The sequence below is a fragment of the Juglans regia genome, chromosome 10 (assembly GCF_001411555.2).
Source record: "Juglans regia cultivar Chandler chromosome 10, Walnut 2.0, whole genome shotgun sequence".
Taxonomy (NCBI): Eukaryota; Viridiplantae; Streptophyta; class Magnoliopsida; order Fagales; family Juglandaceae; genus Juglans; species Juglans regia.
This window is the reverse complement of record NC_049910.1, coordinates 9,251,514-9,318,070: the sequence shown is the minus strand read 5'-3', so window position 1 is coordinate 9,318,070 and position 66,557 is coordinate 9,251,514. Positions and strand designations below refer to the sequence as shown.

At 35.0% G+C, this 66,557-nt stretch overlaps 5 protein-coding genes across 8 annotated transcripts; 2 read left to right on the top strand and 3 right to left on the bottom strand.

Moving 5' to 3' along the window:
* Positions 1–11,089: 11,089 nt before the first annotated feature.
* On the bottom strand, positions 11,090–15,722 carry LOC109016428 (aspartic proteinase-like protein 1). The gene is made up of 10 exons (XM_035694297.1): positions 15,170–15,722; positions 14,875–15,013; positions 13,937–14,178; positions 13,591–13,818; positions 13,285–13,423; positions 13,140–13,210; positions 12,907–13,006; positions 12,010–12,070; positions 11,845–11,916; positions 11,090–11,599 (listed from the first exon to the last, which is right to left on the bottom strand). Exons 1-10 carry the CDS (start codon positions 15,475–15,477, stop codon positions 11,340–11,342), a joined length of 1,620 nt encoding a protein of 539 aa, XP_035550190.1. The 5' UTR covers positions 15,478–15,722; the 3' UTR covers positions 11,090–11,339.
* Positions 15,723–20,181: 4,459 nt separating this feature from the next.
* LOC109010170 (protein CELLULOSE SYNTHASE INTERACTIVE 1-like) lies at positions 20,182–30,644 on the bottom strand. Of its 2 annotated transcripts, none has more exons than XM_018990910.2 (8): positions 30,386–30,644; positions 29,562–29,722; positions 28,818–28,891; positions 25,493–28,550; positions 22,754–25,298; positions 21,729–22,183; positions 20,828–20,944; positions 20,182–20,708 (listed from the first exon to the last, which is right to left on the bottom strand). In XM_018990910.2, the coding sequence occupies exons 3-8, from the start codon at positions 28,826–28,828 to the stop codon at positions 20,550–20,552; spliced, it is 6,345 nt and encodes a 2,114-aa protein (XP_018846455.2). In that variant the 5' UTR covers positions 28,829–28,891; positions 29,562–29,722; positions 30,386–30,644; the 3' UTR covers positions 20,182–20,549. The 2 variants fall into 2 exon arrangements, with proteins under 2 accessions (XP_018846455.2, XP_018846456.2); XM_018990911.2 differs by lacking the exon at positions 30,386–30,644 and adding an exon at positions 30,217–30,361.
* Positions 30,645–39,035: 8,391 nt separating this feature from the next.
* LOC109010173 (18S rRNA aminocarboxypropyltransferase) lies at positions 39,036–44,877 on the top strand. Of its 2 annotated transcripts, none has more exons than XM_018990919.2 (10): positions 39,036–39,249; positions 39,342–39,370; positions 39,499–39,545; positions 39,928–39,993; positions 40,481–40,521; positions 41,276–41,412; positions 41,903–41,993; positions 42,935–43,006; positions 43,176–43,288; positions 44,450–44,877. In XM_018990919.2, exons 1-10 carry the CDS (start codon positions 39,167–39,169, stop codon positions 44,581–44,583), a joined length of 813 nt encoding a protein of 270 aa, XP_018846464.1. In that variant the 5' UTR covers positions 39,036–39,166; the 3' UTR covers positions 44,584–44,877. The 2 variants fall into 2 exon arrangements, with proteins under 2 accessions (XP_018846464.1, XP_018846463.1); XM_018990918.2 differs by having other exon boundaries at positions 39,493–39,545.
* A 1,350-nt stretch (positions 44,878–46,227) lies between these two features.
* LOC109010171 (apoptotic chromatin condensation inducer in the nucleus-like) lies at positions 46,228–52,114 on the top strand. Of its 2 annotated transcripts, none has more exons than XM_018990916.2 (5): positions 46,228–46,472; positions 47,612–48,892; positions 50,417–50,635; positions 50,725–50,876; positions 51,209–52,114. In XM_018990916.2, exons 2-5 carry the CDS (start codon positions 47,632–47,634, stop codon positions 51,668–51,670), a joined length of 2,094 nt encoding a protein of 697 aa, XP_018846461.2. In that variant the 5' UTR covers positions 46,228–46,472; positions 47,612–47,631; the 3' UTR covers positions 51,671–52,114. The 2 variants fall into 2 exon arrangements, with proteins under 2 accessions (XP_018846461.2, XP_018846458.2); XM_018990913.2 differs by having other exon boundaries at positions 50,405–50,635.
* A 6,585-nt stretch (positions 52,115–58,699) lies between these two features.
* Positions 58,700–60,954, bottom strand: LOC109010172 (short-chain dehydrogenase RED1-like). The gene is made up of 3 exons (XM_035694426.1): positions 60,550–60,954; positions 59,888–60,047; positions 58,700–59,391 (listed from the first exon to the last, which is right to left on the bottom strand). Exons 1-3 carry the CDS (start codon positions 60,884–60,886, stop codon positions 59,055–59,057), a joined length of 834 nt encoding a protein of 277 aa, XP_035550319.1. The 5' UTR covers positions 60,887–60,954; the 3' UTR covers positions 58,700–59,054.
* Positions 60,955–66,557: the final 5,603 nt, after the last annotated feature.

Below are 66,557 nucleotides of genomic sequence, written 5' to 3'. Positions count from 1 at the left end.
GCGGCATGGAGGTGGTCGGAATGCCCTTGTTGGTATTCTAGTATGGAAGAATGTCATCGCCGTTGTAAGAGATCCCCTCAATTTGGTGGCCCAAATCTCTCTGAGTCGGTTTATAAAAAAAAGGAGAATGTTTGACACCAAGAGGAGGATGAGAACCTCCTCCATGACACCTCCGTAATGGCGACGCAAAGGTGGCCGCGCGCTTCAATAATAACATAAGGAAAAAAAGAAAAAAGAGAATGGTGAAAGGAGGTGGATGTCGAAGGCGAAAGGAAGCAGGGGATGCCATACCGGCCTCTCCTTACTAGCAACGCCGGCAGCCACGCTAGATCATTGGTTGAAAGAAATTGGTGCGGCAACAGCTTGAGTGAAGAAGAAAAGAAGAAGACTTTGGTAGAGTTTTTCACATTAAAACTAATTTAGACTTTGGGCCTGTATTGGGCCGTGACCCTGACCCAATCTGAGAGACAAAAGGACAGCGGGCCAGCATAATGGGCTAGTGTTGTGGCCCAACCCAAAAAGTAAACTGAAGAAAAAAAATATAGAAAAATAATTCTTTCTTAATTTCTCTTCTCTCTCAAAGCACGTGCTTTATTGTTTAATAAATGTATGAATTATTTAAAGTTGAATTATGGCTATTAATTATAAAATTCTTGATTATTGTTTCTTATGAATTTTATTCTATGGTAGACCATATAAATATATAAATCATTTGCACTTGAATTATGGCTATATGTTATAAAAATTCTTAATTATTGCTTCCTATAAATTTTACTGTATGGTAAGCCATATAAATTGATGAGTTATTTGGACTTGAATTATGGCTATTAGTTATAAAATTCTCAATTATTATTTTTTATTAATTTTATTATATGGTTAGCCATATATATATATATATATATATAATTGTTTATCTCATATGAGACAAATGGTTTGCACAAAAATTAAGAAAATATTGGTTGCCCAAAGGTATAAAAATTTTCTTAATTTTAGATTAAAAACCCATTAAACTACATAGTAAATAGGGGTATGATGGATTGAACAATTTTGTTTTCGAGATTACTCACAAATGAGGATTTTGATGATACTACTTGTTTATCCATCAAAGAAAAGTTGGAGTGAATAATTTGTGTGTGAAGATCTACTCTCAAATGAGGATTTTGATTACACTACTAGTTCATCCATCAAAATAAAATTGGAGTGAACAATTTGTATGTTAGAGTTTATTCTCAAATGAGAATTCTAATGATACAGCTAGTTCATCCACATAATATAAGATTGGAATGAACACTTTGTATGCTAGAGTTTACTCCCAAAAGAAAATTTTGATAATATATCTAGTTTATCCACATAATTTAAAATTGAAAGAAACATTTTGTATGTTGGGTTTCACTCCCAAACAAGGGATCTCGATGACACTATTAGTTTATCCATAATGATTTAAATTTTGTTATTATTTGTGAGTATCAAACTCAAAGCATTAATGTGATTAAAATGTTTTCCTTACAGCAAGTATACGAATATCTTTACAAGATTTCCTATACAAAATGGACTCTAGTTTAGAAAAATATGAGCATGTCAAATTTACACTAAGAGTTTTAGACCCTAAGTTATCTATTTTAAGTCTAACATCAATTATTATTCAGAATAGTGATAAGGGTAAAAAAAAGTTTAATGTTTAAAAAGATTGAATTAATTACTACATATCAAACTACAAGAATTTCTTAATTTTGTACATAATAGTTTACTCCAGTAGCATTATTATTTCATTAAAGTAATGAGATATGAACAAGTTGATAGCATGGTTGTTAGCTAGATACAAATTTATTAGAAAAACAACTATATCTTTTGGGAAATGAAAGAAGTGATTGTCATGAAAGTGTAAGAGCTGTGTCAATTGAATTTTGAAATAAATAAGGGCATATGAAGGTTTATGTGTCTTAAACATAAGACTTGATTCAAAGGGAAGGGTAAACTTTTCTTTCTATACAAGTTTCGAATTAGGTCTTATACATGTTTATACATTTTTAAAGATTAAAGTTAAGTGCAAATGTTTATCTTTATTTTTTCTGTATAAGTTTGGTAGTTGAACTCGAGCACAAATGTTCAAATTTCAATTTGTTTCAAAATGTCATTTATGTTGGTTCCATTTTTCCTTCCAATAAAATTTTTATTTGTCATGCATTCATAATAGTGTTTTTGTTAAAACTTTTTCCTTTTCACTTACGAGTCATGTACTAGAACCAAATGAAAAATGATTTATAAAAAAAACCTCTACAATTTGTGACATAGAATTTGAAACGTAATTTGTGGTATACAAATTTTGGAGAATATCACCAAAGAAAAGTTGTAAAAATTAGTAAATAAAAGCTTTTTCGCATTTACATTTTCTAATCTCAAAATGTGTGTTGGTTTGATTTGTATAAAATCAAACATATCAAGAAAAGATGACACAAAGAATATGGATGTTCTTGAGATAATGCACATATAAACATTTTTTTTTCTATAATGTTTTGTAGATATAAATATTTCATTACTTTTCTAAATGATTTTCATGGTATGGATATATATATCTCCTATATGAGAAGTCTGAAGTCATTGGTATTTCTTGAAGTACTTTTCATGGGGAGGAAATGCAACTAAGTAGACAAGTGAAAATCATTGAATTGGATTGAAATAGTGTCATGAAAATATTAAAAGTTGAGTTATAACTCCGACCTATTTCTTTAAATTCTTGAAAAAATGTATGGTAAAAATTTTAAAGATAATGGCGTATATCTTATATTATGTTCCTAGTAAATAATCTAAAAGACTTGTTTTGCGTTGTGGAGTGATAGGATACGTGATTTAAGGTATATACATATATGAATAATCAATCTAAAGTAAGACTTTACAATCCAAATAAAAGGAAGTTGGGTCGTATAACCGTTAATGGGTACAATATTGATTACTCAATGAGATTCAAATGATTTAAACTATATTGTTTCTATTTATAATTTGAATTTTGAAGAAATTGAAATGTCAAGTTCCGTAAGGTTGACAAAATTAGTGGGAGCATAGAAACTAGAGATGTGATTGCCGTGAAGTGCATTCTTATACTTCAAAAATTCTTGTAGTTTCTTTTTATGATTATCTCAATGATAATATGGAACAATAAGTAAATGATTATTCACTTTATCAGAGAAACACCGCAGAAGAATTGGCCATGGAGACATTAGAACATGTAACCTCATGTAATCTTATTGATTTGCTATTTGGTTAGGCTACGTGGTGTATCTTCAAAATTTAAATTTGACATAAAAACAAATAAAAGTTCACATATGTTTTCACAAGTTATGAAAATAAGTGATTTTATAACAGATCGATGCATAAAAGAGTGATTAAAATACATGAATCAATGTAAAGTCTGTAATTTCTTCTAATTGCCTAAAAATATAAAAAGTCGAATATAAATGGGTCTTGAAGATAAAATCTTAACTTTAAAGGCAATATTGAACGATATAAAATTAGACTTCTATCAAGGATTTTACTAAGAAATGAGTATCAATCAGAGAGAGATTTTATATTAAACCTGAAAGAAGTTAGAACTCATTAAGGATCACTATGGCATTAGTAGCTCATTATGATCTAGAGTTATAAAAAAGATGTGAAAATAATTGTAGAGTGACAGTCTGAAGTCTACAAGAAACGAATAAAATGATTACTTAGAAAATATAACAGATTTTTTGAAAATTTGTATCTGAAATTTGATAATAACAATATTGTTTTTGGATTTAAGAAAAATATTTATTATTAGTGTATATACCCGTAGGTCAGTGAGAGTATATTTGTATTTATAGTCATGCATGTATATGACTTTTTGGAAAGTATGAATCATGGTTTGTAGTATAACATTAAAGTTATGTCTCTAAATAACTTTAAAAAATGAAGTTTATGAATGAGACATCCTTCGTAATTGAGATTGAATTTTAATACCAAGACGATAACTGTTATGATTATCTCAGTATAGTTGCATAGAGTTTTGGAATATTTTACATGAAGAATTATTGTTTAATAGATGTTAAATAAAATGTGACATGCTCATTATTTTACAGTGTCTTTGAATTGATTAGGCTGCTAAAGAAATTTTGTATATGATGGTTATAAGGAATTTGATGGTTGCGCAAACTTGTATAGGGCCAAACATTAGTTTTACATTTGGCATCATTGGTTGTTGCCAAAGTAACCCAATAATATTTTATCTAAACGCTATGAAAAGGATGCAAAGTTATTTGCAAGAAATTAAAAATTATATTGTTGCTTTTAGAATAACTAATACTCTTTAGGTAACTGGATATTCAGACTCTATTTTGCATTATTATGTTAAAGATAGAAAATACAATTATGGTTATGTATTTTTCTATCTGGTAGAGTTATTTTATGGAAAACTATGAAACAAATCTCTTATTGCTTCATGTGCAATAGATGTTGAGTTTGTGGTATGCTTTAAAGCCACAATGTATGGTATATGACTAAGAAAACTTATCTTAGAACTTGGAATTGTCGACTTTATAGTCAAGCAGCTAAGAAAGTATTGCAAGAATTCCTCGGAGTATTTTTTTTCCCGAATGATGAGTATTTAATGAAATTTTAAATACTTAAGTGTTAAGTAGAAATTATAAAAACAAATCATGTCCACATTAATAATGCGATTACACTTTAAAGAACATGTTGAAAATATGAATCTTATACCCATGATGTGAACATGTTAAAGAGATCATTGATATGCTGAATATTTTGTTACTGGACATTGAGCGATATCTATTATGGTTGTTTTCGTTGTCTTATCTTTCCACTTTATATGTACATTGAATGGTGTGGAGGAATGGTGACAAGATAATGTTTATAATGGACATGAATTAGAACCCAAGACAATATAGTATTTGCCGAGCACTGGTAGTGGCTTCTCCATCTTCATCTTTATCTTTAAATTTGAAGAATATATATTTAAAATCATCCACATTGGTTTATGTATCTTCATTTTTATCCATAGCTATAAACAGTACTTCTTCAAATTTGAAAAAGCACTGTTTACTCTTCAAACATTATTTTTAATGTTTTTTCTCTCTCTATCTGAATGACTCTTCTCTCTCGCGTGTATAGCCGAACGACTCCTCTCTTTCGCGCGTATTTCCTTGAAAGTTTTCCTCCTCCCTCTCTCTTGCTCTCTTCTCTTCGACACACATTTCCCTCAACAATATTTCATCTGCTCTGCTACATTATTGCCCAAAGCAATGCTCAATTGCACCACGGGGCTATTCCTTCATCAACAACGGCCTCTTCTCTCACCTGGTACTCGATTTCATGTGACTATTTGGAAACCCTAGAGAAGGTGATTTTGTGCAAGCCACTTGTTTTGATTTCACAAATTGTTTTGTGTGATTTCCACTTATATGAAATGTGTGATTTCCTTTTATTAGAGTTTTTTAGGATTTTTTGTGTGATTTTTCCTGATATTGAACCGAGAATATGGATACATAAAGCAGTAGAGTTTCGTTCTTGGATTTTTTAGATACTTAATTTTCTTCTCAGTCTTGTACATGCCTCTTTACTTCTCCATCTTGGAAAGTAAAAGATAAGGATAAAAGACTTAGGATACACATAAACTGCCTCTGCACATGCCTCTGTAATTTTCTTTTGTTTTTTTTTTTTCTCAATTTTGATCTTCAACGACATTTGTAATAATCTTATTTCTCGTGAAAAAAAAACTCATGGGTTGTATATGTTGTCTATAAAAATTTGGGATTTGCTTCTTGTGGTTTGCAAATGAGAATGTATACTAATTACCTACACTGAATGATATGATTTGTTTATGTTCTCTACCCTTTTATTGCCAAAATAAAGAAAACAACTCTGTATTTAATTGAGCAATACGTTTTGAAAAATGTCTGGTTGCATGTTCTTATAATGTGTCTATCATGTGCCCTTTAATTTTTGCTGGTTGTTACTCCAATGTCACCCTTAAGTCAGCAGGTATGCAACCATGTTTTTGTATGCCTTTAGACTAGATGCAGAACATGTTTATGTATGCCTTTAGATAGATTCACACAAATAAAATGAATGCATATTTATGTTTTTCCCATGTGCACTGCATACATACTCTGTTTTTTTCATGTATTTTATTTTTTCCATGTTGCATACATACTTTTTCTATTGAGGCAGTTTTAGTAACATTTTATCCTTCAATATTTTGTTGAAAGATGAACTGTTTAATTGATGAGGATTCATTCTTTACCACACATTGTTGGAAAGTGGTGAATGTGATATTAACAACCCCCTATGGGCAGTGCAAGTGTTGATGTCCAAGCAACACAACCCTAACTGGAAAAAAGAAAACAAAAATCCAGCAGGGTGTGTCATTTACTGTAGAGGAAGATACTCTCCTCGTTTCAGCTTGGCTTAGCATTAGTATGGACTCAATACGAGGGACTGACCAATCATTTACACAAATGTGGAGTAGAATCTATGACTACTACTCCACATTTAAAAAACATAATTGTCAAGAACAGTCTGTACCCTCTTTGACCAATCGATGGTCAGTCATTCAAAAATGTTACAATAAATTCTGTGGTAGCTTAGCCCAAGTTGAAGGAATGCATCCAAGCAATGCAACCGAGCAAGACAAGGTATAATGCTTTTTTCTATCTTTTGTGGTTCTAATTATTATGTATTTGCAATGACATTAATTGTATCATGTTTCTTTATTTTGTAGATTGATAAGGAAAAAATCTAGTACCAAGAGAACCAAAAACATAACTTTAACATGGATCATTGTTGGAATCTATTGAGACACCAACCGAAATGGCAAACACACATGGACCTCATAAAAAGAAAAAAAAATGGGACAAGTTCAGGTATTACTCCAAACTCAATATCTTTAGGGGAAGACATGAAAAATGTGTCCGTCGATTGTGAAAGACCTCCGAGCAGGAAGGTTGAAAAAGCAAGAGAGAAAGAAAGAAAATGCAAAGAAAGATAAAATATAGTAATTAATAAGGCCTTAAACCAAATGAAAGATGATAGGAGGAATTGTATGATGAAGAGAATAGAATCACAATTGAAGTATGAGAATGAAATATTTGAGTTACTACTTCTTAAGAAGAGAAAACTTGAGTTGGAAATTAAGACTGAAAAAGAGAGATCTGACTTGGTAGCTCTTAAAAAAAGAAAAACTGATATGAAAATTATGAACTTGGATATTGATTCCATGAATGGTTTGCAGTAAGAATATTTCCATAATCTTCAAATGGAGATCATTGAGGAACAAAGGAATAAGGCCATATCTCGTACATAGTTGTATGTATGTACGATGGTGATTTTGTAATTATTTTGACTGTGGTGACATTTTGGATAATTTTTGTATTGCTGGTTGCACAAAATTCCATCATTTTTTGTGGAGCTGGGCTGCTGTGGAGTTGCTGTGGAGCTGGGCTGCTATGGATCTGCTGTTGTGGAGCTGGTGGTTGCTGCTATGGAGCTGCCAAGTCCAACTTTATGTAGCTCAAGTTGTATTAAAATCAACTTTGTGGATTTTCTATTAAGTTGATTTTGATACATGAGATTTATTTAAATCTGTATATAATTTCTTTTAGTTGGAAGTTGAATGTGTATGGAATTTATTTTGGGACAGTTGAATTTGTATGGAATTACATTATATTAAGTTGTGAATTTGTATGAAATTTATTGGACTTTGAGTTGAATTTATTTGGGTTGGATGGTCTATGGAATTTTTTTGCCTTCGAGTAGTGGAATTTGACTTGAATTTATTGGACCATCCAGATTAACAATAGAGCATCTAGATGCATAAAATAGACCCTCAAGATTTATAGGAAAAAAATTGTTTATAAAATAATTAATATTTTATTATTATTTGATTCAAAAATTCATAATCCAATGTGGGACAAGTTCTTTATATGCAAAATTAATTTTCAAAAGATGTGATTTTGCATATGAAGATGCATAAACCATTACCAATGCTCTTAAACATCTCAATTAAAAATCGTATTAAATTAAGCTATTAGTGTTATGGTACATGGAAGGAAATTTGTTGGTTATATAACAAAGGACTGTCATAACTCGAATTGGTAGCTGATTTGACATTGATATTATAGAACTCATGTAATGTATTTTGAGCTATGAAAGTTTTCTAAAAATGAACGTGCACGGTATGGTTAATTTCCTATAATAAATCCATGAACGAAAAATGTTATTTTATAGGTGTTTGGACCAAGTGAGAGAATGTAAGAGTTTTATTAAAGTCTCACACACCCATATCCTAATAAGTTTAGACTAGCTCAAATATTATCACTTAATTAATAAGTCATAGTGGGACAAAAATACATCTATATCTACTCACAGTGGGACACGAGTGTCTCTAGATTTCATAATGGCTAAAAGTCTATAAATAACACTAAGGGATTAAAGGGTTATCACTTACAACATTATTGTACCTCTAGCTATCGGGAGACACTTAAAGATAAAGTTGTTAGGGTGATCATTCTCTCATAGTAATATCAAATTCTCTATCTAACTAAGATGGAGAAATGTACGTTTTTTTTACTATTATTATTTTATTATCATGAATTATAGAAAATTTAAGATCCAACTATTAATGTTCATATTAAAATATTTAACACCTTGCTTCCCATCTTATCTTTAAGTAGTTTGGTAAGATAAATCATACAAACACAGAGCTATCCTAAACAAATTACTTAAGATAAATCATGGTTAGTCTAGACAAATCCTAAACTTGGCATTGTTAATCAACCATTCATTTCTAGACAAATCCTAAACTTCCTTATTAAGAATCTATATATCTTTAAGATTAGTTTGAATTTTATTCTGACACCCGGTATCAATAAAAATAAATAAAAATTAAAAAAAAAATAAGAGAGAGAAGGAAATATGCCTCCCAAAATAACACAGAAAGGCCTAAAAGGCATCATAACGAAGCCTAGCTATTATCTCAAGCAATACTCAGATGCATACAAACGGTAAACCTCTAGATTATCATATGACCGCATCAATTTCATAAGCATCAGCCCTTTTTCCACTTTATTCCAATGGAGAAGCTTATTTAGCATCTGTGTCAAGATCTTCTCATTAACGTCACAAATTTAATCAAAAGTTCATTTTCTAGTTGGTTCGATTCTTAATTATATTCTTTAATATAATACAAAGTTAAACAAATAAAAGATTCGGGGTCCACGAAAGCTGCACTTTTTCTTCTAGTGTACGTGATTGAAGCCATGTACAAAAGTTGTTGCACTTCTAGTGTGATCTGTTGTGGGTGCTAGGCTAGTGTCGGTACATTTTCAAAGCTAGCCAAAGTTCTTTTCACTCAATTCCGTGTAGAAACTATGGTTAAGTTTGGATGTTAAGCTGATATGAGATGGGTTAAATTCTTTATAGATAATAGTGAGTTAAAATAGTGAAATAAATTTTGTAAAATCCACCTAAGATGAATTTAAATGTATTAAGATGTTAAGATGTATTTAGATGTATTTATGAGAAATTGAAAAAAATATGAGTCTTACCAATGATTGAGTAATTAATTTATTAAATCTTTTAATAATAAATAACAAAATCAAACATAAATTTCCTCAATGCATATAAAAAATAATTTACCACTACTTTTTGAGAGTGAGAGAGTGAGGTGTTTCTATCATCACTAAAGACAAGAAAGAGAGAGAGGAAGTTAGGAATGAGGTTTGTCAATGACTTGTTCCATCATGGAATAGTGTAAGCATGGCTGAGGTTTGTGTGTCTGATATGAGTTTGTGTGTTTGGATGTTAAGATAGGTCTAAAACAAAACCCAACTGAGATGAGCTGAGCTCATTCAAGAATCCAAACGAAGCCTAAAGGTTGATGAAAAAGAACTTGTTACAGCTACAAAAAGATCACACAAAAATAAACTCATAAGCTAACATAATTTCATATGATATATTAGATCTACTTTAGAATAAAAATAATTTTATAAACTAACATACCACACCAAGCCACGTTAGTTTATGAATTTATTTTTGTAAAATCTCTTTATCATTAAAAACATTTCTTTTTGTTGGAAGTGCAACAGTCGGTTCATCATTGTTGGCAACCGAAGTGATTGACCAATCAAACAAGGTTTACTGAGCTTATCCTTAAGTTTAATTATATTTTCTGATTCAAATTACTGCTCCATTGTATTTCTAATTTTGAGTTTTTTTTGTTACTTCCCCCATCCGTTAATTTTGACAGTTGAATTAGAAAGGAAATGATCAAAATGGCGGTTTTACTTCTAGTAAGTTAAAATCCAAACTTGAAAGAAAATAATTATTCATAACGTTATTAACCCATATGGGCTATATATATATATATATATATATCCTTTGATTATCACAAGTAGCAAGCAAGGTTCCCACCCTCAACGTCATAGTATTATATCATTTGGTCAATTAAAGTTTTCAAAATATATATATATCCTTTGATTATCACAAGTAGCAAGCAAGGTTCCCACCCTCAACGTCATAGTATTATATCATTTGGTCAATTAAAGTTTTCAAATCTTTCCTTCTCTTTTTTGATTAGGACGCATATATTGAACACTTGCAGGAATGTATTTTCTCTTCGTACTAATTTTCATGTTAAAATGTGCAAAATCGATCTGCAAAAGGTCAAAACCTCTTCAATATTCTGTTGGTGACTTGGTATAGAGCAATCATCCAAGAGTTTGTGAAATGATTGCACAAGCAGAGTAATGGGTAAAGTTTGACAACTAAAATCTCGTCCAATTATACAAAGAGATGAGACAAAAGTTAAATAAAATATTATTAAAATATAATTTTTTAACATAATTTATATTTTAAGATTTAAAAAAATTGAATTATTTATTTTATTTTGTGTGAGTTTAAAAAAGTTATAATAATTAGATGAAATTAAATAAGATGAGTTGCAATGGTTTATGTAATCAAATAAGGATCTCCATAATAAGAAATTTGCGCTTGGATAAATACAACATAATACAACGACAAAAGAAAGATGAAGAAGAAGAAGAAAGAAAGACAGAGAAAGAATGCAAGATGAAGAGAACTATAAAAGATGTGTCCCATAAGCCCCCAACTAATCCAATGACCCACAAGGTAAAAATTGCTGGCATTGGATGACACAGCAAGACAGCGACATATTACATATTTGAGAAGAGAGAAGGAAAAAAATGGACCACGTGAAAAAAGAAAGAAAAAGACAGGAAAAACAAAAAACAAAAACAACAAGAGCAACCCGGGATTTACATGCAAGGCTACCTAAACTAATTAAATATCTATTAGATGATGCCAGTATCCGCTTTAAAGTCTGAAATAATATTGAGAAATAGAAGCAGCACCGGCAGTGATATTAACAAACAGGACCTACAGAAATCGAGCCGACTTGAGGCAGCTGATGGTTTGGATGGAGCTCTTCCAGCAACAGCAGGAGGAACTGCACGACCAGGGGTGCTCTGCTGAGCATTTGTCGGCAATGGATTCGATGGTGTGCCATTTCGAGAAGTAAGCGGCATTCGTTTACCATCACTGAGATCCTGACCTACACATGCACATTGGTTAGTTCTCATCAACCAGACGAATTGCAATTACGTCTGTTTAATCAATTTAGCCATTCAGCACATCTTATAAAAGATATAAAACAAAAAAAAAATGTTTATGCACAAGTAGCTGTTGGCATCTCAATTATATTTGAAATGGCTGGTTTCCTCACATTGCATAAAGGTCATCAACTTGGGAAGACTGGAACAAGTATTTAAAATTAGAGTGGAGGTAGCAAAAACTCACAATTTGAGCGTGACCAGGCCAACTTCAAATTTTCCCTATCAAACACTATTCGGTATCCTGTCATGAAGTTCTCTGCATTACGATATTCTTTTTTAAGTTTTATAATGAAGATAAGAGAAATTTGTGTACTTGGGATTTCTCAACTAGATAATGTTGCATACTTACGTCCAATTGTTCCAATATCTCCACCTGCTGGCTGTATGGCTAAACAAAAGCCAACAACTCCCTGCAACAAAACGGCCACAATTTTAGATCCCCCACCATGAATCCCGATCGAGACAATTACTACCTTCTAAGCAACATAGAAAATATAATTCAACAATTTACATAAAAGTTGTTAAATGGTCCAATACGCCTCTTTCAAAGTCAGTAACCATAGAGATGATAGTCTCAATTCGAGACAACAATGCAGATGATTCACTACATAAATTACCAAAATAAATGGACAAAAGCTGTTGAAAATCAAATCAACCAGTCATATTATCAAAAGCGGCCTAGTTACATTATCTATCAATCTAATAATTACTTGTTGGTAATTATCTCGGCACAATAAAATCATTTCTTAAAAAAAAAACGGAGAATAAAAGGGCTATGGGCTTGCCTTGGAGTTGGTGATATAGCACTCAACACAGGTGTCTAGTCCAGATAAGCATGATATTTCTTTTTCAAGGTAGCTTGAACTTAGGGCATGGTTGCCACTAGTAATATGGTATAATGGTCAATCTGCCCCAAGATTAGTATGATAATCTTTCATAAAGGAGCACCACAACTTTGCTATCATTACCTCGGCTATCCTTGTTCAGGGTTGTTAGACTATGAAAAATTTACTTCTGAAGCCATTCATCAAACCTTTTTTCTCTGTCTGCTGGTGCTAATTTTAGATGCAATTTTGACAGCAACCTAAAGCTTAAAAACTAACTTTGCTTCATTCAAAGTTCTGACTTCTTATCCAATCACTTTAACCCCATAACTCAGTTATTCTTACTTCAAGGGAAAACTGGGTTGGGAAGAAGGGGAATATCATACCCAGTTGTTAAAAATTCTCAGAAAATTTGTACTCACCTGATTGCCATAGATAATGAAAACAGGGTTATGGACCACAAAGCTGTTGTTTGATGGGAAAACAAGTGTCACGGAGGGAACCTTGGGCAACTCCTGTGAACTGAATTATAAAAAAACCACCTGATCATCAGCGTGACACAGATAACATGGTATACACATAATACATATTGGGTGGGTGAGAGAGAGAGAGAGAGGATAGCAGCTTTTGAACTCTTTATGTCAAGCAAATTCACCTGGCCTTATAGCAATACTTCCAAGGAAATCCTTCATAGCTAGACCTTGTAGCATTGACATGTCTGTCAAACTATGATAATTGAAAGCCACATTAGACCTTGATAATGATGATACACGAAATTGTTCAAAACAACAATAAATTACCTCCTTTGCAACTTTTTCATACACCTCATCTGGAAGAAACGTAAATGATGACCCACTATCAATCAGTGCCCTGAAGCTTGTCTGCTCAAGACATGCGTTTCCAATACAAGAAGCCTCCACCCGAATAATGTAGGTTTTACTGAATGAAAACGTGAGTTGATCATGATTATCAATACCAAGAAGTCAGAATATGTGTATAAAGATTCAAGAAGACATCAATATTAACTCTCATTTAATTATCAAAAAATATATATATTAACTGTCACTGTACAAAATATGAAAATATTTGAAAGCTAGAGGCTGTACTATATTCCATCTAACGGCAAGAACGAAGTAGACTGTTGGATGGCTGGTCCTAAGTCCCCAAAAAAAATTCTCCCAGAATCATCCTCATTGAAGCATATTGAGAAAGAGTTCTGGACCAATCCTGCTTTAGCAAGAATACTTGGAACTGCAATCTCTCCAAATCCGAGACCCATGAGACCATCCGGAGCCACACCATCCAAGTAACCACCACTTTGTTTCATACCACATCTGTTTTCAGAAGAATAGATGGCAAGGATTAATCCTTACTCAGGCAACCAGCAAAAACTCAAGTGAATGGAACAAAGAGTTGTAAAATTTGTAGCAGGGAATGGTAAATAAAGCACACCCTATAATGACTGGAGCCTGAACGAAAGTTTTTGACACATTTGCACCTCCAGATGCAAGATGCAACACGTCCTCAACTAGCAACCCAGAACTTGATGTGTTTTCTGTGTAGTAATCTATAGTGTAAGGGCATGGCTGCTCGGGACTTTTGCAGTTTGGACCTGATTCACATAACCGATGGCTGCAAGATAGATGCTTGCTGGTGCTTGAACTAGATGGATTGTACTCATTCAGATCTCTATCCTGCATAATAGATGCCCCATATAGGAGGGAGCCCCTGCCAATCAATTATTGGAAATACGGGCTAAAACAGTAGGGCTGCCCTACTCAACCGAAACATATAAGCCCCGAGTGTTTTAGGTGGCCACCCAACCTCTCACTCTCTCTAATGACCAGAAATCATGAGACCAGCCATCAACATTCGTACATAGTCACTTTTCTGATCTATTAACTCTAGTGTGTCCGAAATTCTTCATCTTTATTGATTTAACATCCACATATTAAGGAGATGGTATGATCTTCCAAAAAGAGCCATATCATGAATGGTGCCATAGTTAACCCAGACAACAGGAATAGATACGAGACTTATTATACGAATCCTTAGAATACCATCAATGTAATTCTCTTTCCATTTTTTTCACATATATGCGAAATGTTCTTAATTTTATCATCCACGGTTGGTCATGTATCATACTTAAAGTGATTTTTCGGTTGAATCTGTAAGTCACTGACGTATCAATCAGTGTAATTATAAAATCTAATATAAAGAGTTGCATTACACAATTCCAGGCACTCTCAATTTGCAGCAGTTAATCCTCAAACCCTTAAGGCTGGCATCAGTAAAAGTTCTATAACTTGCATTGACCATTGGCTATTATGGTCTAGACCAAAAGTAAAAACAAAATGTTCATCAAAGTAAGCAAAATAAAGTTGGCATACCAAACTACTGTAGTAACCGGCAGTTAGGGGAGCACATTGTACGCAATCGCATGGAACCCAAAGTAGATCACTCCCAGCATCCAATGCAACAAGAAACGAAATATTCGGTGTCCCAATATCAATCCACATGTAATGTAACCTAAAAAAATGGAAAACCGGAATTCAATGTAGGGAAATTTTACTGTCGTGTTTCTAATCTTGTTTGAAAAATTCTGACATTTGTCATAAAAATATATGCCAGTATAGACCAATAGAGTCAAACAAGGCATTTAAAAAGTGGGGAGAAAAAGCGAACCATCCGAAGTCATTGCCGAACGACATCGTATTGCTCCCTCGGGAAGGAAAGAGCAACTGTTTTTGAGCTCCGAGCTTCATGTTATGCCTCCGGAAGTCACTGCTCAGCAGCATCTGATAGTACTTAACGCTCCCCTTCCGCTCCGGCCACGAAGAGCTAGCCGCACTACCGTTTCTCGAAATCCTAAACGCCCTCACTTCGTCCGAGAACCAGTGAACAAGCCTCGACGACAACGGCACCGCCGCACTGCCATTCTGAACCATCAGCCACGCCGTCAAAATGAAAAACATCAAACGCCGAGCCCCCATCTCTACTCCAACCCGGAGCACGAGGATCACAACAAACAGAATCTAAAACGGATAAAAGAAAAAAGGAAACGGAGCTTGAGATCTAGTGTTAGGGAGAAGAAGATTGTGTTGAAACAGGAAGAAAGCGAAGGGAAGGAAGACGAGGGAGGGATTGCGGAGTGAGCACACCGAAGTGTTTGTGAGGTGAGCGTAAAGGAGCAATGCAGGCTGATTGAATCATTACAGTGGTTTTAAGTAAGAAAATTAAACGAGAAAAAAGACGAAAATAGAGAGAGTATGGAATGATTATGCTGCGCAGACGCGCCACGTAAGTGGTCCCCGCGAACTTTACGTGTCAGTTTGTACAGTGTGCTTTGATTGGAGAGGGGACGTTTTGTCTCGACACGCCGGACCCTTGCTTTTTCTACTACTTTTTTTTTTTTTTAATGTAAATTAAGAATATTTTTTAAAAATATTATTATTATTTTTAACATTTTTTATAACTATTCAAATAAACATAATAAATATATATTTCTTTAAGAAAATGCTGTCTATATATCTGTGCTCTAAACAGTAAAATTTTTAAAGTCGATTAAATAAACAGTAAAATTTTTAAAATTTAAAATATAAAATTCAGATTAAAAAAGAAAATACTAATAAAATGAGACTGTCACTCAATATATATATAAGAAAAAATTTATACAATTTGTTACTATTTATGCAACTTTCACACACGATATATTTTTTAATTTTTATTATTTTTTTTTATTAAATATTTAATATATAAATAATGAATAGAAAAATTAAATTATTTTAAAAAGAATAAATTCAAAAAAAATTATAAAAATGAGTAATGCTAAACACAAGCTCCAAATAGACAAGTATCATACAAATCTTTTGTTAAAAAATGAGTCACACTAATAAAGAATAGTTTTTTTTACACTTTTTAGGATGGTGTCCATTTTTTTACAAGAGCTTGTATGTGACTTGTCTATTTGAGATTTGTATAAATTATTTCTCTATAATATTATATATACCTCCTTATTTATATATAATTATCTTATAATTATAATATAAATAAATAAATAAATTTTTTATTAAATAATTATATAAGATTATAATCATTTCTTATAAATGTGTTCAATTTAAAATAAAATTATAAAAATCATAAAAATTGTGTCTATATCATTACCTTTTTTTTTTTCTTGCTATATTTTTTAAGATGTAATATCATATTATCTTTTGAAGATAATATGATATTTTTTACTACTCCACTTCTTACTCTTATTTTATTTTATTATGTCAATATCATATTATCTTCAATTCTTAAAGTTATTGTTTTAAATTAATAATTGTTGGAATGATTTGTTAATAATATCACTACAAAAGAATGATAATAACTTTCAATATTAATTCGAGTATATTCGAACTTGAGTTTCGAAACAGTAACATAGAAAGAATTTAAGAATTCTACTTTAATAAGAATTCTTACTGATCACTTGTCTTTACATTTACGTACATGCTGTTTTAGAATGATGCAATATGATGGAAGATAAAAGCAATGAGTGTTCTTAATATGTTGTTAAGTATAGTTTGACAAATTCAAAAATCACTTTTGAAGACATTGACCAAAGCTCTTATAGTTTAAATGTGGGATTTGGTTAGAAATTAGAATGAATATTCTTTATAAAAAATAATATTTACAGTTATAGAATATATAAATTTTGTATAATTTTATTTAAAAAAAATAGTTAAATTTGATATTTGTACGAGACTTACACATCATATAATTGTATCTAACATTACTCTTTCTTTTATACACTTTTTTGTTCATGCTTGAAATTAAAGATGGGTTTTATATGTTTTTTTATACCTATAATATTAAATGTTTTTATACCTAGGATGCACTTCCTAAATGTTTTTTTTATATATTTATTAAGATTGAAATATCTTAAATTATTTTTCCAAATTTTTTGTATTATTAAAATATAGATATAATATAAAGACCTCATAATATTTAATACTTTAATATCATTCACAACAAAAAGCTTACCATTCCCCTTCATCAAAAAAGAATATTGAAAGTAGACAATGATAAAAGAAAAATTCTATTCCTAAGCCTCATACACCACACACCAACTTTTTTATAATTTTTTTTAATTTTATTCTCTTACCAAATGTGTGGTATATAGATTATGAGTAGAATAATTTAATTATTTTAAGAATAATAAAACCAAAAAAAACTTTAAAAAAATTTTGATATGTGGTGTATGGGCTTATGAATAGCAATGCTTATGATAAAAAGAATTGGGTGGCGATACTCTCACGACGGAAGGCCACCGAGAGTGACATCTAATAGGTAAATTTTTTTATCTTTTTTTTTTTTATTTTTTTAAACTCATTAAAAATTTAAAAAAAATTAGAAATTTATTAAAAAAAACACTTGCTTAACTATTAAATAAAAAAATAAAAAAAAAATAAATCGGTGGCCACTATCAGTGATATCGATAAGCATTTCCCAAAGGGTGGATCTACACACACCGATGAACTCCTATTAGTCTATTTTAATTTTTTTCATATTATTTTTTAACATTTTTAAATATTTAAAAAAAATTCATAATATTATTAAATAACACTTTATTAATCATTAAATAAAAAAAGGGCCTTGTTTGCATTCAAATCTACCTAAACTTATCTCAATTCATCTCATCTTATCATTACAATTTTTTTAAATTCTCATACAAAATATAATAAACAATTCAAATTTTTTAAATTTAAAAATAACTTTTCTAAATTCTCATACAAAATATAATAAATAATTTAATTTTTATTTTACTATTTACAAACTATTTCAATTTATCTCAATTCATCTATAAATTCAAACCATCCCTAAACCTAATTTTTTTTTTTTTTTTTTTTTCTCATAAGAATATCACCACCGGCACCCCTTTCCTCTTATCCAACCCAAAAACAGCAAAGGATAAGGAAAGGGGAAGCTGCATGTATCAGATCTCCACGTATCGTTGCCATTGTCAGGAGTAATTAATTTGTTTTATATTTAAGAATAAATAAAAGAGATAAGAAGATAATATGACAAAAAGGAGAATAATGAATGTAAATATTTCTTGGCAGGCAAAAGGAGAATGTCAGTAGGACAGATTAGATTAGATAGATAGATAGATAGATAGATAGATACAGACCCATAAATAAATAAATAAAGGATTGATTTATGAATGAATATTATATTTACATTTCGGTGGACTTTTGTTTTTTAAAATTCTTCATCAGCTTATAAACTAAACAGAAAGATCCATGGTTGGATATTTTCGACAGCGATATTATATTAATCTTCCTTTTTTCTGTGTTTAGATTTAATATCATTTTAAGAAATCACGTGAGTGAATTTTTTTTTTCTTTAATGCATATGCAAGTCTTTTGTGAAATTCATATTTTTTTAAAAGGATTGCATGATATTTACATATTATAAAATTTTTTCAAATTATTTATCAAATAAATTTTTTATATAAGTCTCACGCCGATCATATTTTTTTTTTTTTAAAGAGATTATACGATACTTACACATCTTAAAATTATACAAATCATTTTTCAAATGATAGAAATTGACATGTAAGAATACTAGTAGTGGACTCAATAAAGTTATATTTTGATCAAAGTTTAACTATGTTAATAGGGGTGTGACTTCTCCTTTTTCCAAAGGCAACAAAAAATCTTCACCACATGTAGGCTTTTCCTAATGTTTTATTGTTAAGTATAGTTATATTTTTTTAGCCAATCTGTCTATTTAGCAAATAAATAACAGTTATACCTATCAATATGTATGGTCTTGGACCATCAATTAGTGGCGAACCTACGTATATCAAAGTATCTATCAATATGTATGGTCTTGGACCATCAAATATTAATAATGACTTTTCTTTAGAGTTTAGTTACTTGATCGATTCACTTATTTCTATTATGTTAATCTTAATTACTACTGTGGGAATGCATAAAAACTCACTATAGTGAACTCAAAAAAATTACAATATTTTTAACTTTGATAATTTTTACTAGCCTAATCTGTTGATCCCAAATTGTTGGCCAAATATTAGTTTGGCATAAAAAACTCCCCCCCACGTGCTGCTCATTTCACACGAGCTCACAATTCTAAAAAATTCATCTTCATCTCAAAAACATTATCTTGCTGGAGTGCTTTAAGTTCTAATTCTACAATATTGTGATTAGTTGATACCCATTTTTCTTTTAAAATCTAATATCAATGTTAGAAAATTAATGTGTACTAATTAAAATAAATAAAAAGGTCAAAATTAATATTTTAATAGAATAGTGATATATTTAAAGAATATGTTATTTAGTGTTGTTAAAAAGTAACTAACTAAATTTATAAAAGTAAATTTTCTAATTAAATTTTGATCAAATTTTGTTAAGCCCACTGCTAATGCCCTAAGTAACTATACTCTTCCTAGATCACATTTTTTTTGTTTTTGACAAGTCTATAGTGATTGCATTTGCTCCATTGACAAAATGAAATTATTGTTTTTGGTCGGTGGTCTATTCTTGGTTTTGGCATTTTTAAGAATCTCTTTAGAGATCTTTTGCAAGAAAACGTAAGTCCGTACAGTGTGGATCATAGGGCCTACCGAGGAGTGCAAGGAAGAAAAGCTACGGCTTACAAAACATTTCAACCTGGTTTGACAGATTTGACAATAAATCATAATACACTGCTATTTATTTTACAAACAAATGATTAAATTCAACACAAACAACGAATGAGATGTACAAAACCAAACCCAGAACCTTAATCCTCTGAAAATTGACAACAAACAACACTGAAAGTACCAGGAAACCTTAATCCTTCTGCCCATAACGCCCATCTCAGAAAATGTAAGATCAGGATGAGAAAGAAAACATTGAAAAATAACTACACTTAAGACTATTGACCAAAACTCAAAATCTCGGGGTGAACTATATACACTGACATGATAAATAACCAAAACAAGGGACTTTTTTTTTTTGTGCATAAAATCTCTTTTTAACATGTTTGCCCTGCAATTCAATTGGCAGTAGATCACTAATTACTTCTCTATTGGGTCTATCGTATTAGACCACTGGAATTCTATTTCTAAATTTCGTGAGGGACCACTTTTGCTTTCTGGTAACAGAGTGTACTCACCAGCAACTGCACCCAGCATTACCACCCGATCAATCTGGATTGTCACTTTTCCAAATGAGTTCTGCCATCAGATGATCAAGAGAGAACTGGTTAAGATGCAATTTAATTGAAAATCAAGACTAATAGGAGAGAATATTGTCTCCACATTTATTCTGGGGTTTGCTTTCTCTTTTCATATACCTTCCCCATTTTGCTCTTGTTCTTGCAAGAAATATGAAGCTTTTGGCCCTTTGGAGGGCTTTCAAAGGTCCATGCAAAGCTCTCGTCCCACTCCGGACTTGGACCAGTGGAAACCACCTGATAAGTTTACATTAATGAGAAGTTGCATTGGCGATAAACTGATAAAAGCAGCCACAAATTACTCAAGGGAGACGAAAAGGAAAAGAAAAAGGGAAAGTAACTTGTGACCTAACTGTAAGAGTGACCTAATGATTAAAAGGAATCTCATGAAATACAGCTTTTCTCAGTGCAACGTTGTGAGGAATGCTACAAACTGCTCCGCACAGCCCAAGATTGTCAGTGCAAACATGAATAAAAAAACAAAGGAAGCCCAAAGCAATTATCTTTTTTGGCCTTTGGCCTATGTCCATGCATAGATGATAATAAAATGTACAAAGATGGAAAAACAACACTTTAATCAGATGGCTCCCTCAATTTCACAAACCTCAATCCCCTTTTACACTCAATATAGGAATCTCACAATTTGAAATCCAAAAATGAGAAACAGAAAACTTCATATATAAAACTTGCTCATTTCTAGGAACTCAGTAACATGACAAGTCAGTCAGTGGGTATTTAGACAGGTAGTCAGTACAAAGAGTACGCGGACTTCCTCTTTTTATTGACCAGGACTAGAAAAACTGAAGATAAATTAGCCTTCCCTTGAGATACCAGGTCTGAACGTGCAATTTCAGAACTTTTTTGCATTATTAGCCAACAAGGAACCAATAATAGCTTTCAGTTAGGGAATTAGCTTCATTTCTACGGCATAGATGAGTAATGTATTTAAGAGAAGAATGTTCTCAGACCAAAAAATGTGGAACCTAAAAAAAAACCTGAATGTATATAAAAATCGTATTACCTTGGTTTGCCTGGGAGGACTGTTGCCAAGTGTAAGCTTACAATAAACACTTGGGTTCCCCACTGACTGTTTCATATTGTTACCACGCTTGATTATCACAACCAATGTCCCCGGCAAACACTGCAATAGAAATTCCGCCTTCTCCTGAAACCGAGGAGGGCCAGACTGGATTAGGTATTGCAGCAATGGGATTGCATCTGCTGCGGCTATTGACTGGGCTCTAGAAACTTCGGCCGGGCACGCTGACCAAGCTTGCCTAAGAAGAAAAAGTGCGTCCAAAGCAGCTTCTTGAGTTGCCTCTGACCCAGTTTTGAGGGATGTAATCAGATGGGGAATGCTAAGTGTTGCAGGCTCAGTGGCTCTCAAGCGTGGGAAGTTGCTGAAGAGAGCATTTAGAGATTTCAGATACTCCTCATTCACAGTTCCAGTGGCCCACAAATCCTTTTCAATAGCAGCTGCAAGACACAAGGCCAGGATAATCATATCAGCCAATCCATAACAAAAGGAAGGAAAGCAGGAAAAAAAATCTGCTTGCATGACAGCCTTCCAGTAAAGAAATGCCGCAACAACTGGTACAAGCAACTTTTTAAACCAAATCGAAGAAAGAATTAGCACATTGTAAGCTTATAGAAGGACAAATACTCGCCATATTTCACAGAATGGGTCATGGGGTTAACACTAATAACCTACTGGCCAAACATTCTTATTCAAGTGCTAGTCAACTTGAAAGCAACTGTTTGGAAAGTAACAAAATTTTCTTTGCATATTCCACCACAAAAAAACAAAAAAGAAAAAACAAACAACTGCAAGCACGTGTGCATTTGTTCAGGTGCTACTCCTCTTGACTAAAACCATTAGAAAAGTAGATTATATTTTATTTTGTATATTGTACGAAAACATAATCAATGTAAATGTTTCCATAGAAAGTACCCATAACCCCAACTCCTGTTGCCCTGACAAAAACGAAAAACAAAAAACAAAACAAAAGCACACCTAATTCTGCAACAAGAATAAAGAGAACTTACCAGTTATAGCTCTCACTGTTTCACTAGAAGCGTATTCTTGAATGGTATGATTAGAGAAGAGAAGTTTAACAAACATTGCTGCCTGTATGGACGTATCCGGATCACTCGAACCAATAAGATCTAATACAACCTGTACTCCACCAGCCTCGGCAACTGCTCTTTTATTTGACCGACTGTACATCACAAGGTTTTGCAATGCACATATAGCTACAACTTTCATTTCCTCTGTGGGTTGTTCTTCAAGTACATTAACAAGAGCACGGCAAGCTGAAACAGCATCGGAGCTTCGAGCAAGACTCTCATTCTGAAATAGATCACCAAGGGCCAAAGTTGCCAGTAACCTTGCTTGCTGAGCTTGGGTTTGTGGATCCAAGAGATACTGGGACAATGGTAAAATGGCAGATTTAGTAGCTTTTGTTTCTCTGATCTTCACATTGTTCAACAGTACTTCCAACAGCCTTGCAGCGGTTTCCTCACTCTGATGACACCTCAAAAGTTCCAAAAGTGCCTCTATGGCACCACTTTCAGCCATTGCTTCAGCACTGGTTGCATCATCACTTTCCAACACAAGAAGAGCATTCAATGCACCGATTACTGTGCTCTCTGACCCAGAATGAAGCAACCTGACCAACACAGCAACAGGCACTTCCAAATAAAAGTCAGAACTAAATTGCAGAATACTTGCCAAAACAGAAGAAGCAGATTCCCACAAAGCATGAGGAAGCGAAGGATCAGCTTGCAATATCACTTTAGAAAGTTCATTGACACCACCCTCTTTTGCAATCTCATTTGGCCATGTCACTGCCAGACTTACAAGAGCCTTCACAGCTCTCTGCTGCAGTATGTGTATACCGGAACCAAGAACTCGTATAAGGGGACCAATTACTTGTTGTGTCACCGAATCCTTCTGAAGTCGTTCCTCCGAGAGTAGATGGGATAGAAGCTCAGCCGCCAACTGTTGCACTGCCGAAGCTGGAGAATCAAGTAAAGGGACAAGTGGCTCTATAGCTTGGTGAGAGGTCAGCGTATACTCAGCGCGACACTGTTTATGCTCTAAAATATTGACAAGAACCTGTAATACACTGTGCTGCCCATCAGGCCCAAACTCTGGCCTGGACAGCAACAGAAAAAGGAGCTCAACGACTTTTGCAGCAGATGGTCCTTTAGCAATGCTAGCATTATTGGTCAATATTCGCAGCAGTTCAGCAAAGGCGGAACAGAGAAAATCCGGTGCATCATGGAGGATGTTGAGAACGCTTTCAATTATTCCAGCTTTCACCATTTCCATCTTACAAGCAGGCCTGTCTTTCCCTAACTTCACAAGGGCTCTGGAAATAGCCTCGTGAAGCATGTGATTCCTACCATATAGAAGGCCGACAAGAGGAATAACTGCACCATTTGCAGCAACTAGCTCTGCCAATTGCTCATCATCAACAAGTTTATCCAATGCATGGACAACTGACTGCTGAGCGGGACTGAACTCTGTCACAAGGAGAGAAACCAGAGGCTCAACACAGCGTGCTGAAGCCATCGTGGACCTGATTCTTGTATTTCCAAAAAGAACGCCACACAATTCAGCAGCATCCCCTTTCAGTTCCATTGAACAATTTGATGAAAGGATCTTGCAAAGGACATCCACAGCATTCATTTCAACATCTGCAACAGCAAGGGCTCTTGATGGATTTTCACTCAATAGTCTAACCAATGCAGCAATAGCAGCATGCTGCTCCCTCTCCAAACCCGTATTCAGAATCTCCACCAAGGGTTGAACAGCTTGTCGAGCAGTTTCTGCATTCCTAATATGGTCAGCAGAGAAGAGGCTTTCCAATGCTTTTGCAGCACTATATCTTGCACCCCTACCACCTAAACGTAAAACTGCTACAAGTTGACTGACAGCACCAAATGCAGACTCGTGTCTACGTATTTCAGCACTGCTGAATAGGATCCCTAACAGATCAGTAGCAGCCTCCTCAGTTGCATCTTGTGGACCAAGTGAAAGATACTTGGTCAGTGCTTCCAAAGCTCCTGATTCTACCATTACAATCTTATTTGGTGGACAGTCTTTCGCCAGCTGAGTCAGGAGCCCAAGTGCTAGAAATGGTGCTCCAGGACGATCTGGAATAGGTTTAAGCAGATCGACAAGGGCAGGTATTGCTTTCCTGGAAGTGGCACCAACCCTTATGTCATCTACTCTAAACAACCTCTCAAGAGAGACTTGTTCTGGATATGGCACCAAAGCAAACTCCTCTGAAAGCTGCAGTAGATCATATATGTCAACATCAGCACATCCAAGTAAGGAAATAAGCCCAACTGCAGCCCCAGAATTTGCGACAGATAGAAGAGTTCCTCTGCTACCATTACACACTAAACTGGCAACTGCTTGAGCAGCAAAATATCTGTTTGCTGACTCCTCTGATTTCAACAAATTTGCAAGTACTGGTATACATTTCATGGTTGCATGTGCTCGTATGATCTCTCTATTTTGAAATAAAATTGCTAAAAGTAGAGCACAAACCCAGATGCTGCTATCTTCCTTAAAATCAATCTGCATAGATTAACATGAGAGCAACCACCATTAAATAAGAGGAAAAAACCGTGTATAAACCACACTACAAGATCTCACCATTGCATGCATGACTAAACAGATGGACAGAAAGTAATGTTCTACATAATTGATGCCTTATCACCAATTGGATGCATCATTTTATTTTTTTGTAATAGAAGAATAAGGACAGTTACCTGAATGTACTGAGAAAAGCAATCTGATATTCTATCAGTGAGGACTTCGATAGCTCCAGCCTCCATAATCACAATTTTACTCTTTTCATCATGACAGGCAAGAACAGAAAGAAGCCATATGGCTAGGTTCTCATCAGATATGACCGTTGTTCCCAAATTGGATTTGTCATTCTCAGGTTCTTCTTTAGCATGCCTGTAAATGCTAATGGATTCCTTGACATCATCACCCTTATTTCCCAAAAAAGAAGATTGTCCAGAACTAAGCATTGCAACAAGAGACTGAATAAGATTTGAACACAAGTGTGACTGATTAATATCTTCCACCACTCTTTGGTGATTAACTGTAGCAGCACAAATAAGAAGTGCAGCACCCCCAGTTTTGACATTTGGGTTAGTGGAACCGATAACCCTTCTAGCAATTGAGCATACACATCCAGAGGCACAGGCAACTGTATCACCTAAAACAGTAGGCTGATCCCGGCAAAGCCGTGACAATATTTCAATGGCTTTATCCTGCAACAACGGTGTTGAATTGGCGATAGATAAAACTATTGGGGTGATGCTTTTCGGGAATTCAGCTAAAACTTCCCATGCGGGTTTTATACGCTCACTAGCCCCCTTTGATCTGGACAGAATCGCAAGTGCACCCAGAGCCTCGGATGTGGCAACAGATCCACCAATAGCAGATTCTAGGAAAGAAACTAATGCAAGAACTGTTCCAGCACGATTCACACAGTCAGTTAAGGCAGAATCAATTTGGCGAGAATGAAGCAGACGAGCAATTGCTGCTGCTGCATGTGTCTTTCCAGAAACTGATCCTTCACCCAAAACCCTAGTAGCAGGCAATATAATTTCTCCAGGAACAGCTTTTTCTGATATTTCACAATCTAAAATAAGATTTGCCAGAGCACATGTTGCCAGCTCAGCAACTTCCAGAATGGAAGAGTTAGCAAGCCCAACTAAGGGAAACAATGCATCTCTAGCAACAGCTGCGACATCCCGGTTCTCTTTGATTGAAAGAAATATTGCAGCAAGACAACGCGAGGACTCTACAAGCATGCTTTCGGATTCAGCATTAAGCAGCTTCATGGCCGACCATAGAGTTTTAACAGCTATGCTACTTTCTCGCAGGTCCTTCCTAGTTTCAAAAATTCCAGCTAGAGCTGATGCAGACTTAGCCTGAGTCTCTTCCTTAGTTGAGCTCAAGATTTTTATCATTGTCTCCATTGCATCATTGGCAGCACTACCTTCGCGCAATATATCATTGAGGGGAACCACAGAGAGCATGCTTTTCAAGGCATCCAATACATATACTTTAGATTCAGGTAGATCACTGGTCAGTAATGCAGTGAGCTGGCTGATAGTTGCAGTATCAGATTTGTGGATTAAATGATTCAAAGTCTTTGCAGCAATTTCCTTCCCATTATGGCTTCCATTCTTCAGTAGCCATAACAATGCAGGAACAGCATCAGCACTTTCAACACAAGCACGTATATCTTCACTGTGATTGCATAGGTTCCTAAGGATTGATGCTGAATCTTCCTTGGCTTTTGCAGACCCTGACTCTAGAATTTGGACAAGTGGAGGTATGCCACCAGCAGCAGTGATAGCCCACTTACTTTCATCATTTTCAGTTGATAGAAGGCAAAGTAATGCAACTGCACATTCTTGCTGTTGTTCTGATGAAAGCCCAAGAAGAGAAATTAATAGCTGGACTCCCTCACGGCCTCGCAGGGCACGCCATAGACTGCCTTCATTGTTACAAAGTGTGAGAAGAGCTTTCATAAGCTCATCCTGCACTTCATTGGTGGCCATTGTTATCAAACCAACAAGCAAACGTTTTGCATCAGAATTTGCAAGTTTACTTGAGAGTATGACATTCCCATACAAACTGGCTAGGGCTTCTATTGTTCGCTCCTGCACTAGAAAAGGTAACTGGGGTTTTAACTGCTTAAGCAAAGTCTGCTCAATAACCACAGGATCAGATGCCTTCATAGATTCTGCTTTACTATCATAGATCATCAAAGCTGAAGCTAATGCTCCTAATGTGTCAGCAACTTGAGCAGGTGAAGTGCATGATTCAAGACTTTGACCAAGGCTTGAGATGACATATGACAAACCACCAGAAATGCTTGCTAAAGCACACATGGCATTCTCCTGCAATGCTTGGGCGTACTCGCCCTGCATGAATTCTTTGGAAGGAGCTATAGTAGCATTTATCAGAGCAGGAATACCAGTGGAATTAGCTATCTCCCGCCTTGCTTCTTTACTTTGGGCTGAAAGAGATTTAAGAGCACCTGCAGCTTCTGCTCTGACAGAAGCTTCATTGCCAGGTCCTAATAGGTTGAGAAATTGTTTTGTAGCTTCTGCAGCCAACACTATAGAACAAACAGATGCATCCTCCATCATCATACACGCAAGAAGAAAACACACATTTGCTTGAGTGCTTGACTGTCCCGTTGTCAGCAACTTCACAAGTACATCCACCCCTCCAGCTTGAACTGTTGCAGTCCAGAATCCCTCAGTGCTGCTGGCTAGGTTCTTTAACGCTCCAGTCAATAAGCTATCAACAACATTTCCAGTCTTGTGCCCTTTGGCTAGCTGCTCCCAGAGCACAGGAACAACTCCTTCAGTTGAAAAAATTTTTGATCCAACATGATCCTTGGCGCCACCTTGAGAAACAGCATAAATAGTCTTTGCAGCTGCCACCTGACCATCTACTGAGCTGGACTTGAGCAGACCAAGCAATGGTGGAATGCATCCTCCCAGCAAGACTTTTACCCGTAGCTCATTCTCCTTACAGAGTGAACCTAAAACAGTTGCAGCCTGTATCTTCACTCCGAGTGACCCTGACCGGAGAAGAGAAACAAGTACCGGAACTGCCTGAGAGTGAGATCCAACCGCACTGAAAGCATTTTCACGTGTATCAATAAGTTCCAGCAACTGTCTTAATGAATACTCTTTCTCTTGTACAGATGAGGAACTCTGACGGAGCTGCTCAATGCTTTGAGCAACACTTGCTAAGGTCCCATCTGGATCCTCCATGCTGCTACGCTCTCTGCAAGAGATTTAAGAATGCAAGTTTGATTGGAATCATCATTCTATATAATATCACGAGTTAACATTCTTCACTAACATAATTTTGTGGAAAATGAAAGTGAATCCGCAATGGCAAGCCTTTCTACTAAAGTATAGCATCTAAGCCCAAAATTGGCTCAGTGATAGGGGGCATAAGAGAATAATTCCACCAAAAAAGCGAACTTCAAGAATAAAATAAATGCTTACTTGGCTACTACAGATAGTAAAAACTAGCACTTAAACTGACCTTGAACCCATCTTTATAACAGAATGTGGAGTAGAAGGTTCCGAATCTTGAAATTTGGCATCACCATTTCTTCCCTGCAATCATAAAATGAAAGTGAAGAACAATAGTAGACATATCTCATTGCATTCAATTGACGGTAACAGCAGAAAACCATCCAAAATTAATGAAAACGATGGAAGGACTTTGAGGCAATAGTATCAGAGACTTCGAGACAATACGTAGGGCAGGTTTAATCATGAATGTTCAAGGGGTCCAATGAACATAAGAATCCATTGAAAAATTGAGTTCCAATGAAAACAGATCAAGCATAACAAGTTAAAGGGTTCACATGCTAAGCCTATAAAATAAAATGAAAAAATGCAGGTTTGATCATGCCGTTATTATATTAAGGAAATAAATCCCATTTTAAGTAGCAAACAGGGAAAAAAAATCCCGCATTCTAGAAAACAGTTGCAATTCTGTTCCCAGTCTTTTAAGATTTTGTTAATTACCAAAAATAAACTTTTGGACGCCGAAACTTTAACCAAGACCATTATAGACGGGACATATTGATCAGAATCTCCCAAAAAAATTAAAATGGTGCAGTGGGCGGCCAACGAGAACTCACACATTCAGTTCACACGTATCTTCTACAAAACCCACATATTTGGTTTCAAAACGCGCATATAGCAAGCATGCAAGAAATGAAAATGAATTAATAAAATATAGTTTTTTTTATTATTATAAAAAGAATCGAAGAAGTACCAGATCGTTAGCAGCAAGGCTGCCGCCATTGCTGGCAGCAAGCCTCCAAGCTAGCGCAGCCGCCAGCTTTTGTTACTCCAAGATTCTCAAGCAAATCAATCCAGAAACCTCACCTTCTACAGATCTACCCCTGAGACCCAGTCAGAATATAAAAAAGATTCCTGCCCAAACAACCAAAGAAAACCCCACATGTAAAATTCTAACACCAATCAAGAAAAACACAGATCAGATTATAATAAAAACCGGAAATCCAAAAATCCCAATGCCAATGTGATTCAAGCCATCAGAACATCATAACGTGTGTAAGCCAAGCCATCTACAGCTTTCCGAGCTCACAAAATAGAGAGATTGTCAATATTACTGAATTGCAAACCTCAATCATGCTAGCTACTACAGTACAGATCAATTACTCCACCTCGGTGGCATTTTCTTTTATGCTCTTCTCTGCTATACAATTAAGGAGATATTGTTATAAACTGAAAGCAGACCGCAAAAAACTTGAGTTTAGCATTCATTGGGTTTCCCCCGGTTTTCTCAGCAAGCATGCAGAGTATAAAAGGAATGGAATGGAGGTAAATTATGAGCCTTGATCAGATTTAACTGAATTCGGAGAAGCATGAAGCAGATCGAGTATTAGAGAATGGAAGTCCGAGACCTTTTTGTTGCTCAGTAAATGAAGAATCAAGAAAGCGAGAAAGTGCATGAATCCGGTGCCGGATTTTCGCGTAATCCAACAAAAAGACCTCGGATTTCGCACAATTTAGGATATTGACCAATGCATACGGCTAAATATCACAGAGAGCCAGAGAGACAGCGAAGCAGACCTTCAGAGAGCAGTGGAAGCTGTTTGATGCATCTACGGTTTTGGTAGAAGGGAAGGGGAGAGTGAGAGTGAGAGAGAGTAATTAGCTTGTGTGCCTTTTCTCTTTCTTGGTTTATTATAAGAAACTCAGGGAGAGGGAGAGGGAGAGGGAGAAGGAGAGAGAGAGAGGGTAGCTTCTGGTGATATCACAGCGTCACCAATCACCATTAGAGTACCACCGACAAATATGAAGCAAACCCAGAGCTTGACGGCTTGCTTGGCTTCCGCTTCACTGGCTTTTGGATAAACAGTTTCCTTCTCTTTTTTTTTTTTTTTTTTTTTAAGTTTTTTTATTTAATTGTTTTTTGGATATCATTCTTCTCTTTTTATAATATAAACAAGTTAGAATTGGTTATATGATATACATATATATATATATATATTAATCATGAAATTGGTCTAAATAAGATTCCTAAACTATGTAATCTTCTTTTTATACTGATTTAAAATATTTTATTGTTAGTGTTCTTAAGGCCAAATGCCACTTTCACAACAAAAAAATCTGGGTGATAAATAAAAGTATGGTATTCAAATTCTCAAAAAAGTTGGGTGATATTTAAAAATCATGCATTTAATCTTACAAGGACCTTATGATCTCGGAATGTTTTTCTTTTATATTTTTTTTCAAATCTTTTTAGAAGTGAACAAAAACTCTAAATATGGCACGTGTTAAGGGTTAAATCCAAGTCCTCTTCCTTAATAAATAGAGAAATATATTGTCCTTTTTAGGATTTAGTAGTGGTTTTAAGGCTGTATTTGAATGTTGAGTTCAGTTCAGTTCAGTTGAATTGAGTTCTTTATAAATAGTAATGAGTTGAGTAGTAGAGAGAGTTATGTGGAGTCCATCTAAACTGAATTTAAAATGTGTTTGGATAATAAGATGAATTTAGTACCTTTTATGAAAAATTAAAAAAAATTATGAGTCCCACGTATAAAGATGTTTTAAGTTGAAAAAGATTATGGGTCTTATGTGTAAGAAGGTTTTAAATTGAGATGAGTTTAATAATTTAAAAGTTAGATATTTGAATGTTAGACTCATTTTAAAGTTAGACTAAATTCAACTGAGTTCAACTGAATTTGAAAACCAAGCGCAATCGACTTTAGCATTTGAATCGGACAAGAACTCAAAATGATTTAATTTTAACAAATAACAAATAGTATAGTTCATGATATTTTCTCTTGGTTTAAAAGAAAAATATATTACATGATGGATTGTTAATATAACATAACATTAATAAACACTCCCAACTCCCAAGCATGGCAAGACATTATTCAACAGGCAAATCATCAATGGCCAAACCACCAAAGAATTTACCTCAAATTGAACATATACATTACAATCAAATGCTCCATAGCTTTATGCAGAGTCATATTTGGCTATTCAACAAGAAATCTAATGGTACTCATAAAAGAAAAATACTCATATTTAATAGGAGTAAAGCACAAGTAAGGAATCAAAATCAAGTCTCTTGTCGAAAGGCCCTAAACATCTTTTTGGTCCTAATTCTTCCTTTGTTTCCTTAAAGGAAATGCCATATATTATATTTATTTTATTTTTATTCCACTGTAACATAATATTTTCTATTATTTTTTAAAAAAAGATTATATCCATCAATTACTATTCACTATCACACCCTATACTCTATAAAAAAAATATAGGTGTGAGGTGTGAAAGTAAATAGTGACAGATGCATAAAATTTCTCTTTTAAAATATGTTATTTTAAAAAAATTAATCTAATAGTTCATGCATAATAAGATGGGCATACAATTCATGTATTTATTAACCAAAAATAATTTCTTTTTCCAAAAGAAAAAAAAAATCCCAATTCGAAAATAAAGGAGAAGGGTAATTTGTTTTCACAATTATTCTTATCTCATATCATTTAATCATTATAATTTTTTAAATTTCACATAAAATAAATTAAACAATTTAATTTTTTAAATTTTAAAACAAAAATATATTTTTTAATATTATTTTATTTAATTTTTAATTTTAATTTTAATTCATCTCATCACATATTCCAAAACAATCAAGGCCTTATTTCTTAGAAGAGAAATGCTTTGGATCCTGAATTAGGGATTTAAAAAATATCCTGAATGTGATTTTTTTTTTTTTTACCGAATGATTAAAAAAATATTTTTTAATAATATTATAAATTTTTTATTTTTTTTAAATATTTATAATAATTAAAAAAATACATAAGAAAAATGTTCTATTCGACACACTTTTTAATCCCGAATTAAGACTCATAGCAATACTCTTCTTAAAAACCAAGTCGAGCGAAGCCAACTAAAATTTTATCTGCCCACATTGCATCTCTCTCTCTCTTAGTTGGCTGAGACTATATATCCATTTTTTTTAATGGATAAAAGACAATCATTGGTTAGACAGTAAGACACACCTAATCACGATAAATACATAAATGATTAATCTTCTAAAATCAGTATTTTCTAGAAACTTCGTTGATTAAATAATAAAGATCAGTCTTATAAAAAAACTGTGTAAATATGAAGATTGAGGTTATTTTCAAAGCCATATGATGTAATATTTATTTTTATTTTTTTTGTAATTTGTCCTATATTTTTACAAGTTCTCGATGTGGGACCAGAGAGAGAGATTGGAACAATTTACATCCCTCGATCTGATCTCTCTCTGTGGGGCAGGGCCATGCATATTCCTTCCTTAAAAAATGAAATAAAGAACAAATAATTCGTGGAAATGGCTGTCTCAACACATATGATTGAGACATGCAAGTGAAGTCGTACCAAAAACATGACATGATTTTTTTTTTTTTTTTTCCAGCAAATATAATGGTTGGTGTCATAGATCTTCAGCATTGGATGTTCTCAAAACCCAATTGAATGTTTGGCTGATGTTTGGTCTCCATCAATAGACAGGTGTAAGGATGAACATGAGATGGGCCCTAATGATCAGGGACAGAATTTGGTTTGCTGGATTTGTCCACCCCTATGATGGATATGCCAATCCAAACTTTTTCTTGTCAAAAGACACACCATACTTGGAATACCTTTTTAGCTTGAGACTTCCACAAATAGCACAACCCCTCTCTTTTAAGAACAAGATCACCTAATTCTTTGAAACTCAATACCATCCTTGGGCTCCTTTTAATCATTGTTCTTTTATTATTATTTTATGCGCGCGATATTAAATGATTGATAGATAAGTAAAATATATCGAATAATGTTTTCAATAAACATAAAGTTAACATATACAAGCATTGTTTAATGTCACAAAACTCAATCATGAACACAGTTAAATAAAACTCAAATAATAGTTTGGATTCAGAAATAGGTTGTTGAAATGATTTGTGAATAGTAGAATAAAAGTTGAATTATTTATTATATTTTGTGTGGAAATTTGAAAAAATTATTTTAAAATTTGAAAAAGTTGAATTGTTTATTATATTTTATGTGAGAAATTAAAAAAATTATAATAATAAGATAAAATAAATTAAAATAAGATAAATTGAGATGAATTTTAAATGTAAATAAAGAGAACCTGTTTTATGTGGATTTACAGTCGTGTTGCAACCAAATCGGCAAAAAAAAAGTCCTAATTGTAAGATGTCAGAACGGAAAAGACATGAATTATATTTCAAAAAATCTTCACAACCTCCTAACACTCCACACTCCACATTATTTTTAATTTTTATTATTTTTTTTCTTTTATTAAATATTTATTATATGAATAAAAAATAAAAAATTTGAAATAATTTAAAAAGAATAAACTCAAAAAAAAATTAAAAAAAATATTAAAAATTTAAAAAATTTAAAAAAGTGTGGAGTGTGGAGTGTGGTGGAGGTTGTGTAGCAATCCTCATTATATTTTTCTTATATTTCAAGTACTTTGAACACTATTGTAATCTTATAGCAGGTGAGGTGATGATAAACTTGAAAGAGAATGCGCCCCAACAACTGAACATCACAATATCACATCCCTAGTGTCAGAAGCACCCCACCTTCAATGCTAGCTTTCTTTTATTTGGCAGAAACATGAGATTACAATGTCAAGATCTACCCAACATAACTTGCATATAAAAATGTTAACCCTTCATCATATCAAGATATTCTCAATATTTCATCAAAAATTTTACAAAATTTTTAAAGTTTCACACAAATATCAAAACTATTATCGCCGAAACCTTTCCATCAATAACACTAACTTTAATCCATAAAAAATCCAAGAAAAATTAATCAATGCTAACCCAAGTAATCTAGTGTCAATATTAGATAAAATACAAGAGCATTGAGCTATAGAAAATAACTTACAAAACTTGGAATAAAAAACATAAAAATTGCCGAGATCTCTCTCGGTAAACAATGAAAATTGGCTGAAGTTTGGGAAGTAATGTAAGGGGTGTGGGATATAGATGAAGGCTGACTTAAGTGAGTGAATGAATGATTAAGTGATGTAAGTTTGAATTGTGAATAAGAGGAGGAAAAGCAACTTAAGAGTGTGATTATGGACTTTTAGAATACTTGGAGCTGATTTGAATAGCACTCGACCAAGAACATCAAGAATTGGTTTTTTTTTTTTTTACCTAAATTTGATGTTTTGGCATTTTGTTAATGTAGTAAGTTTAACATTTTTATGGAACGAGCATACTGATGTTTTAGTATGAATTTAGAACTAAGGATGTGATTTTTTTAAGTGTTGCAACAATCGATTTGAGCATATTAGTACGTTAGAAGGACAAATTGCAACAAAAATCATGGTTTTTGCCCTAGAATGGCTCGACCAAGTAGTGTTTCTCCTAGTTGTGCATTGCTTTAAATTTTGTTGATTTGATATTTAGATTTAGGATAAAACTTACATGAGCAATGTAAATTTTGGTAAGATTTAGAGTTCGTATGCAAAATTTTTATTTTATAGGCAAATTTGTAAATTGTAATTTTTCACAAATAGAGAAGTAACTTTGCAATTTTTTCCATAGGCGAGTTATTCTTATATTTCTAAGTGTTTAGTGAGATATTCTAACCTTAGAAAATATCTTATTTCAATTCACATTTTTTTCACGCTATGTTTCACGTTACGCTCATTCATTGTAAGTTAGCTTCTAACTTACTATAGGGATATTTATGTATATGCGATGATAAGACTGTCATTTCTATATTCATCTCGCTGTGCCTACTATGATTTCTATATTATACCATGCCATGTCATCAGTTATCTGTTACACTTTTATCTATTACATGAATGCCATGTCATTATTACATGCCACAAATGTCATGTCATTTGTTACACATTTATCTGTTACATAATGCCATTGTTACATGTCTATTTGTTACATATCACGAATGTCATGCAATCATATCTTTTACACTTTTATCCATCACATGTCACCAATGCCTCGTCATCATGTGTATATATTACATGCAATGAATGTCATGTCATCGGTCAGATAGTTATTTGTTACATGCCATGGATAAATGTTACACATTTATCTGTTACATAATGCCATTGTTACATGTCTATTTGTTACATATCACGAATGTCATGCAATCATATCTTTTACACTTTTATCCATCACATGTCACCAATGCCTCGTCATCATGTGTATATATTACATGCAATGAATGTCATGTCATCGGTCAGATAGTTATTTGTTACATGCCATGGATACATGTCATAAGTCACATGAGGCCATCAATAAATATTTTCTTAGTCAGTCATGCATGTATCACTATGATTGTCCAAGTATCTCCATTGATAATTTATATAAGGTACTTTTGGTATAATCATTCTAACTATTAGAATACCTCTATTAAAATATTCATGATGTACTCATTCTAATTGTTAGAGTATTTCATTAAAATTATTACAAGATACTCCTAACATAATCATTCTGATTGTTAAGGTATCTCCATTAAAATATTTATGGCGGAATCATTATGATTGTCTAAGTATTTCTAACGGAATACGTTGGACTGAGTCATTTTTATTGTGCAAATATTTCTAAAGAAATAACTGGCAAAATCATTATGATTGTCAGGATCTTGCAATCATGTATATTTTTTATCAACAAAATTCAGTTCATGTCAACTTCATGTTCATGCCAATTCCAATTAATGTCAAGTTCAGTTCAGTCAAATCTTGTTAGTCTCGTTATTTTTTTTTCAAGTCAGGCACATGTCATGATATTTGCCAAATCATGTAATGCATATTCACATTCATATCACGCTGCATCAATGCCATTTTACTTTCATGTATGTATATGTATACTGTTGGTAGCTTGGCAGTTTACTTGTTGGTATTTGTAAATAAATCACACTTGGTAGTTTCAACTACTATTCCCCCTAAAATGGTAGACGATGTGTCAAGATTTAGAGAACTCTCGCTTGAAAGACTAGACAAGGTTAAATAGCCCTTAGCGAGAGGACAAGGAACTGATAACTACGGTTATCCACTTTCTGGAAGCAATTTTGGAGATCATATCTGAGTTGCGTGAGCAGCTCAACAATTTAGTATTGTAGATTTATTTCTCAGGCTGTATTTATGGAGCTCTGTCTCAAGTATTTATGTTGTTATTGACCTGTTGGACAAGTGCTGTAACCATTTTGGATATCTGTCACGATGTGAATTTATGAAGATGGTTATATTTTGGGATATAATGCTATCTAGGATGTTGTATTACTTAAAGAAAAAATTATCTACTACGAATATTGCATATTGCTATATGCATGTTAGATGTATTATATCTTTAACTGACATCAACAGGGTATATAATATTGTGTTACATATCCCAACGCTTCAAGTTTCGTCAAATTTCAAGTGGAAGTTGAGGGCATCACATTCATTATTTATGATAATTATTCTAAGTTTGAATTATGAAGAAAGGTGAAGTATGATGTATTAAAAGAGTTTACTTCTCCAAGGTTATTCTTAATTAATTAGATTATGTTTTCTTGGTGGATAATAAATGAGCATGTATGTTTGAAGTTATATGAAAATATTAGGATTTTAGTTTATTCTGGTACAATTTCATAACACTTTGAAAGAAAAGTTCTACTATGATTGTTGCATATTGTTAGATATATGTTAGGTGTATTGCATTTTATCAATCATGAATGAGAGTATGTAACTCTATATTGCATGTCTCAACGCTTTGATCTCCTTTAAAATGTTCGTTGGCTTGCAGGTGGCCTAGAGATGAATACTTAAATTTGATTCTTAACTTTGCGCACTAGTTGCGATAGTGATTAGAGTCGAATTTCCATCTATTGTCTAAAATTATACTCCGAGGGATGCCAAATTGACACATGTTGGCTTTTCATTAGAACTTAGTGATGTTGCTTGTTATGATTGTGGTCAATGCTTCTACTTCTATCAACTTGGTAAAGTAATTCACGGTGACAACGACAAACCTTACGCCTCTGTTGCTTGGGAGCAGGGGGGCCGACTATCTCGACTCCCCATTTTGCGAAAGACCAAAGTGACATAATCAACGTCAATTCCTCTAGCTAGCAATGATGTATGGGTGTGAATATCTAACAGTTTGTGTGAAGACGAACTCGGATCAATCGGAGATATATACGCTAGATTCACTTGCGGAACAACTATAAAACTTGACTTTGAGGTATTTTCCCTTCTACTATGAATGTTTTATGAGCTCTAATAATATTTGCAGAGAAATACTGTCCCACAGTGCATGCACGTACTATATTTTTCTTAGAATAAGGAAAAGATTAGAAGAAAGAGATTTTGTTTATGCACCTTGGTAATCATCTAATTTCGTGGTCCTTGTCTTGGATTTTGTCTTAGGTTTCATGGAGATATGTCTCATTTGGTGGGCTTCGGATGATGCTGAAAGGGGATCCGTCCCTTTCTGCCCATTTTGAGAGGTTCTTTCTCCTTGTGAGGAGGGGACTGTTTATTGTAAAAGCTTGCTTTTGACCTCCAAACTTCCTGTTGGGCATGTGTTAACTGGTGTTCTATCTGGTGCTAAGAGTTCATAACAATCGCACCACAGCTATGGTGAAATTTTGTTTGGTTGAAATGGTATATGTCTATCACTAATGTTGCAAACCATTTTTTAGCATGTTCAATGGTTTTATACATTTGCCTTGAACTCCATCGGCAACTCATTAATTGTTGAATATATTATAAAGAAAGAAAAATTATATTTACAAATCGATAAAGAAAATGCATCCAACACATCATTGATATTAAGATTTTATTTATAAAAAAAAATTTAATTTTAACTTTTACACATCAAATCCTATTAGATCACAATCTCTACACGGACTTGCATGCATAAGTCATAACAACTACATAAAAAAATAGTTTTACAATAATAATTTATATAAAATAGTTGAGGCGGAAAGAGGAAAAAAAATAAAAATTGGAGTAAATTTCATATAAAAAATATGTGGTTTATATAGGTATATACCATTTTTTTTAAAAAAATAGATGTATCTTAGTAAATAAATAAAATGAATTAATAAATAAAAAATTATATTTATAATTTTTTTTTTTTATAAAATATGAAAATATTTTTTATACGATGTGTATGTATTTTTTATAAGATATAAGCTGAGAGATAAAAAATATTGGTTAATTAGAAGAATTTCTCTTAAACAGATCAACTTGGACCGAAAAGTGGTAACCTATATAAAGCAAACCGAAAGCACGCACACTTTCACCGTTCCCAGAGCTCCTCCGTCGACCACTTATTCTCAGTACCTGTCCTTAGCTTACCTAGTCTTCGCACTTCGCAGAGCATGGGTCACAACAACAAGACCAGGCGGTTCAAAAATCACCCCTCCCATAGGGCGCAATCCAGCAGAACCCATCAACTTCAACGGTTATTAATTTCACACCCAACTTTTTCCGTAGTCTTTTTGTTTTTGGATTGAGTTTCGTCGTCTCACTTTTCTTTTTTTATGAATTTTCCAGGGAGGACGAGTCTCTTCCGTCTGATCAAGGTCCCAATTTGATAGCTTGCTCTTATTTTACGACTCCCCTTTTTTCTCGTATTAAAGGTGTTTGAGGTATTGCCGCTTCAACAATCGGTTTTGATTTTGTACTGCTGATAACTTTATTACAGTTGCAGCAGCTGAAGAGGAGCCTGCAGGTCCGAAAATCCAACTTGCTATGTGGGTAAGCATTTTTTTTTTTCTTTCCTCTACTTATTCTCTTTTGCCCTTTTGATTTTCTTTGATTTTGATTCGTTGTTCGCCGTCACCAGCTATCTTATGTCTGAGTCATTATTTGTGATTGTAATTATTTTCGGATGGATTTTATATTTGAAGGAGTGTTGAGGCGGCTGAAATCTAAATTGTATATAGTGCGCACACAATTAGCAGTGGGAGGGTAACACTTTTTTGCTTGTTTGCTGGTTTGTTTGTTGCTGTGAAATAAACAATTTTCTGAGATCTTTATGGGTTAGATCAATGATGTTGTTAGGATCTGTAACTCTGTCATGTGTGAATTCTATGAATTTCCAACAATGAGATTAAGTGGTGTGGTGGTGTTGATTTAGGATTTCGGACAATGTGATGCAAAAAGGTGCACAGGAAGGAAGCTTTCAAGATTCGGCCTACTAAAAGAAAGTATCTGGTTCACATTTTATCTTATCATGATTCGCTCATGCACATTTACACCTTTCTTATGTTTACTTCAATATCTTTTTTTTTTTTTTCTCATTGTTAATTCTGTTTAGCCTAGGGTTGGCATTTGGTCTTTACTCTTTAGTATCTTTAAATATTTTCAGTCTAGCTTTAGTCTTTAGGATTGGCAAGTGTTTGAAATATTTTGATTGATAGTGATCTTCCAAACCTTGTTACTAAGAACTAAGAAGCAATGCCAGTTAAGAGAACCAGCTGCTAAGTCTTGAATTTAGCTGGGTTAGGGGGTTCGTGCTTATTTGAGGTTTTAAAACCAAAATGTTTTCTTTCATTCTTTCTTTTTTTTAGCAGATTCATTTACTTCAGCTTTTACTTGAATCTAGTATTTTCATCAACTTAGCGTTCTGTCATGATATAATAGGCAGTTTGAGATGCCAGTAAGCTTGATGTTTGGAAAACCTCATGCAGGAGTTGCGCGTGAGTAATGGTTTTGGGGGCATTGTTTTAAGGTACTCATACAGATTGCTCTGTTTACCTTCATTTGTCAGTGTTATTAACTTATTGTTATTGACTCATTTCACATTTATGTTTGTTAGATATTTTTGGATATATATAACGTGTTTGAAAACTAGATGGTTGTTCTTGCCTACGATGAGGGAAACATGAATAGTTTCCAACTTATTGAGAGAGAGAGAGAGAGAGAGAGAGAGAGAGAGAGAGAGAGAGAGAGGAGAAAAAAACTTGGTAGCTTCTATTCCACTTGTAGGATAGACATAACATGTTTTTTCATTGATGGGGCTATCATCTATTCATTTCTTCCCACATTATACCTCTTATCTCTTGACAGGATCCCAATTAATGTACTTTCCTGATAGAACATATTTAGCTAAAAAATAATGTAATCTCTCAATTATTAAAAGCTTCTTTTGAGATTGGATTTTGGGTGGGGGGAGGTTAGCAAGCTGATTGAGCTGTAGAATGCTTGGTTCTGTGCAAACTGCCAAGCGTGACAGAGAGACTTGTAATCTTATGAATGCAAATCTGTACTTGAATCTATTATTCTATTCAATACGTAGATGATACCTGGAATGAAATTGGATGTCAATGCATTCCTTATGGCTCAGGTAGTAAAGAGCTTGAGTGGGGTAGGGTAGTTCTATGGTTGAAATCATATACTAAAAAGGTAATACTTGTTATGTGTGTATAAAATACTTACAAGTTCCTGTATTCATTTTTATTATATGTTTATATTCACCCTGGCAGTCCGGTTGGTACACAATGTGTCTCAAAAGAAGATCATAGCTTAATGAAGAGGAAAGGGTTAGCTGTTGTGGATTGCTCATGGGCCCGCTTGGGTGACGTACCTTTTGTGAAGCTACGTTGTGCTGCTCCTCGTCTCTGTATGGATTTCGATTCTTTACATAATTACTCGTGGGAGTTTCTTATTTAATTTAAAGTCCCACACACCCACCCACACCCACACACCCACACACACACACACACATGCTTATAAATATGCATTTCTTTAATGTATATTTATGTATCCTGAAAATGTCTTTTGTGTGTTTCCACATACTATGCTTGGGGAATATGATTATGGGTTCATTTGTGATTCTTTCTGTTAGATCACTCCAAGCTTGTCGACACTTCAAAAAAAATCTTGTTTTGTATCTCATTGAATACGCTTGTTCTTTTTCTTTTCTTTTTTATAATTTTTCAGAGCAAGTGTTGAAGAATTTAGTGTGCTCATGAAATGCCTTTTATGTCCTTATCAAAAAACAAATTTCACATATGTCAATGTTACCGGATCTTTAAGTTTTATTATAGAATTGCTGTGTTCGATTGTCTCTTTGCCTGTCTTTGACTTTAGAAAATCACTTGAAATTGCAGTGCCATGGCTGGTAGCAGCAAATCCAGTGAATTATGGTAGACCATGCGAACTATCTTGTGTGGAGGCATTATCTGCAGCTTTAATCATATGGTACCCAAACCTCTTCCTAAGTAATACGGTTTCTTAGGTTGCTAAACCCATGTTGGAGTTGGTAATAGTTGGTGTTGTCTCTTTTCTTAACTTGAAATATGCTCTCATGTTTTCTTTAAGTAAGCAACTCTTAATTGCTGATAGAGGACACATTTAATTATATTTATATTGATTTATAAAAAAAAAATTATATTTCAAAGTTAGCTGGTGGATTAGTTTGTATTACCTGAATCCTATTCGTGATATGCACATTGCATTATAGATGCAGATTTTTCCTAAGGCTCTTATCAGATAATTATGTACGTAGGTTTAGAATGAGTTACTCTCAGTTTGATTGAGATAGAAGGTTACTGGCTTATTTCAGTTTTGTTAAGAGCCAATATGAAGACACATGGGCATCATCAAAAGGTCTGAAATTGCTGTTGCTTGTATCCTTGTAGCCAAAAGGTCAGAGATGGTATAATGTGACTCCTATGGTAGAATTAGCTTAGTGAGACTGAAGAAGCCCAACGAAACAACCACATTTTATTTTAGGCCTACAGGTGTTGAGGGGCATCTGAATGACTGAACCCACACTAGCACACTCCTTTGATAGAATTAGCTTCAAGATCTTGCATTAGAAGAAACATTGGCAGAATTCTGAGATCTGAAGGAAATGCCCTGTTTGTCTAATATTTTCCCAAGATACCGATTCGGTTTTTAGCCTTATGGCCCTTATTGGTTTCCTATTTTTATTTTAGCTTTTCTTTCCCTACACTGATAGGGCTACGCTCTACATAATCTATTTCAGCTGCATCTCTAATATCGACGGGTCACTATTCCATTATTCTTGGTCTCATTGCCTTCTATTTGTGAACATAGATATTCTGTTGCACCAAGATTGGATGTGTTCTCCAATGGAGAAACTTACTGTTTTCATATGTCTATCATATGGTTTACAGTGGGGAAGAGGAAACTGCAAATCTGTTGCTTGGCAAGTTCAAGTGGGGTCATGCTTTCCTGTCCCTCAACAGGTGTGTTTTTCTTAGCTAATCTTCATAAAATATAATGATACTTCATTGATTGGAGAATGGGTGCACCTTGGAGAGTTGAGGTTTCACTTTTATACTTCCTAAAATAATTGTGCTTTGATTTCCATGAATTTTGCTCTCTTTCAAATTTTGGCATTTCTAATTGACACAGGGAACTTCTAAAGGCATACTCTGACTGTGAAAATAGTACCGATATCATTTCAACTCAAAATGCTTGGCTTTCCCAACAACGCCAGGTTCCGAAGGTTCCCCCAGAAGTCGAAGGTATATGTTAGTGGCTGTCAAAAAAATGCTATCCCCACGTCTGAATGCCAGATTAAGGCCCTTGTTAAGTGAACTAGAAGTTATGTGGAACATGTTTCCCATCAAATGGGTTGTGCAATCAACTATCGTTGCACCTGCAAATCACATTTGCAACCTTTTTTTTTTTTCTCTTGATTCAAGGCAACCCAGTAGACTCCTTTCCCCTTCTTGGGGATGCTAGCTAACTATTTTTTCTTTCAATTTATCAATGTCAGTTTGTTGAAGTAGATGTTTCACTACCCCATCTCCATTTTATTTAGCATTCCCCTCATTTTCTGTGACACCTGTAAGCTGGAATTGGTGCTGCCCTACATGCCTTCTTCCATCTCCTTTGGTATAGACAGACATACACATTGTCATTGAAGCATTTCTTATATTATCATCCTTTTTTTTTTCTTTTTTGGTGGTGGTGTTGTTATTTTGGTTTTCTGCCATCCACCACAACTAGGATTTGTGCATGAACCTATGGTGAAACACCATTGTTTCATGGATGTCTTTTAAACTCTGTTCATACGTTTGGATGACACATATTTCAGACTTGCTCCTCCAGAGATCAAGATATATCTGCATCAGCTTTTGTTCCTATCTTTTATTCCTTCTTTATTGTTCCTACATTTGTCTGTGTTGTTAACTCTACCCTTTACAAAAGCATACGATCAGTGAAAAGTATATTCTCCATTTGACAATTCATCTTGTAAGTTGTTCCAATGATCCACTCTTTTTAGGTCATAAGGCTAATGAATCAATGGAAAACGCATATAAGCTTCATTATAATCATCACATTCACCTTTTTTTCCTCCAAATTTTCTCTGGTACTCTCAATTCCATAATCATGTCAATTGTCCATCTTGTATGTGGTTACAATCATGTCAATTTTCCCTGTACTCCTTGTATATTATTCTGCCTGTTATGATATCTCCTCTCGAGAACTGTCATGTGATAGTTGGTCCTGAAAGACCAGAAGGAGGTTTTTGGGGTTATAATCCTTTCCATTATCCTGATATCGATCCCATATCCATGAAAGTAGGGAAATTAATAATGCAAGCTTATTACTTGAAGCAGTACGGAATAAAATAACCTACACTAACATTAAAAATGTGTTTTTGCTGTCTGCTGCTACAGGAGCAGACATGGCATCTCCCAGTGGGGATGAGAACTCTTCTGATTCCGACGACGGGCTTCCACCACTTGAAAAGAATATGAACCATCTGAAATTTCGGGAAAGCGAGGAAGAAAGTGATGAAGAAAGTGAGTAGATAGAATATTATTATATTTCACAGTTGCACGGTGAGGCAGAAATTGGTGGATGCAAAACTTGTGGCCGCAATGAGGGGTTCTGTACAAATGCCCGATAACAAAAAAAAAAAAAAAAATGCACTGAAGAGATGCCTACCTGAAACCATGTACTAATACATGAGTTTTGACTTGTGCTTTGGCTTTTTAGTGTGTGTTTGTTTAAACTTTAATCATAGTTATTACGCTAACCAAAAGAAAGAGCAAAAACTGTTTTTAAGTTACATTTGTTTAGTGCATTTCAGACATTCAATGGAGGGCTTGTTTTCCTTTTTAATTATTAGATTATCAGTTACTACTTCAAACGTTGCTTGATCCAATTAAAGGTATGCAAGGCAACAGCCTTGTCAGGATGCAATGGTATGTTGCTCTCAGCTATAGTTTTCCTGCTATATAATGAATGCCAAAACACTCTGGATAGTTTTGGTTTTTCTATATCCCGGCAAAATAATAAAAATCAATCTTCTAAAACAAGCATATGCTGTGGCACATAAAGTCATATAAGATATGAATTTATGATAAGATTCGTTAGATCTATTTTATAATAAAAATAACTTTATGATATAACATATTACATAAAGTCTTATAAGATTGTGCATTAAATTTTGTATAGAATAATGTTAGATACAATTATAAATTATACAAATGTTTTGTATTCCTTTTAGAAATAATATAATTTATTATTAAAAAATTAATTTTTTAAAATAAATCTTAAATTATTTTTTTAAAAAAAGAAAGATACTTCATATTAAGGCTCTGTCTATTACTATTTATTATTTTATTATTATTTTTTATATATGTTTTTTTTTTTTTATTATTCACAAAATATTTAAGATCATCTTACTATCTAAATGTAACCTAAATATCATTTTTTAGTTTGTCTGATTTCATCCTAATCATTCTTTTTGGGAGAGGGACATAAGAAATAGAAAAATTTTATTTATTATCTCTTATTAACATTAATATGTAATTTATTATTTTTATATTTTTATTTAAAAATATATATATGTAATATAAGCACCGCTAAAAATGATAAATTACTGTACGGCATGAAAATGTTAGGCTGCGTTTGGTTGTAAGATTCAGTTGAATTTAGTTTAATTTTAAACTAACTCTAACATCTAAATACCCAACTCGGTTTCGTTTGGTAAGCAAACTCATCTAACTCATCTCAATTCATAATTACAACTTTTTCAAATCCCAATACAAAATATAATAAACAATTCAACTTTTTCAAATCTCAAAATAATAATAATATCAAAAAATAATATTTTTAACAATATTTTATCATCTTAACTCAACTCAGTTCAACATCCAAACGCAGCCTAAATTATTAAACTTATCTCAACTAAAAACCTCCTTACATGTAGAATCCACAAATTTTTTTTAATTTAACACATCTTTGTACGTGAGACTCACATTTTTCAACTTTTCATAAAAGATATTAAACTCATCTTAATATCCAAACACACTTTAAACTCAATTTAGATAAGTCCATATAATTTTATTCACTATTTAACTCATTACTATTCATCATCCAAACGTTATTCACTATTTAACTCATTAGTATTCATAATCCAAACGCATTCTGCTTTTGTTTCTGCTTTTCTTGTCGTTCTTGTTTTGTTTCAGGAAATTGAAACGAAACGGTTGTGGGCCTGTGGCAGAGTTAAGCTTTAACGAGATTCAGCGTCTCCCTTTTCGCTTCCCTGTGGGTGGGTAATGGCTTACTTCGTCTACTTTCTCAAATGTGTGGGCTTTGTGTTGTGAATGGGGTTTTAGCATATCATCTCCTTTTCCTAACCGAAGGTCACGCTTTCGTGTGTTTCCGCTCCGTGAACCGACTATTCCTGTGAGTGATTTCCCCCTTTTCCATCAATGGCTTTTATTTTTTAGTTAAGTTCTTAATCACTGTGTTCGTTTATTGGCGTGTTTTGCATGAATTAATTAGGGGTTTTTCGATGCTTATCTCTTTCGTTCTGCTTTACTTATGTTTCTTTTCTTTTTTTTAATGGAGCATATTTACGGTGAGGAATGTTCCTGGGCTCTGTACTTTTATTTTTGTGTGCTGGCTTGATTTTGTTGCATGATGCTGCATCGTTGGATAATTTTTTGGGGGGCTCTGTTTTCTCGAACTAATGGTTTAATTTGTTAAGACACTCGGAGTTTTTTTCTTATTGTTTTCTATTAATAAAATCTTGTTCTTACTGATCTGAAAAAAAGAGTCTTGGTTCTTTGCGTGGGATATATTTATACTTCTTTTTCTAGTCTCTTTTTTGAATATGGGATAATAACGTAACATGGTTCATGAAGAATTAGAACTTTACACGTACCACTTTCTTTCTTTTTTCTTGTGACCTTTTCGTCGGGTCCCTTTTTTTTTTTTGGAAAAAAAGGAGCATGATGTTTGTGTATACTGTTGAAAGTTAAGGCTTGGCCTCTAAGTTTTGTTCTGCTTGTTTATTTTATTGCCATTTGTTTTATAATATTGCATGGCATCTTATCAGTATAATGGTTTATCTTTTGGTTGCCTGTTTGTTTAACTTGGTTTCTCAAACGTCCATGTGAGACATACATGATGCATTGCTCTTACGCTATTAAGAACTTGTGCATATATTATATATTTTTGCGGAACGATATCTATTAAGATCTTCCTACGGACAAAATTTAATTTCTTATGGGATTGCAAGCTTGTCTTATACGATATTTCTGCTGTATTATTTCCTTTACCTCTACATGTTTGTTTGGTTGCTTTCAAAATCATGTATCATCTCTGCAGCCCATATTGGTTCCCAGGTTATGATTTTATTTTCAAATGACATAAAGCTTCATTTTTATATCACTTTTGCCTTCAGTTCACCATTCCGTGTTTAGTACTGGTTGGATTCTACCTCTTTTTGTATGTTTCTCTGAAGTTTAATTTGGTTTTGGTGTTCTCTTTTAGTGGCCAATTTGGGTATCAATTCTAATATTTTAGTCGTGGTTGTGAAGGTGACTTTTAGTTGGAAAATATGTCATCAATCTATCCAATTCTTGGCAATCAACCAATTGATCAGTGGAAGGTTATGGAGCTGAAAGAGGAGCTTAAGAGAAGGAAATTGACAACCAAGGGTTTGAAGGATGATTTGATCGAACGTCTGGATGACGCTATTCACACTGATATGGAAAATGTTAAAAAGGCTGTGGATAATGATCTTAATTGTGGATCGCAACATGCTGTTGTTGCAAAAGGTGCACAGACAATAGTAGTTGCTGCAGAAACAGCTAACTATGTTGCAACTCATTGTGGTAACAAGAACAATAAACCAGATAATGTTGCGGTTCAAGTTGACATTAATGACAGTGTGGAAACCTTTGAGCAAGAAAAAGTTGAGGAACACGGCTTACTTGGTGCTACTGATTCTGCTAGGGTGGAAGGGGAGCTGCTTGTTCATACAGCTGCCTTTGAAAGTAGCACTAAAGTACCTGAGATTGTGGTCTCTGAGGTAGCATTTAGTGGGCAAGATATGGAGAACACTGAAACTCAAAAGGAGAACAGAAACTCAAAGCCCCAGCTGGATAATGAGTATTCAAATCCCCGGCTAGCCAATGAGGACTTAAAGCCCCAGCTGGAGAATGAGGACTTGAAGCCCCGGCTGGAGAATGAAGATTCAAATCCCAAGCATGAGAATGAGGATTCAATGCCCCAGCTTGAGAATGAGGATTCAAAGCTCCAGCTTGAGAATGAAGGTTTAAAGCTTCCATCCGGGGATGTCATGCTCAACTGTTCTACTCCAGACAACCAGGTATCTGAGGTCAGCCCTATTTTAGGGTCTCAAGTAAAATCCGATTCTATTTCTACTGATTCTGTGTCAATTAATGAAAAGATTGAACTAAAGGATAATGTAATTACTGATCATGTCAAATTAGAACTAGATATTGTTAAGCCTGAGATGGTGGAACCATCTTCCAGCAGTGTTGTCCCAGTTGGTGGTGAATCATATCCAATGGATGTTGGAGAGCCACATGAGAACAAGTCATCTAATGGAGGGAAAGATGACAACAATGCTACAAATGCAGAAATAAGTAAGAAAATTGATAGTACAGATGTAGGGTTTTCTGAAAAGTTGAATTTAGACCGGAGTTTTGGTGATGATTCCATGGAAGAGGATGTTCTGGAGACTAAACCAATTGATTGGAAGAATAATTCTGAAAAAGTTGAAAAGGAGAGCGAGAAAAGTGGAGAGAATGAGAATTGTCCAGCTGCATCTGCTGAGAAAAGAAAACTTAATGGTAAGACTTGTATCCTGAGGGTCTTTCTTATTTTTGTTAAAGTTTTATGTTCTAACGTATTCTTTTGGTTTGTTAAGGTTTGAAGTCTTATATGGTTCTGCTGCCAAAATGATGTGTTCATATTCTTCTTCTTTTTTGTTTATCACATTCATTTTTTTAGTTATTTTTCCTTTCTTTATGCAAAACATTTGTGATCTCTTCACTTGTTAAAAAAAAAAAAGCATTTGTGATCTCTCTTATTTGTAGCATATGAGTAATTTCATGTCTGAAAAAGGCACAGGCACAAATTCTGAACTCTGTTACCCAGGGGATTACTTGGTTGATGGTTGAAGAAGCTGGCAGTTTGAGAATCACAAAATCAATTTGTTATTGGGAGAGACTAAAATTTGAGTAATTAGAACCCCTAGGAGTTGGATCAAGTGGTAAGAGCCTTGGTCTTGGTGGTATACTTCCTCCTTGTCTAAGGTTTGAACACTTTTGTGCAAACAATTTTTTGGGACCATCGGACAAGGAGAATTTTCCTTTGAATTACCCGAGGTACACTGGGATTAGTCGGGACTTTGTTCCGGACACCTGGTGCCAATAAAAAAAAACTGAGCAATTAGGAGAAAAGAGAAACTTGAGTTAACTTTTTTTGTATCTGATCTATGAACTCAAGACTTTAACCGGGAGATATTTAACATCTTCAGAAGATGCTTATGGAAAAAATGTCTTCAAAACATGATAGGTGCGGGGAAAAGAGTTTAGTTTTCACCCTGCTATTGCTGTGACTTCCAGATGTGAATTTATCATTTATTTCCCACTGTATATCTAATGTGATATGGCAGGCTTGACATAGGTTTTGAATTTTGAGTGACGTATTCTTCTATTGAATACAAAGCTCTATTCATTATTTGGAAACTGTGATCACTATAATCTGGCCAAGGGCAGCATTTGGGCTAGGATGACTAGCATTAATATAGAGATCCTTCTTTCCTCTTAACATATCCGTCCTAGAAAAATTCATTCTGCAGTTTTTCAATTTCATTTTCAATGTTAAAGAGTCCAGAATGTAATTCTGGGAAAGAAAATATTATCCCAAAATGTGGTTCGGCAAGATTTGCCCTTGACCCCCAATACTTTACCTTTATATCTGTTACTGTTAGTCTGCTGCCTAAATTCTCATTTTTTTAGATGTACAATTTTCTATCTGAAACTTTCATGCTATGATTTTCTTTTCTGTGAAATGTATCTATACTGTATTCTTCGTCATTTGAACTTGTGTGTAAGTTTTTCATTTTCTGATAATTCTGAAGAAAGAGCTTGTGTGGATAAACCCATAAAAATCCTGTTTGGGCATATAATTATGAGATGCCATAACTTGATGGAAATAGTAATTTTCATGGTATGTTGGCATTGCTTTTCTTCAATATATAATTTAGAAGGAATTAAAATGTTCAGTTCTGAATATTGAACTATTTGCAAATTTTGAACATTTGAAGTAAATGATCTTGTGTCTCTTTATATTATTAGCTGTCTTTACAGATCAAGTAGCAAATAATGAGCCAATTAAGAGGCAACGCAGGTGGAACTCTGATGGCCTCAAAGTTCCAGAGCCTCATAGCACTAATTCTACACCCACCACTATACCCAAGGACACTTTCCAGACTACTCCCAAGGACACTTTCCGGTCTACTGGTTTGAAACGTAGTTTCTCTAGATCAGACTCCACAAATAGTGATAATACACCCAAGGAACGTGTTGGTGAGTTATTGATGTTTTCTGAATGAATATTGAAATTTCCAGCAGTAGTTGATTTATATTAAAATGTTCTTCCTTCTATATGTGGGCAGTTCCACCATCTCAAAAAGCTCCAACTAATTCGCTTAGAATTGATCGATTTCTGCGGCCCTTTACTTTGAAAGCAGTGCAAGAACTTCTCGACAAAACTGGAAGTGTTGCTAGTTTCTGGATGGATCACATCAAGACGCACTGCTATGTCACTGTAAGATTGCATCGCTTCCTTTCGGCTTCTTATAATTTAGCAGGTGTTTGTTTACAAGAGCGAGCACACATATCATAGGGTGGCAGCAGGCCACGAACATGGGGTGGTCTTTCCCCACTTGAAAACGCTCCCTTGATTGTCTTCCAAATGGGAGGGGCATGCTAGGATACAATGGCCAGTCCTTTTAGTGTCATAGGATCTCTACGTCACATGAATGTGAAAACTCCCTTCAAAAGGAGACCGCCTTCTGGTCCATCAAGTTTGTTGTGGTTTATGCATCCATGCATATCAATTGTTCTAATGCCTTTATTCTGATAACTTTTGCGATGCAGTACTCATCGGTAGAAGAAGCCATAGAGACAAGGAATGCCGTGTGTAACTTACAGTGGCCTCCAAAGGGTGGGCGCCTCTTATTGGCCGAGTTTGTTGATCCTCAGGAAGTGAAAATGCGGGTGGAGGCTCCTCAAACTTTGGCTGCACCTGCCAGTGCTGGTCCTACTATTCCTCCAGCCCCTCCAACCCCACAGCCGCAGCCCTCTGATCAACACAGGCTACAGCTTCCACCCCCACCTCCTCTCCCTCCACCGCCACCTTTGTCTAACCCACTGCAGTCAAGAGAGCGGGTTCATCTTCCACCCCCACCTCCTCTTCCGGAGAAACTTGACCCTCCTGTTGTCACTTTAGATGATCTCTTTCGAAAAACCAAAGCGACGCCTCGGATCTACTATTTACCATTGTCAGAAGAACAAGTTGCAGAAAAACTTGCATTGCAGGGCAAAAGCACCAAGCAGTAGGGGAGGGATCATGCTATATACTTACCCCAAGCTGCTCAATGGGTTTTCTTATGGGTTGGTAAGAGAGAATTACGTCATTGCATCTTTGCAGGTCCGCCGGTGTAAGTTGTAGGAAGGAATTGTCCCAGGAGCGGAAGGATCCAGTTCGTAGATGGGTTTGAGTTTTTGCGAGGAGTGCATTGGTTTGGGGCTGAGTTCTTTCTTTCTAGTGTTAAAATTCTTGAAACTTAGAGCTCTCTTTGAGCGGACTATTTTACCTTGTGTAGAGCATCTTGTATACCTGTTGAACCAGAGCTTCGACTTGGTGAACTAGAATTTCTAGAGTCAAATTTTGTTAAGAACCCAATATTGGCTCTGATGCTAAGATGAATGGTATATGGAGAGAAATAATGCTGCGGACGTGTATGGATAAATGGATAATATATAGACTTATTTGTATGCTCGATATTATGCTGTAAACTTGCGGATTCCAGAATGTAAATAGGACAATGGATGAATCGGTAGTAAATAGATGATATGGAGGTGATGAACACTAGATGTTTGATAAAATGCCGAAGGCCATAGTATTGATACGGGAGTACTTCGAGGGCTCCCAGACCTCCACAAATTCAACTTCCCGAAAATATTCTCGATACCACCTCCCACTACCTTCCCTGCCTTAAACCATTTCCCTAACAGAATTAAGATTAAACTAGCTTGACCTCTCCTTGCATGAAAGTAAATGACAGACCACTAATGAAAAACAGCAACAGATAGATGAACGCACCGTTTGGAACAATTCCAAACGCTGCGTTTTACAGACCCATTAACTAACCGACACTTAAAACGGTGCGCAGCACCCACACTATTTAATAAAAACATTCCTACGGTGCGATTCATTCTTCATCTTCACTGCACGACGTCGTTCCAGCTTATCCACACTTCAAGTTCAAGTCTATCTTCATCAACACTTCGACAGAACCCATCTTTACTTCCGTAAGTCACTTCGGTCTCCTCAGCCTCGGCCATAAACGGGACCTTAACAATCCCTCCCTCTTCAAAGAACCTTGCCCACAAGGTGTGGGTAAAGGTCCCTAAGCTTCATCAACACTTCCCATGTGCTTTCTTCCGTTGGTAGACCACTCCATTTGACTAGCACTTCCGTAACTGCTCGATCCCCTTGTCTTCTAACCCTCCTTTCTAAAATTTCTTCCGGATCCGGTTGTATCTCCCCCAAAGAATCAGTGGGAGGAAGGGTCGGAAGGATGGGAACTCGAGATCCCACTTTCTTCTTCAAGCAAGACACGTGAAATGTGGGATGGATCTTGGAATTTTCGGGGAGCTTGAGTCTATAAGCCACCGATCCGACCTTAGCTTCCACCTGGAATGGCCCGTAGTACCTCGAAGAGAGCTTCAGATTCTTCCTCAAAGCTAGGGTCTTTTGGCGATACGGTTGTAGCTTGAGGTAAACCCAATCTCCCTCTGTGAATTCTCTCTCAGTTCTTTGTTTGTCAGCGTAAAGCTTCATCCTTTGTTGGGCCTCTGTTAAATTTTGCTTGAGTGCATTGAGAACTTGATCTCGTTTGTTGAGGTACTGATTTGCTGCTTCGTTTGTAACTGTGCCGGGTATGTAGGATAGAAGAGTGGGAGGGTCTTGGCCGTAGACAGCCTGGTAGGGGGTCATTTTAGTGGCGGTATGATAGGAGGTATTATACCACCATTCAGCCATTGGAAGCCAATTAACCCATACCTTAGGTTTGGAGCCAGCATAACAACGTAGGTAGGTCTCTACACATTTATTCACTGCTTCGGTTTGGCCATCTGATTGTGGGTGGTAAGCTGAACTGAAGTCTAGTGAGGATCCTTGTGCTGTGAAGATAGCCTTCCAGAAGTTGCTTAGAAAGATGGGGTCCCTATCTGACACCACAGACCTAGGGCACCCGTGTAACTTAAAAACGTTTTTCATAAACTCTTCTGCTACGACTTGGGCAGTATACGGATGAGCCAAGGGTATAAAATGGCTGTACTTAGTGAGTCTATCCACCACCACTAATATCACACTGAAACCTTTTGACACTGGCAGCCCCTCTACAAAATCAAGGGATATATCAGTCCAGGGTTGGCTGGGAATGGGAAGTGGCTGGAGTAACCCCGCAGGATGTACTGTCTCATGCTTCATAATCTGACAAGTGTCACACTCTTGAACTAGCCTCTTTATATCACCTTTCATTCCCTTCCAAAAAAAATCCATTTTGGCCTTCTTATAAGTTTTCAAGTATCCCGAATGGCCTGCTTGTGGGTTATTATGGATAAATTGCAATACCTTTTTCTTAAAATCAGAATCTTCCGGTAATACAATACGCCCCTTTTTTAGGATAATCCCTTGTCTTAAGGAATATCCCTTAGGCACATCCAGGTTTGCCTTGAGCTGATCAAGCAACATAATCATCTCACATGATTCTTGATAACTTTGTTTTAACTCATCTAACCATGAAGGGGTAGGGAAAGATAGTATAGCTGCACATTCCCCCTTGCATAGGCCTTCCATTCTTCTAGAGAGTGCATCCGCCACCTTATTTTCTTTTCCTTTCTTATACTCAATAGAAAATTGATAGCCCATCAACTTGGCCACCCATTTTTGCTGCATTTCAGTCCCTATTCTTTGTTCCAGCAAGTATTTCAGCGCTTCTTGATCGGTTTTAATAATAAAAACTTGACCAAGCAAATAAGTCCTCCACTTTTGAACTGCTATCACCAAGGCCAAGAGTTCCTTTTCGTATGTTGACAGTAACAAGGCCTTCCCCTTAAGCCCTTTACTCATATAGGAAATAGGTTGCCCAGCTTGCATTAATACGGCACCCAACCCCACTCCACAAGCATCACACTCAATAGTAAAAGGACTATTAAAATCAGGTAACCTCAACACGGGAGGTTGTGATACAGCCTGTTTCAGCTCCTCGAAGGCCTTCCTAGCCTTGCCATTCCACTCAAAAGAATTCTTTTTTAACAATTCGGTCAATGGGGCTGCAATGGTTCCGTATCCTTTTATGAACTTTCGATAATAACCCGTTAACCCTAGGAATCCCCTTAGGGCCTTCACATTCTTAGGCTCGGGCCATTCTAGCATGGTAGCAATTTTAGAGGGGTCGGCCATTACTCCCTTTGCATTAATGACATGGCCTAAGTATTCGATTTCTTCCACAACAAACCTGCACTTGGACCTCTTAGCAAACAATGAATTCTGTTTCAGCAATGATAACACTTGTTTCAAATGGTCCAAATGTTCATTTCTAGACCGGCTATACACCAATATATCATCAAAAAAAACCAGCACGAATTTCCTTAAGAATGGCTTAAAAACCTCATTCATTAACCCTTGAAACGTGGCCGGGGCATTAGTTAAACCAAAAGGCATTACCAAGAACTCGTAATGCCCTTCATGTGTTTGGAAGGCTGTTTTTGGAATATCCTCCACCGCCACTCTCACTTGGTGGTATCCGGACCTTAAATCCAGCTTAGAAAACACAACTGAACCAGCCAACTCATCCAACAGTTCATCAATCACAGGAATGGGGAATTTTGCCTTCACTGTTTCTTTATTAAGAGCCCGATAATCCACACAAAGTCTCCAACTCCCATCGGCCTTTCTTACTAATAAAACGGGAGATGAAAAGGGACTCATGCTTGGTCTAACAACCCCAGATTTTAACAATTCAGCAACAATCTTTTCTATCTCAGTTTTTTGATAATACGGGTATCGATATGGTCTATTAGCAAGGGGCTGGGTGCCTTCCTTCAGGACAATTTTATGGTCAAATTTCCTGGTTGGTGGTAACCCCTCCGGCTCCTTAAAAACCCCTCCCAACTCAGCCAATAGTTTGGTAAATTCAGGATCTAACTCTTCCTCTTTTTGCTCTTTAACTTCTTGGTTCATGATTTGTAACAAAATACCCCTGCTCTTAGCCGTGGTGGCCTTGAGCAGCTTGTGTCCATCTTCTACCACAGATGGGTTTAGTTTCAACCCCTTCAATTCCACACTTTTTCCTCCATATATAAAGCCCATCGACAACTTAGCAAAATTCCATGTTATAGTGTCTAACGTAACCAGCCATTGAATGCCCAATACAATATCACAGCCAGCAAGATTTAATAAATGAAGAGAAGGTTGAAACACTATACCTTGCACTTTTAATCTCACTTCCTTGCATACCCCCTCGCTCCTCAAACTTTGTCCATTAGCCACCCTTACCTTCAAGTTGCTGGAAGTATCAATAGGCAGCTTTAATTTAGTTATCAAAGTGGACTCCACAAAGTTGTGTGAGCTCCCCGAGTCCACTAGGATTACTACAGGTTCTCCCATCAAAGTTCCAATTAAACGCATGGTACTCATGGTGGGTGTTCCTGTCATGGCTGCTAGAGAAATTTCAGGTGCTTCCACATTAGTCTCCGCCACTCCTATTTCGTCTTCCGTGACCTCTTCCACTAGTGGTTCTTTCCCAGCCTCAGGGAACTCATCATCCACTTGCATCAAGTAGATTCTAGGGTTCTTACACATGTGCTGTGGGCTCCATTTCTCCTCACAGTGATAGCATAACCCTTTTTTTCTTTTTTCATCCATTTGAATGGACGAAACCTTCTTCGTTCCTCCCCCCCATGGTTTTTGCCATTTAGAACTGTTTCCTTCACCCGAGTAAGATCCACGGCTGTAACCTCCTCCTACCATTGGACTGATTTTATCTACCCCCACCTTGCTGGATTTTCTGGAACTTGCAATGTATTCTTCTTGTATTTTAGCCAATGCGTACGCAGCACTTAAACTCACTGGATTGAACATGCGGATAGGAAGACGGATCTCATCTTTCAACCCACTTAGGAAACAACTGAGCTTGTGCACATCGGATAATCCTCTTAACCGATTAGAAAGGGCCTCAAACTGTGCTTGATAAGCAGCTATAGAACCTGTTTGTTTCAAACGAGTAAGTGCCTCCATGGGGTCATCGTAAGCTGATGGTCCAAACCGAATTAGTAATGACCTTGCAAAGGTATCCCAATCCCGAAACTGACCCCCTTCCAATGCCTCTTGGTACCACACAAGAGCCTCTCCCTCCATATAATAGGAAGCCATGAGCAAACGGTGAGGTAGAGGTGTTTGATGAAATTCAAAATAGTGATTGGCTTTAAAGAGCCAAGCTGCTGCATTATCACCATGGAAATGGGGAAAATCCAATCTAACACCCCTTAGGTTTGGCCTTCTGATGTCCTGTTGGTCATGGTCATTTTGGAAATGGATGTGTTCTTGGTGATGGTCTCTGTTTTGGGGAACTTGTGTATTTTGGGCTAGGACAATGGTACGTACCAGGTCATTTAATTGCTGTATATCTGTTTTCAGGTCTTGCATTGTTTGATGATGATAGATGTTCTGCTGTTGAATCTCCTGCACCTGCTGGTTGAGGGCCTCATATTGCTGACTTTTGGAGCGTGTGTTGTCGGCCATAGGATTGCTGGTTGCTGATACCACTGTTAAGAACCCAATATTGGCTCTGTTGCTAAGATGAATGGTATATGGAGAGAAATACTGCTGCGGACGTGTATGGATAAATGGATAATATATAGACTTATTTGTATGCTCGATATTATGCTGTAAACTTGCGGATTCCAGAATGTAAACAGGACAATGGATGAATCGGTAGTAAATAGATGATATGGAGGTGATGAACACTAGATGTTTGATAAAATGCCGAAGGCCATAGTATTGATACGGGAGTACTTCGAGGGCTCCCAGACCTCCACAAATTCAACTTCCCGAAAATATTCTCGATACCACCTCCCACTACCTTCCCTGCCTTAAACCATTTCCCTAACAGAATTAAGATTAAACTAGCTTGACCTCTCCTTGCATGAAAGTAAATGACAGACCACTAATGAAAAACAGCAACAGATAGATGAACGCACCGTTTGGAACAATTCCAAACGCTGCGTTTTACAGACCCATTAACTAACCGACACTTAAAACGGTGCGCAGCACCCACACTATTTAATAAAAACATTCCTACGGTGCGATTCATTCTTCATCTTCACTGCACGACGTCGTTCCAGCTTATCCACACTTCAAGTTCAAGTCTATCTTCATCAACACTTCGACAGAACCCATCTTTACTTCCGTAAGTCACTTCGGTCTCCTTCTCAGCCTCGGCCATAAACGGGACCTTAACAAATTTCTATTGGATTATATCTCTCTATTCAAATCTTCAGATGCCTGCCCGGAGTTCAATTTTAGGTTAAAGTTTAGCTATTGTTTTTTTTTGTTTTTATGTTTTAATTTTTAATTTTTATTATATTACTTGTTAAACATAGCTTAGACATTCGGATTATAAACAGCCTTTGCAGTATTAGTTGATGCCCAATGGACGGTCGAACTTTAGGTAGATAGGTTATACCAATAATTTACTGCATTCAATCTAATACCATTTTGTTATGACATTTGGTGTTTTGTATTGACCTTTTATTTGTGCTCACTTCAGATTGCAAAAACATCAATTGTATCCCTCTTCTCGTCTTAGTGGACCACCCGTCCCCCAGATTATCCTTATCCCGTAAATGGGTTTGACCAAGTAATTTGCGCAACATTTCCGTATTAAAGTTGAAGCTGGAGTATGTGGAAAGGGAGTTGAGTGTAGAAATCCCATTTGCTAGAAAATGAAAAAAAAAAAAAAAAAATGGAAAGCGATACTGCGGTAAAACTTTTAAGCCTTCAAATACTTATCTTGTTCTTGATAAGCCCTTTATCTATTGTTCTGGAGCGGGTAACTTCAGAGGATAAACTCACAATTGTACATTAAATAGTCTCGTTTGGTTACACAGTTTAGATGAGATGAGATGCTTTGTTGAAAGTTGAATAAAATATTATTATAATATTATTTTCGTTCTGGAATTTGAAAAAGTTGAATTGTTTATTATCTTTTGTGTAAGAGTTTGAAAAAATTATAATGATAAGATGAAATGAGATGAGATAATTTAATTTTGTGTAACCAGACCAGCCTACATTTGACATTGACACCGTCTCAATATTGCTTTTTGCATTGAGAATTAAACTGTCTGTGCACACTCAGAACTCAACATAGTCATAAGCTCTGATTATACATCAACCGTGTCGACCTGTGTTAAGACTCAAGAATCAAGATGGCAGCCCTGTTTTCAACTTTTTTCAAGCTTTCACCATCTATTCAACACAAGCCTAAAGACATGGTTTACAAACATTCTCATCTTCCTTCTTTGTCATGCAGTTTTCTGAGAAGGATCTTTCAGTTCTGAAGTGTGCGAAGCTGACTGTGGAGGTGTTGAGCAGTCATGGGTGTGCGCCCATTTTCAGCACGCGGGTGCTGACAGGCAACCCACAAGGTGCAACTCAACATTTCATTGCTATCCTAATAATAAAATCTCGAATAAATAGTGGCAAATGATTCATGATTGCCATGATAGTGGAGTACTGGCCAGAGGAGAACCAGGCTGGTGGGTTTTTCTTCAGCACAACAGCCACTGTCTTCTTTGCAAACACATCTGAAGGGGTCGACTTAAATCCTTGTGAAAGATGGGCTCTCTCTCGGATGGTTGCTTCAAAAGGTTTGTATAAATTCCACTCGGGCATCCAGTTGTAGTTAGCCATGGCAGATATTGCTATGTTCGTCCGGATAGCTCCCGGGACAACATTGATAACATCGATCCCAAAAGGTCTGAGTTCCAATCTGCATGTAACATGGAGTACAAGTCGAATATTAGTTGACAATACCAGCATTAATCAATTCTAAGATAACAGAGGATTCAACAAACTTTTACTTCAATGGCAGATAATAGTTTGGAGATGGACAGTGACTAGTCAAATTTGGGAAAATATATATATATATATATTTACTGTAGCTCAAAAGTAGAGCTTTGGATGTTTGCCTAGTCCAATGCAGCCCACTTTTGAGCTACCTAGCCAAATTTTAACTAGCCACTGACATTTGGTTAGGCCAATGACAGTGCTCTAATGGGTTATGTGCATTGAATTGTGTTCAAATTTCCTCTCTGCACACGATAATTTTGTTTGAATTTATGTAGTTTGGGTGGTTGCAATTTCGATTCAGTTGTTCTGCATCAGCGGGTGTTACAAAAATAAATCCCTTACTGAGGGTTACTGTTTTTATGCAGATATAAATAATCTCAGCTTAATATAAAGATTGATCCAGGTAATATGCAGACCTCAATGTATCGGTCAGTGCATGCAGAGCAGCTTTGGATGCAGAATAAGCACCAGCCCATGGTCCGGGGGCCATAACAGTTACGCTTCCAATATTTACGATCTTTCCCTTTCTCCTGGATGCCATATGAGGAACAACAGCTTGAACCAACCGTATGGGACCTATTCAAGAGTATGACATTACAAACAAAGGAAGTGCACTGATACTCTTTGATGATACATTGAGTCATTTCAGGAAGTGATAACTACTAAGAATGAAATCCTTCATTTGAAGAACTACAGAATCGTTTCTAGAAAAGCATAATTCTGCCCATGTAGCATATACACAAGTGATATGCTTTCTGCAAAAACCATTCTGTGGAATTACCATTCCCGGATACAAACAACTATAAAGCTCCATTTCAACAGAATTTCTAAACGAAACCACTACTGAAAAAAATATGAGCAACTTGACCTCAAATCATGTGTTTCCCACCATCTATGCAGATTCCAATCAAGGGATCAAGAGAGTTTTATGTTTCCACTTGGTTCATAGGAACTTTTAAAGTCAATCCGACAGGAAACCAGAACAGGTCACCAAGTAGTTGTGTGCAGAAGAACAACAATAACAGCAACATGAGAGGAATTAAAACAAGAAGTAGCGATGAAGAATAGTGTAACATACCATAAACATTGGTATTGAAAGTGTGTTGGAGAGCAGAGAGAGGGATCTCAGCAAGAGGGGCTACACATTGCACCCCAGCATTATTTACCAGCACATCTATCCGACCATACTTCTCCAGAACATTGGACAGCGCGTGTCGTACACTGTCTTCCGACAGAACATCCAGTTCTTGGAGGAAGAACCTGGAGTCATTCTCCAGGTCCGACATGGAACCACGCGACCTGCTCGTGGCTACGACGTGGCAGTTGTTAGCGGCGAACGCTCGGGCCAGCGCATGGCCTATGCCTCCCGCCGAACACCCCGTGATTAGTACGACTTCTTTGCCGTGAGGATCCATTGATACTTGAAAAGCTAGATTCTGAATTCTGGCCGCAAAGGTGAGGTCTTTGTGGACACTAGTGAGAGAAATATCTACAACCATTTACAAGTTTCCTTATCATCCATATATCATACACTAACATCTAATTTATTATTTTTATAATTTTATTTAAATAACACATATTAATATATAAATACATATATTTAAATAGAAAATTAAAAATAAAAATAAAAAATTATATTAATATAGAAATGATATTCCTGCAATTCTACCCGGCATAGAATGGATAAAGAGTCAGGCTGTGATTGGCTGCATGCCTCGGCCTCCACCCTTCTACTTCTCGTGCCTCTCAATTAGGTTCTGTGATTCTCTCTAATTTTTTAACCTCATATAATGGTATGCATGGAATGGTCATGCAACTCCATCATATTCATCCTCCTCGTTAAACCCAACAATGAAGAATCGCTTCCATAATCAAGCAAAGCAATAAAATCCCTCGACGGAATGAATCAATGGTATGCATCCCCAGATTTATTGTAGGCCAGGTTTGTTAATTTTCTCGACACATGACTAGCAAATAGGACATGAAATTAACTATTAAAGTTACTTCATCTGACCTATTTAACCAAATGAGTAGTCCACAATGTTAAGGTGCACACCAAATGTATATCCTAAATATACACATTAATATAAATGATTTTTTTCTTATATTTTTAAGTATTTTTTAAACATCTTTAACTATTAAGAAAAAATAAAAAAAATAATAAAAAATAACTAATAGTTAATTCTTTAACTATTAAAAAAAATAAAAATGATATGAATAAGCATATTTGGTAGGCATATTTAGGTCTCGTTTGCTTTCGTAGATGAGATGAAATGAGATGAGATGAGATTAAAATTAAAAAGTTGAATAAAATATTGTTAGAATATATTTTTAATATTATTTTTATTTTGAGATTTAAAAAAGTTGAATTGTTTATTTTATTTTGTATTGAAAGTTAAGAAAATTGTAATGATTAGATGAGATGTTTTCTGAAAACAAACGATTAGAAGTCGTACTAACATTTTCCTTAGTATTAACTTAAGATCCCATCCAGATTCGACTTAATACGATCTAAAATTGATGGATTGTAATTAAAATATTTAATCCGTTTATTCAAATGGATAGGATTAAGCTGGTTGACTCATATATCATTCAAATTCAGCTTAACATAAGCCGAACCGATGTAACACCACAAGTACTTCTCAACCCTAGTTAAAATTTCACTATAGTGCTAGGTCAACCATGTTGCTTCCAACTTTTATACTAATCAGTAGCATTTTTGTACCACATTCCACCTTTTATCTACCCAATATGGTGGGGTATTTTGTTGGTAACCCCACCCCCTTCTAACATGTATTATCTTTTATTTTGAAGAAGAACTTACCCAATATGGTGGCGTCTTAGATCTCCTCGATCCCTTCCAACTTGTGTTATGTACTTATTGTACAGGAAAGAATAAAAAAAATGTCATGCAAATTTTTTTTTATAAAAGTTTAAAATGCACTTAGATGATCCAGCAATGATAGTATGATTTGAAAAAAAAAGGTACAATTTTGGAAAAAGCAAAAAATAGTCCACATGTAATAACAATCTTAAACTAGTGATGATAGGGAGTGTTGGGACAATGAGTTTTTAATGTCCGTCCTTATGGTGAGATTTAAAAAAAATAAAAAATAAAAAGAAAATTATTGAACTTTTACAAACTTTTTCTTTCCTCTCTAGAATATAAAAGATTCTATAATTAAAATTCTATAATTAAAATTAAAAATTGTTTTGTAAATTAAAAGAGAGATTGTATAGGTGGTCATTAATATACAAATACAAAGTCTTTTTTACAAAATAGGCATTCATACATAAAACATGCATAAGCTACTATCACCTTATTCCTTTGGCTATGTCTGTCATAATACTTCGTCCTCATTTTGTTTCCAGGAGGAGGGACATATATAAAAATAAAATGAGTCGAATACTCATTAAGTATTACTTCATACTGTAAAAATATACTAACATAGATTTTCATTCATGCATTTATCATTCCTCTACATAGTTTATATAGAACATTTATTTCCTTTGAAAACAACACAATGTGGGGGGTTTTCCTTTAAAAAGATTTTCATTTCTCATAAAAATATTTCTCACACCTTATACATTCCTTCATAAGGAGCTAAACGATTTCACAGCATTCAATTTAGCAGTCTTTTAGACCTAAACTCTAACCGTGGGCACAGGCTGGGAATCACTTTCAGTCAGGGGGCAACATTGGGTGCACTACCAATACTACTAACCAGGCATTGCAATCTGCCAGTCCATTGATACCATCATTCATTCAATCATGACCATTACGTAGTTTCATACATTAAAACATTTATTCATTTTCTTTCATTCCTTTTAGTCACTTTTCATTTATTTCATTCATCAGTCAATTTCATTTCATAGCATAAACTTAACATCATCATTTAAACATCATTTCATGGTCTCATTTGAACATCATTTCATAGTATCAATTAAACACCATTTCATAGGCTCAATCAAAGACATCATCATTTAACATCCTTTCATAGCGTCGAGCATAAATACCATCATTTCATTTCATGAACATAAAGACAATAACTACTACATGTAACATCCATTTCACATATATACATTATTCTTGAGGTGCATAAAAAGGGGTTGTCAAAAAAGGTCATTACATGGATATACCTTGAAATATTAATACTATAACATACATTCATAAACCATCATTTAATTTTTAAGAAAACATTTCATTTTCCTTCATTGCATAAAAAGAACATTTTTCATAAAATCCATTCATTCCATCTTCATATCAATCAGAAAAATCTAGAAGTGTATGAACATAATACTTACCTAGCCTTCATGCCATTTTCATTTCATACAGGTCTAGTCATGTGCGTGTCAGATGGCAACTTATATGTATTCATAACTTAATGTCATGTCCTTTTCAAGTGCACATGTAACTTAAACTTAGAACATGCATAAAACTATCATTGACTTAAACTTCTTAGACGAATTAAAAGCCATACTTCCAAACACATGATATTCAACTTCATCTCCTTATACCTTAAAGTGAATCTCCATACTTCACTTTAATGGTTAAGGCACAATCTTATATGAAATTACCCAAATGTCCATGTATTGTAATGCAGCGGAAATATCTACCAATTCACTCAACAAATTAGTTAGTCGTACGTTATGTAATAATTTGATAAATAATCAAATGCATAGAATGAATAAAATGCGTAATACCAATTTTTGTTACGAAGGAAAACCCTTTGAAGAACTACTCAAAGGTAAAACCGTACATGGCAGCAAAATCAAGAAAAGTCAATTTTATTATTTGAAAATCAATTACAAGTAAATCTCAATTACAAAACTTTTGTAACTTGACTCTCTTACTTGACCAGATAAATGACTCATTTGTCTTCTATCATAGTAGCAGCCAAAACCTTTAGTGATCTTCAAACTATTGACTTCCCCCTCTTGGAACTCCAGTGATTGAACTCGATCACTTCAACTCCGACATGGAATAAGCACGCACTCAAAGAGAAAATGAAAAAAATACTATGAAGAATTTTCTCACACTCAAGCTCTTGGATCTCCAAGCTTACTCAAAATTAACTGACCAAAAGATACAACCCTCCACCAAATTCTTCAATTAAATAATCTGCCCAATATCTGATCTGCAATAGGATTTTGCTAACGGATTGAGTCTGTTAGGAATTTCAGGTGTAACAGGAATCTGCTGACGGGAGGACTCTGCCAAGAACAAGTCTACTGACTCATCTGTTGACACTGGCGCTGAGTCTTCTCATTAGATATAGTTTCCATTCAACTAGGTAATTCCAGATTCCTTGAACTTCGAATATACATTCTCATGACTTATTAAGATATTATCTAATAACCACTTAATTCAAATTAAATGTTCTTAGACAAAGATAAAATATTTACATTCATCTAATTTCAACAATCTCCCAATTTAAATAAATCTCTATCGTCTTAGTTATCTAATCCTAGCCAACCACTTTTACATTTACACTATCAACTTCATCACTCACTTCCTCCATTCATACATAATTTAACCAACACTTCATCATAATCCAAACCAAGCATAATACACAAATTCAAGCCAACTTTGAGGCTTAAAAATTGTATACTCATGCTTAAGACAAGCTTTCCATACATATTATAAATTTGACTGATAAATGCATCCAACGAATTTACTCATGTACCTTACCATTTTATCACCTAAGATCAACATACAGTTCACCTATTTTGATATATTCCACTTCAGCCATACTTAACTTAAAAATTCAGCCCATGACACTATACTCCATCTACACAATTCTTTAATCACAACACTAACATCCAACTCAATTTAAGAAAAGGGAAAGAAGAGCTAAGAAGAGCTTACTAAGGAAGAGTTGCTGTCCAATTTAAACCAAATGCCTTTTATTCAATAAAAGTAGGTTATGGTCATGGTCATGAATTCAAGATGTTTAGGTGTTGTAAATAGCAAAGAATGAGAAAATAAAAGAATAATACAAAACTGAAATTTCTTACAGCTGGAACTCAAGTAAGTGTTGTTTCCTTGTTTTCCTTTTTCTTGCTGCTTATAGAAATTTAAGGGCCGAGAATGGGATATAAACTGTGGCTCAAGTTCTGTGAAGAAGAAAAACAAAGGATCAAGAAAGGACAAGAAATAACAATGTTGTATCTTTTTTCACTACCTGTTTTTAGCTACTAAAACCTGCAACTTGGGCTGATTCCATACCTACTTGAAGCTTCTATGGTAGTTGAATGGGGCTTTTACAAAGCACTTTCGGTGGAGCATCTAACTATTGTGTGAGAGAAGAGAAATTCATTGGTGAAGGGTTGGACAAACTACTGTTGTTGCTATTTATCTATGTCTATTGTAGTTGTTGTTGCATTAGAGTTTTCTAATTCTATCGTGGGTTTTGGTTTTTCTTTGTTAGTGAATCTACTTATTGGTGCCTCAAGGAGTGCAAATAAGAGTTGATGGTTATAAGAAGAAACTAAAAACTAAATAGAGTTGGAGTTGAAGAGAATAATCCAAGAGCTTGAACTTATTGTCTGATATGCTGCTGTTTCTATTTCATTTTCTATTGTGTAGTTCCCTAAAGGTGACTACTAGATGTTGTGGTGGCTGAGATACTTTTGAAGTGGTCTAAAAAAAATAAAGAAAACCAGTGACTTAGGTTGTGGGAGTTGAGAGAAAGGTAGATTGAATATTTTCCTTGCTGATGCAACAAAACTTTATGCACTAGTTTTGTGTAATATTTGATTGTTCACATTGGTTTAAGCTTAAGGAGGTGGCTCACAAGTACACATTGATTTCTACTGGTTTGATGTAAGAAATGGAGGTTTAAACCCAATATACAACAACCAACATGAACACATGGTTTTACAAATTCTCAAACTCATACAACCATCACTCTTCATTTCCTAACCTCCACCATCCCAACAGTTCACATGACATCATGTCACTTCACAAACTACACAATCATCCCATCACATCACACAACATAACTACATCGCAAACTTCACAGTTAGTCCTATCACTTCACACTACACACACACATATCATAAACTACACCATTCACAGTTCAC

Bases quoted from the DNA above. Each gene is read 5' to 3' on its own strand.
- LOC109016428 (XM_035694297.1), bottom strand. From the start codon at position 15,477: ATGGGGGCTCGGCGTTTGATGTTTTTCATTTTGACGGCGTGGCTGATG. The intron at 13,007-13,139 runs GTGAATTTGCTT...TTTATAATTCAG, and splicing joins AAGTATTGCTATAAGGCCAG to TTCACAGGAGTTGCCCAAGG. The intron at 12,071-12,906 runs GTGAGTACAAAT...GTTTTGTTGCAG, and splicing joins TCATTATCTATGGCAATCAG to GGAGTTGTTGGCTTTTGTTT.
- LOC109010170 (XM_018990910.2), bottom strand. The intron at 22,184-22,753 runs GTAAGTTCTCTT...TGTGTCTTGCAG, and splicing joins AACAGTGAGAGCTATAACTG to CTGCTATTGAAAAGGATTTG. The intron at 20,945-21,728 runs GTAATACGATTT...TAAACTTATCAG, and splicing joins GTCCTCCCAGGCAAACCAAG to GTGGTTTCCACTGGTCCAAG.
- LOC109010173 (XM_018990918.2), top strand. From the start codon at position 39,167: ATGGGTCACAACAACAAGACCAGGCGGTTCAAAAATCACCCCTCCCAT. The intron at 41,994-42,934 runs GTACCCAAACCT...TATGGTTTACAG, and splicing joins TCTGCAGCTTTAATCATATG to TGGGGAAGAGGAAACTGCAA. The intron at 43,007-43,175 runs GTGTGTTTTTCT...TAATTGACACAG, and splicing joins GCTTTCCTGTCCCTCAACAG to GGAACTTCTAAAGGCATACT.
- LOC109010171 (XM_018990913.2), top strand. From the start codon at position 47,632: ATGTCATCAATCTATCCAATTCTTGGCAATCAACCAATTGATCAGTGG. The intron at 50,636-50,724 runs GTGAGTTATTGA...ATATGTGGGCAG, and splicing joins TACACCCAAGGAACGTGTTG to TTCCACCATCTCAAAAAGCT. The intron at 50,877-51,208 runs GTAAGATTGCAT...TTTGCGATGCAG, and splicing joins AGACGCACTGCTATGTCACT to TACTCATCGGTAGAAGAAGC.
- LOC109010172 (XM_035694426.1), bottom strand. From the start codon at position 60,886: ATGGATCCTCACGGCAAAGAAGTCGTACTAATCACGGGGTGTTCGGCG. The intron at 60,048-60,549 runs GTATGTTACACT...ACTCTTGAATAG, and splicing joins TTTCAATACCAATGTTTATG to GTCCCATACGGTTGGTTCAA. The intron at 59,392-59,887 runs GTCTGCATATTA...TGTTACATGCAG, and splicing joins GCACTGACCGATACATTGAG to ATTGGAACTCAGACCTTTTG.